A 57,821-nucleotide genomic window follows, 5' to 3' on the forward strand; every position below is an offset into this window, starting at 1 on the left:
GGTTTACAGTCCCTATCTTTACAAGCACTTCAAGAACGCACGCAAATTGAAACACCTTTTATTTGTTTTCTGCATTGTAACTTGAAGAACATTCGAATGTAAAATCTAAAATGCGTGCTTAACCAATTAGCGAAGCAACGCCAAAGCGGGAAAGAATCGTCATATCCGTTAACGAACTTCGCCGTCGTGTGCCGCTCGCATCGGTGCCAAAACGCTGATTATTGAAGTGGATTAAAATATTAGGCGCTACGATTTCGCAGTTATGATTGGACTTTGGGGCGTCGGGAAGGTGTAAAGAATCTAGAGGCAAGCTGGAATTAGTGGTCTGGCGAACGTCACGGCGCCCTTTTAATGTTTTCTGCATCGATGAGGCGAAGAGAAAGAACCAAGCAGCAGTCCGTGCACAGGCGCGTGGCACTCGGAAGGCGCAGAAGAACGCCGCTTGTCCTTCTGGAAGCTCGCTACTCCAGGCGCTCATCGTGAATCGCACCATGGATTCGCCCAACCAGAATGTAGAGCAGAAAGAAAGAAAACACGGTTCTGTTGGACAGGAGTCGACGCCACTGGTGCCTCCAGTGACTGATCAAACTGCCCGCTCCGAGGACGCATCGGGAAAGCAGTCCAAACGCGGCGACAGCAGCGTGAGTGGGTCGGATGCTGTGGCTTTCCTATCGCACGGCTTCCGGCGTTTTTATTTGAAAGCCGCCCTTCCCGCTCTGAACATCAGTGGAGCGAGTGTTAGGCATTTAATAATGCGTAAACATTATATGGCTATGTAGGCGGGTTTCGCATGAGCGTGACCTTGTCGGAGCTGTAAAAGAGGAAGGAACTATAGTTGGTATATTGGAAAAAGAATGGTACCGTCGGATAGAGCGTCAAGGAAAGGTGTGGAAGTGACGAAATGGTCTGTGTGTGGTAATTAGGTGAATAATTAGTCAATTAAGTGTGTAATTGGAAGCATAGATGGACGCCAGCCAACTTCCGGTTTCGGTTCTCAGCTTCCAGTCACGTATCTCAGTGGACGAGGTGTGGAAATTGTTGCCTCGACGTCCAGTGGCGTCATAGGGCGTGACGTCACTGCAAAAGTTGGCGAGTCACTGCAAACACTTTCCGAGAACACTGCAATAAAAAAAATAAAAATTCAGAGAACACTGCGTAATCTGCACTGGAGAAATTGGCGCTTCCACCAATCAGATGACTCGACGTCACGTGACGGGTCCAGGTCTTTTCATCTCCACCATAGTATCATAAAATATATTGGCCAGTGTTCTGTCCCTTTAATATAACTGATCAGACCTGGGGCTGGCAAACGCGATTTTATGCACCTTTTTGGCAAGCTGTACTGTCCGACTCCTGTAAGCGAACTTTACACTTAGCTCATTTTTTGTATTAGTCTGCAATCCCTGTGCATTCGCCGTCTTCAAGGCGCGGGCTTCCATCCCGTGCTGAGCTATATTTCGAACATTTCGCATACCATAGGGCACGCTTCCGCAGTTAAATATCTTGTTGGCAAGTATAGAGAGCTCTAAGTCGTAAATGCTCGATATGTGCAAATGTAAATCGGCAAACCTTTGTTAAAAAATCGATTCGAATTTCGTTCATGAAGCTGGAAGGCTCAGGACTGTGAAAGTCCCTTGCAGTTATCGCTGACACTTCATCGAGGCCTCTTTCTTCATGAAATCTGGCGTCGTCGTTGTGAGCGAAGTATCACGTGCGTTACTCAGGCAGATGGTAGCTAGCGACCGACTGATACGGCCGGGCATTAATTGGTGGTAGGGTTGTATGACGTCACGAGATCATGTGACATGGGTACGCTTGCAGGAGCTGCCAACTCCTGCTCCTCTTTGAGGGTGAGGAGAGTCGAGCCTTCCAGGACCCTTGCATATCGATACAAACGTGCCTTATCGCTTGATTAAGCAGGGATTTATAATACTGTAGCGTCGTCTTTCACACAGTATGGTTGATTACGACTATGCTAAATAATATGTGTGATATAATAAATCACGTATTAATGAATTAGTTATTAAGCGAGTGACAATACGTGCATGTAGGCGAGCGGGTATCCGCGAGGACAGTGGACAGGAGACTGTCGCCTCGTATCTTTAAAGATGGAGATGAGGGTCCTTGAATTTTTGCTTCTCCCTCTAGCTTCGTGATCGCATTCGGCAGTGTATAGATAACCTTTATATTCACATTTTCGCCTTGACACTTACGTCGCAGCTGAAGGCCGGGTGCTCCCGCCCGCGCAAGGGCAAGCGACAAGGATCTCGGTCGTCGCAGCTGAAAAGTGTGAGTGATAGTGTGGTTCTAATAGTGATTCGCGACACAATAGTTGTCATCTTAATTACGTCTACGATCGCGGTTAGGAGGGACTATCTATAGTTGGGATTGTGATGCGGGTGACTTTAAATCAATTTTATTTTGCACCAGTCACGGACTTGCCTCAGCATGTACCAAGCGATGGTTGCTGTCCGCAGCAAGGCGGCATGGCCTAGACTTCGTTCCGTTATTCAGGACGCAAGAAGTGGGTTGGTGGCTATCGAATCGAGCTTGAATAAGCCAGCTTATCACAGACAAAGAGGCGAATAGGGTAGACTTAACGAGATAGTGTGGTTTTAATAGTGATTCGCGATACAATAGTTGTCATCTTAATTACGTCTAATATCGCGGTTAGGAGGGACTGTTTGTAAGCGTAAGACGAGGGGTGTGTGGTATTTGTACATCGAATCGACTGAGGTGAACAAACGGGTGTGTAGGGCGGGGCTGAAGCTGAAAGTGTACGGAGTGGCCACCTGAAGTAGCCTTGTGCACTGGCCTTACATGTTAAGCGGTAGATATCATGCAGATAGCTTTTCCCACCAACAAAACCACAAACGTGCTGCCGAAAAACTCAAACTTGTTTTCTGTCATCATCATCATCATCATCATCATTAGCCTGAATATACCCACTGCAGGGCGAGGGTCTCTCCCATATTTCTCCACTTAACCCGGTTCTGTGCTAGCTGCATCCACTTGACCCCCGCGAACTTCTTAACCTCATCCGCCCACCTAACTTTCTGTCGCCCCCTGCTACGCTTTCCTTCCCTTGGAATCCAGTTTGTTACCCTAAGCGACCATCGGTTATTCTCTCTTCGCACTGCATGTCCTGCCCATGTCCATTTCTTAATTTCCGCTAGAATGTGGGTAACTTGAGTTACTTCTCTGACCCACTCTGCACGCTTCCTATCTCTTAATGTTACCCCTACCATTTTTCGTTCCATAGCCCTCTGGGTTGTCCTCAACTTAAGTAGAATTCTCTTGGTTAGCCTCCGCGTTTTAGCCCCATAGATGAGTACATGTAAGATGCAACTGTTGCATACTTTTCTCTTCAGCGATACCGGCAAGCTGCTAGTCATAATCTGCGTGTGCTTGCCAAATGCGCTCCATCCCAATCTTATTCTTCTTGGTATTTCCTTTTCATGGTCCGGATCTGCGGTTACTACCTGTCCTAAGTAGACATATTCGCCTACTACTTCAGTACTTCGCTACCTAATGTAAACTGCTGTTCCTTCCCGAGGCTGTTGAACATTACCTTAGTCTTCTGCATATTGCTTTTCAAGCCTACCTTTCTACCTTTCCTGTCTAGGTCATCAATCATTATTTGCAGTTCATCCCCCGAGTTGCTTAGCAAGACAATGTCATCAGCAAATCACAGATTACTGAGGTATTCTCCATCCACCCTTATCCCTAACTGCTCCCATTTCAAGTCTCTGAATACTTCCTCTAAGCAAGCCGTGAATAGTACTGGGGAGATTGTGTCTCCTTGCCTAACACCTTTCTTTATGGGCATTTTGTTACTTTCTTTATGCAGAACTATGGTTGCTGTGCAGCCCCTATATATATCTTCCAGCACTTTCACGTACGGCTCGTCTACCCCCTGATTTCGCAATGCCTGCATCACCGCCGAGGTTTCAACTGAGTCAAATGCTTTTTCGTAATCAATGAATGCTATGTATAAGGGCTGGTTATATTCAGAGTATTTTTCTATCAACTGATTGATGGTATGGATATGATCGATAGTACAGCACCGTTTCCGAAAACCTGCTTGATCATTTGCTTGATTGCAGTCTAAGGTTGTCCTGATTCTATTAGCGATTACCTTAGTAGATACCTTACAGGTAACAGACAGTAAGCTGATTGGTCTGTAATTTTTAAGGTCCTTAGAGTCCCCTTTCTTATGAAGGAGAATAATGTTTGCATTCTTCCATGGTTCCGGTACCGTCGATGACACCAGGCACTGCGTATACAGGGTGGCCAGTTTTTCTAGCACGATATCCCCCCCCCCCCCCCCCCCCGTCCTTCAGCAAATCTGTAGTTATCTGATCCTCTCCAGCTGATTTTCCCCTTTTCATAGTTTCTAATGCTTTCTTGACCTCGTCCTTCGTCACTGGTGGAACTTCTGACTGTTTTTCCCTACCGCCAATCTCATTACGGTCCTGACTACTTTGGCTACTGTAGAGATCAGTATAGAACTCCTCGCCTACTTTGACTATCTTGTTCATATTCGTGATGACGTTGTCCGCCTTGTCCCTTATCGCATACATCTGGTTTTTGCCTATGCCCAATTTCTTCTTTACCGCTTTAAGGCTTCCCCCGTTTTTTACAGCATGCTCAATTTTCCCCATCTTGTACTTCCTTATATCGGCCACCTTGCGCTTATTGATCAGCTTTGATATCTCGGCCAATTCGTTCTGGTCAGTTGGATTGGAAGCTTTCATACTCTGGCGTTTCTTAATCGAATCTTTCGTCTCCTTAGACAGCTTACCGGTATCCTCTCTAACTATCGTACCGCCTACTTCTACCGAGCACTCAGTAATGATATCTCTGAAATTATTGTTCATTGCTTCTTGGGTAATGTCGCCATCCTCGGTTAGAGCTGAATATCTATTCTGTAGCGAGATCCTGAACTCTTCTGCCCTCCCCCTCACCACTTTCAATCTTTGTAACGTTTGGAAAACGTTAAAAAAATTCCGTTGCCTCGCTGCCTCGTGCGGACAGAAGAGAGAAAGTAGAGAAGAAAGAAAAAGTAGCGGGAGAGAAAGACGCGCGCCGCAACAGTCATCGTCCACCACCTAAGTGGTGGCAGGTGCAGTGACGGCCTACAACAGACAAAAATTCGGTGGATGGTGTTACGTTTCTCCACCGAGAAGTGGGACAGCTGACGCGGCCACCGCATAGCAACAGGCAGAACCGCGAGCGGATCGGCCATTTCGACGCCGTTCATCGGCCGCGCAACGCTTCCTCCCGCCGACAAGTCTCAGCGTGTTCCTGTGCGTGCGTGTGTGTGCACAAGCTGGCCAAGCCTGGAGATCGAGGGAAAGTGCGTCGCCCTCTCCTGTCTGCAGGAAGTGGAGGAGATGAGGTCGGAACACCTGCGATTGAGTCATTCGTCGTGAACCAACATGTTTGGCTCTCCCTTTCCTGTGAGGGTTTACCCTTTCCCTGTGAACTGGAAAAACTATAAAAAGCAGCGGCCGACTCCGCTGGGGGAGAGACTACTTTGACGCGCCGTTGTTACGACGTTAGACACCAGCTGTGTGAGAGTGTCTGTAATCTCTCCGGGTCAGCTTCACTGCCCGTTTCTTCATGATGTTGCAGTAAAGGTTGTTTCGTTAAAAGACGCCTCGTCTTTGCTGGCACCTTTGATGCCGTCCGCCGTCCACGGAGCCGCCAGGCCAACGCTACCAAGGGGCCGCGCGCCGCAGCGGTACGCAACCCCGGCACTCGCGACCCAAACCTAACAACTGGCGTCAGCGGTGGGTTGAGCACGCGACCACCAAATGTAACAACTGGTGGCAGCGGTGGGATGAGCACGCGACCACCAAATGTAACAACTGGTAGGCATCGGTGGGACGACCAAGCCGTAACCGTGGTTGGAGGGACGAGGCAGACGATACCGTCGTCCAACAACTGGTGAACAGCGGAGAGACGAGGACGACCAAGCAGTGACCGTGGTCGGTGAAACGAGCCAGGCCTGACTGAGGTGCAACATCTGGTGGGAAGAGCGGAGATGTCCGAGGCGTGACTCGTGAATCAAAGCAGCTCAGCGGAAAGGCGGGAGCAGTGCAACGAGCCCTGTGTGATGACTGGTTGCCTGCAGCGGAACGACTGCGTTGGATTCTTGGCTGCGAGGTTTGGTGAGTGCGGGACTTTCTTCTACTGAGTTTTGCCAGGCTTTTGTTAAGTAGAGAACAGAGCTGGTAATTGTGTTGTCGTTGTTGCTGGGTTAATTGCAGCAAGGCAATAGTGGGCAGTAGAGAAGGCAGCACTCGGAACAGCCATGGGTTTGGATTTGAAGTCGTTGCGCAAACCGAAATTGCTGGAGCTTGCGGAGGAGTTGGGTCTGGATTTGTCAGACAAACTCAGAAAACCAGAAGTGTTAAAGGCTATTCTTGCGTTGGAAGCTGAAGATGACGAGCTTTTGGAATGCCTTGAGATCATTGACGAACGTAAAGAGGAACGTCAAGAGAAAGAGGAACGTGAACGTAGAGAACGTCACGAGAAAGAGATGCGTGAACGTGGAGAACGTCACGAGAAAGAGATGCGCGAACGTAGGGAACGTTTCGAGAAAGAGGACGCCCGCGTAAGGAAACTGATGCAGCTGGAGATATCAGCACATAGAATGAGCGTGGAAAGGATTAAAGCTTGCAATGCCATTCAGTGTAACGGTTCAATACCGCGAGATGGTCCGCCACCGTTCCTCATTGCCGAGGATGTGGCCGAGTATTTGGCAGACTTCGAGAATGTCTGCAGAAGTAAACGTTTCGAGCGAGATAGTTGGGCGCAGATGTTGGTAGCTCTTCTCTCTGCTGAAGCGTCGGAAGAAATCAAGCGATTGGTTGGCGACCGCTTGAAAAATTACGATGAACTGAAAGAGTCATTGCTGATACGATATCAGATAACGCCTCAGGATCTTCGGAAGAGATATGAGAGCGAGAAACATTGTAACGAGGCATACTTTGATTTGACCTATCAGTTGAAAGCCGCTGTAAGCGAATGGCTAGACAGTGCGGAAGTTTCGGAGCAAATGGAACTTGCACCGGAGTGTGAGAAACAGCTTGGGGAAGCGGCCGAGCAATGTGACCGCAGTAGCGAGCCGACCGAGGCTGTAACAGAAGAGCATCGTGTTACCTTGGTCGAGCCACTAGCTGAGACGGTTAGCACAGGCTTAATCGGCGAGAAGTCCGAAGTGACGCCGTTAAGCGAGGTGAACTGCATGCCGACCCAAGTAGCTGTAGGAGATACAGTTCCATCACATGAGAGTGGGGAACTGGTAATAGCTGAACCGCCTCTCAGTGCAGAAGCTTGTGTAGAGCGTGGCGGAGAAGGAAACCAGCTAGGAAATGACAGAATTTCGGTTTCCGAAATCAGCTTCATCGTAGAGCAGGGCACGCAGAAAAACGAAGTGCCGATCAGGGAAACTGCGCAGCCCGCGAGTTGTGATCAGCCAGGGCAGACCGACGAGGAGTGTGCGTCCGCTGTAGAGAGCGAGACTTGCGAAGGCGACAGCGAGCGACCAGAGCAGAGTCAGAATCGTTCGTGCCCTGATACTACGCTAGGTTGTATTCGCGAAAGCAACCCCAGTGCGAACGCGGACGTGGCACACATGACCCTCACGCAATCCGAAGCGCCCCAGCTGTCGAAGGAGCTTGATCGTGCGCTGGTTAGCTCTGAGCGAGGCGACGCACTGAGTGGCGAGCCGCCAGAGCAAATGCCTAGAAGGGGTACTGACGCGACTGACGTCAGCCGTTGTTTTCGTTCGGACTTGACTGAAAGTGAGTCATGCGCTGCTGGCCGCGATGCAGACGCGGCGCCGCACTTTGACCACTTTGACGACACCGGTACCCTACTAGCTCCGGTTACCGCTAGAACGGTTACCGCTAGCTTGCCAGAGCTCGCGCCGAAAGAAAGTAGGACTAGAGTATTCAAGTCCTGCCACCGAAAAACGCGGAAAGGCAGGCGCGAGAAAGAATGCTGCCATCGTAAGGAGAGCAAACTCAAACGATTGCAGAAAGAAAGCAGAAGGCTAGTATTCCAGTGCTGCCGACGAAAAACGCGGAAAGGCAGGCGCGAGGAAGAATGCTACAATCGTAAGGAGAGCAAACTCCAAAGACTGCAAAAAGAAAGCAGAAAGCGTGTGTTCCAGTACTGCCGCAGAAAAAAGCGGAAAGGCAGGCGCAAGAAAGAATGGGACAAATTGAAGCTATCGCGAAAAAGAAAGCGACTATCCCAACGGCACAAATGCGCCCGTGCCGAGAAAATGCGTGACTGGTGCGCAACCCGTAAGGAGAGGGATAGGTTGTTTAGCAAAGCTAGTGACTTATGCTCATGCGTTTCTTTGCACAGAAACAGGAAGGTACGGTTGTTCCGTGAAACGGACAGCCGAAGCTTTAGTGAAAAGGGTGATCTCAACGGTAATGCCGATGGCTTAAGTCGAAGCCCATAACTTGAGAAGAAGCCTTTATTCACTAGTTGGTGTTTTTCTTCCTGGCCTAGGATTTTAAACAGATTGCATTGTATTATTTTTGTTTGAGAATGACGTTTTTGAAAGCGCGATTTTCAAATTTGTGGACGCGTTCCAAGTGCTGCTGAGCTGCCCTTTAATGTAGATGGGGGCATAAGAGGGAAATAGTCTGGCAAAACTTAGTGAAGTTTGTGCCTTGCTTGCTGGCTGACCGGTTGAGTTTTTAGCGTGGTTGTGATGCTGTAGGTTGTCAGAAATCTCTCCTGAAGACAAGTTGCAGAGTGCCTTGGAAACCCGGACTTGCCAAGGACTTCTTCAGGCTGACTGGCTCAAGAGAAACAGAGTCGGACGACCCTGGCTAGCAGCAACATCCCGATCCCTCCGGACAGCGGATGCAGTCCCCTGCCCTTCGGGATCTCCCTTCCCCGGCGGGGCAGTCTGTTACGTTTCTCCACCGAGAAGTGGGACAGCTGACGCGGCCACCGCATAGCAACAGGCAGAACCGCGAGCGGATCGGCCATTTCGACGCCGTTCATCGGCCGCGCAACGCTTCCTCCCGCCGACAAGTCTCAGCGTGTTCCTGTGCGTGCGTGTGTGTGCACAAGCTGGCCAAGCCTGGAGATCGAGGGAAAGTGCGTCGCCCTCTCCTGTCTGCAGGAAGTGGAGGAGATGAGGTCGGAACACCTGCGATTGAGTCATTCGTCGTGAACCAACATGTTTGGCTCTCCCTTTCCTGTGAGGGTTTACCCTTTCCCTGTGAACTGGAAAAACTATAAAAAGCAGCGGCCGACTCCGCTGGGGGAGAGACTACTTTGACGCGCCGTTGTTACGACGTTAGACACCAGCTGTGTGAGAGTGTCTGTAATCTCTCCGGGTCAGCTTCACTGCCCGTTTCTTCATGATGTTGCAGTAAAGGTTGTTTCGTTAAAAGACGCCTCGTCTTTGCTGGCACCTTTGATGCCGTCCGCCGTCCACGGAGCCGCCAGGCCAACGCTACCAAGGGGCCGCGCGCCGCAGCGGTACGCAACCCCGGCACTCGCGACCCAAACCTAACAACTGGCGTCAGCGGTGGGTTGAGCACGCGACCACCAAATGTAACAATGGCTAGACCCCGCCGCAAGCGGCGGTGACCTACCGTCCCAGCCCCGTAGGGCCAGGAATAACCACCCTTCGGGGTGGTGCAGTGGTTACGGCGCTCGACTACTGTTCCCAAGAACACGGGATCGAATCCCGGCCTCGGCGGCCGCTTTTCGATGGAGGCGATGAGCAAGGCGCCCGTGTGCTGTGCGATGTCAGTGCACGTTAAAGAACCCCAGGTGGTTGAAATTTCCGGAGTCCTCCACTACGGCATCTCTCATAGCCTGAGTCGCTTTGGACGTTAAACCCCACAAACCAAACCAAACCTTGACCACGTCCCCCATCCCCGTTCGGCTTGTAGCACCGCCTGAGTTCCCTATAAAGCCCCCCCCCCCCCCCCCCTGCTTCAACGTTAACCACATTTCCAGATTTCCTTTCTTTAAAACTGAAGGAGGCAATGGTAAGTAGGTGCTCACGAGATGCTTTACTTTTGAGCACTGAGTGCGTACCACGAAGCTGCTAAGCCGTTAACAGACACACAGAAAGATATGAGCAAAGCGGAAACGCTAGGCGAACACGCAGTAGTGGTCACGCACACTGCTTTACCCCTAGCCGCTCTTCCCACCATTTGCAAATTTACACAGGTTTCGCCGGCTATGTAACGTGTAGTATGAAGGGAAGAGCAACCGAATAAACAAACGAAAGATTCAGATGTATTTGTATGCATAGCCAAGAGCTTACAGGTCGGTTCGCATGAACAGCATTGGTTTAACTAAATATTTCGCTAGGTTGTTTGCGGAAGGAATCGCTTCATTGCAACCATGGCTTCAATTCAATGTGAAGTTCTGACAAGGATAGCTACCCAGACAGCGGAGCTTCAATAACTCCGTACTGGCATATATTCGTTTAAGCCCTCTTAGAATAACTACGCTATATGAGTGCTCTAAAGATTCCAGAAAGCACAGTACAATATTCTGATGTCGTTAATCGTATTGCCACCTTTATTATGGTGGGATTTCAGTGATGTATCGAAGTATCGACGATACAGTACCGAGCATCTGTATCGAAACTCGGTTTCGATTCTGTATCTTGTATCGGCATCAAAAATACAATTTTTCAGGGTATCGAGTATCGGTATCGAAGATACTTTTTAAAGTATCTTGCCCAGCCCTGCCGTCGGGTGTGCACGCTTTTTACCTTGAGGGAGATTGAGAGGCCAAACTTCTGTGTTAAGCCTGGTGGTCGCCATCAGACTTTGGGGCATAGTCATGTAAGCCACCAAGTGGCCCGTGACCTCTGTGAAGGTCAAGTTCACGCGACCTGGTGGTCGCCATGTGACTGGGCATAGTCAAGTGGTCGTAGCTAATGTCAAACTCAAGGTCAAGGTCACTTTACCTGCCGTCTGGAGGGATATTTAGAGGTCAAAGTTCTGTGTTAAGCCTGGCGGTCGCCATTTGACTTTGGGCCATAGTCACGTAGGCCACCAAGTGGGCCGTGACCACTGTAAATTTCAAGGTCCCAATATTTAGAGGTCAAAATTCTGCGTTAAGCCTGGCGGCCACCATGTGACTTCGGGGCACAGTCACGTAGGCGACCAAGTGGGCAGTGACCATTGTAAAGGTCAAGGTCACAAGATTTAGAGGTCAAACTTCTGTGTAAGCCTGGCGGCCGCCATGTGACTGAGGCATAGTCACGTAGACCACCGAGTGGCCCGTGACCACTGTCAAGGGTCACGTGAGGTGACGTCAGTGTGACGTGGAAGTAGAGGGGCGATACGTGTATAAATGAAGCTCCTGTCTAGGTTAATACACTGCGAGAGATGGAGGAGGACGAACACTCTGCCACAGTAGCGCGTCGGAAATCGAAGAAGGCACTGAGGCCCTGAAAGGGCAGCGTGCTGAAGAAACCGATGAAGAACGGGCTTTACGTTTGGAGAAACGCACAATGAGTTTAATCCAAGCTTGGCAATGAACGTAGCCGTGTATACATGAAGCTATCGCTTCCCTCCCGGGTTAACGAAAGTTAAACTAATTTTTTAGCATTTCAACATCTAGGCAAGCCTGATGCTGATGCTGCTTCTAGTTTCTAAGAAAGCACTTGTGCGGAAGTGAGCTACTTGGACGTAAAGGGCAGTCGAGCACAACATGCATGCCACATGACATCGGGTGCTGTGCTGCAGTTCGTAAGAGATGACAGAAAAGGAAGTGCAAATATGATGTGAGGGAGAGAAAGGAGCTGTAACAATGAGGGAAGGGAGTTAATGAGCCTCCGTTTTTCCGAATTCAGCTCTTGATATGTAAACACTTAACAAAATCGATACCAAAAATGATTACCGCTTCTTTGTAATCTCCCCCACACACAACCACCTTGAAATCGACATCCTCTCTACCCTAATCTCATTTTGCTGCACGGTAACCAGTGGTCTCAGAACATACAACTGGGCCTATCTACTACGTGGAAAGAATTATGAAGGGGTGAGGGAAGGTTAAGAAAGAGCGGCATCGAAGTGGAAGGTTTTGTATTATTTTCGACCTCTTCGGGTTCTTTCCCGTAGTCTGGGGTTTATACTATAGTTCTCTAACGCAGCCGGGATTCGATTGCACGATCTTTACGTCCAGAAGCTGGAGGTCAGGGACACTGACGTTTACAACTTTACAGTCACAATCACAGCGACAGAGGGCACAGGGCATCGGCGCTTGTCCTGTACCGTCATTCTGTGTACTCATAACTTTTGCGCCCATTAAGTTTCATCATCTTCGTAGTTAATTGCTGCAATGGATGCGCAAAGAAGCGATTTGCATCAGGCGTTCTTATTAGAGGTGGAAAGCAATTGTGAGCGTTCGTGTCTCGGCACATTGGCTAGCAGATTATTATCCTTTTGCTAGAGCCCACATGCTCTGATGGGCAAGTTAGATTAAGGCTGAAGCCGACAGCAAAGAGTAGCGCCACTATCTCTTCGGCCGGCCAACGAGCCAAATAAGCGACGTGCTGTGAGTGCAAGTCCATGTAAGTCTGCTCAAGCGCTGCTATAGGCTGTACAGCTGCCCTAACCTTGTCGGTTTGGAATGTTTGGTATACATCACATTGGCATTATATGGCCGCCCGAAATAGTTGATGTGAGAGCAATACCGTGTAGATCAAATTTTGCAGCGCCGATATAAAGTCGGCCATGATAATCGCCACGTTCTTGCAGTATCATTCGATGACCTTAGTGTTTTGAAGAATATAAGTGAGACCATCGAGTAACGTACGGTGTTTGCTATTGGCGGCTGTTAGCGTCAGTTGTTCAATGTTCGTAAAAGATGGACATGACTTCATGGAGAGGTATAGCTGCCACTATATATATGCTTTCGTTTCGCGGCAGGAGGGTAGCACGCGGCACCTATCGGCCCTCACCATCGACCGGTTGTGGCGAACGGGCAGGTTCCTGTCCATATCCGCCCTTGTGGTGGCGTCGGCACTCGTCTTCGTCTACCTGCTGTTCATCAAGGACCCTTTGAAGCGCGTAGCCGTCTGCCAGACCGAGGACTGCATGGCGCACGCCGTCGAGATTCTTACCACGCTCAACAAGCTGGCCGACCCGTGCCACGACTTCTACGAGTTCGCCTGCGGCAAGCCTAACCAGGCGAAACCGCAGCAGCCGCTCGTCGAAAGGATGTACCTCAAGTACGCCGCTTCTATACGCTTTTCTATATCCGTTAGGCGAAAATCTCTTTTGAGTGTTAAAGCATTATCTGGTAGTGGCGCTGATATTGGTTATTTATTGTATATGCAAATGGAAAGAAAAGATGTTTGCCAGCCCCGGTATCTTCTATCTGATATCTGAAGCACCTGAACTGGGGCGGCGGAAATAAAGGGATAGCGAGGAAAAGGTAGAAGAAATCAAAGAGGTGAGCGATAGGGAGAAATAAAAGGGTAGGTAAAAATAAAAGAAATATATACACTATGGTACCGAGCATTATCCGGATTTTGAAAGACTAGGAAATCCGTTGTATGTCCGCCTCGTGTTGGTGTCCACCGATGCAGGCAAATACTGCACTTTTCTTTACCCCTTGAAATGCTAGGAAATCCGTCTTTGTATGTCCGCCTCGTGCTGGTGTCCACCGATGCAGACGAATACTGCACTTTTCTTTACCCCTAAAACAAGCCAACCTAGCAGATTTAATATAGTTGCTCGGTTTATTAACGTCCTAAGTGCAAAAGTGACCCAGGCTATGCGAACACCGTAATCCAAGGCTCCTGATTTACTGCCTGATGTTTAACATGCACTGACTCCGCACAGCACACTGCGCCTAAATAATAATAATAATAATAATAATAATAATAATAATAATAATAATAATAATAATAATAATAATAATAATAATAATAATAATAATAATAATAATAATAATAATAATAATAATGGTAACAATAATAGTAATAATGAAAATAATAATAAGTTCACAGAAAAAGAAAGGGCAGTATAATCACACTTGTTATGTGGACACCTGAACCGCGTTGTGAGGAGCGAGGAAGGCGGGAGTGAAAGTGGAAAGAGAGAAAAAGGAGCCGTAGTGGAGGGCTGCGGAGTAATTTCGACCACCTGGGGATCTTTAACGTACACACACATCGCACAGCACATGGCCGACTTTCCGTTTCGCCTCCATCGAAATCGACCCGCCAGCGGTCGTGTTCAAACCCGGGCACTCCGGCACAATAGTCAGCCATCTTAATCAATGCACCACCGCGGTGGGGCCTGCGTAAATTGGAAACTGGTTTGTAGGAAATTAAAGGCGGAGTGTCTGACACTTCTCACTCGGTACCTGACCAGAGCCGTATGGGAAGGAAACCAGATTAAAATAAACCGACAAGCAAAGCCATGCCATATAGGGCTTTAGCGGAGTTCAACATGATTGCTTGTAGAACTACTCACGCTCACCGCTCACGCCCACTGCAGGGAGAAGGCCTCTTCTATATTCCTCCAATTAACCCGGTCCTGTGACGGTAGCATTCACTTGCCCCTGCGAAAATCATATTTGATAATAAATAAATTGGTCTACATACATCTAGAGTACCGACGATTCCTTCAGGGGACCCCAGACGCTTAGGATGAGACCACGGGGGCGCCCAGGTTCTTCGAGAAGTAGAGGAACTGGACTTCAAAGATAGCTGGCGTTTACTTCAACCTGGGCGAGCAGGCATGCCTTCGTCAGGCCGGGGTCTAGGAAGTCGTATAGACCATCTATACGACTCGAGAAACATCATATCAGCACTAGTCCGCTCGGATATTACCACCGGCTTCTAGTGCTGCGCCTGCGCACTGCTGACATTCCATGCTCGAAAGGGGTCTGACGATTAAACACGTGCCTCCTCTATATTAAAGAAGTGCGGACAGGAAAGTTCAAATAATACAGCGGTATATATCTCCCTCCGTGAAGGCAGGAAGTGGAGTCAGTGAATAATGCGGTGCGAGAAGCCTTCGTGAGTGAGGGAAGTGAGCGGCAAGAGAGAAGCGCGAAGAGATCCGCATTCTTTCGGACGCGGTAATCGTGCTTTCCGCCCCATACAACAGGTCCCAGCATCGCTCCATAGCTCGCTGCACTCCGCAAGGAGCTTCATCAGCTCTTCAGCTGCCCAACCGGCAGTGGGATACACTGCAGGCCACAGCACGCGCAGAATGCTGGAAATGCGAGGCATGGTGTTCAAGACACCTGTTGCGCCGCCGCCTTCCAACCAAAATTGACACTGTAGTCATGGTGAAATTGCGCAACAAACACGACACAAAAGTAAGAGGGACACGTAGCATGGGACGAGCGCAAACTACCAACTCTTTATTGAAGGAAAAAGGGAACAAATTTATACTCTCGGCTACTCAAGCGTTCATAGCTCAATCGTTTTCCACCCCTCCGCTATCAGAATTCATGAATGACATGGCTCAGCACGTATGGCTAAACACCTTAAAACAAGGTTAACTAAAAATAAATTTCACCATGACTACAGTAGACATTCACCAACTAGCCCGCCAACAGCTCCTGTTAAAAGTGACACGCTGACGGCGGTACACGACTCCATGTCTGGCATTACAACAACCTCCCCAGAAGACGTGACGAAGAAAGCGCGCAGCTTCTTCCAAGAACTATATATCGCTGAACCCTGCAATGTGGGGTCTTTCCTCCTCGATAGCCCGAAAGAAAAGCCCCTGACGCGAAATGGCTCACCGACGAGGAACCGCATGCAGCACTTAAATCTATGACGTTGAACAGGGACCCAGGAACCGATGGCCTACCACCCTTTTTTTTTTTTTGTTCTGGTCGCTCTGGAAAAAGCCCTTCACCAATTTATTGAACGCCCTGCTGGAGGAAAGCAAGCTCAGCCCCGAAACGAACGAGGGACTTTTGACCGTACTCTGCAAAGATATCAATAGAGCCACGGACCTCACAGAATGGAAGACAGACTACCAGGTTCAATAAAAAAGTCAGTCATCACACCTGACATCCGCCTTCTCTAACAGTGTCGGGCCACACCAGGCTTGCTGTGTGCCCGGTCGATCTATGGAACTACATGGCCTTGCGCTGAAAGGCATCATAACTTGGCTGCGATCGTTCAACCTCGAAGGCATCTTGCTATCCCTAGACCAAGAGAAGGCATTTGATAGGCTGTTCCATGAATACCTATTCAACCAGTGCACCAATCCAGAATCGACAAATTACATGTTCTCATGGTGCGAGCTCTGTACACAGATCTGCGTTCGGCAGTGATCATTCAGGGAGCGAGTCTATGAACACTTCGTGGTCGGGCGGGGCGTAAGGCAGGGGTGCCCGCTTTCCCCGTTACTCTGTACACTAGGGTTAGAGCTGCTGTAACACCTTACCACAGACCCTTTAGGCACAAAAATCAAGCTCCCAATCGACTCACAAAGTCTGCCCATCTTCGGCTACGCTATGTGACAATAATGTTCCGAAACGCGTACTCAGCGGAGCCGGTTCAGAAGATTGCCATTAGCTACTTCACTGCGAATGGGGCGCGCCTAAACAAGTGCAAAAGGTTCTCCAGGCACCTGAACAGCAGCCCCTCCGCAGTAGTGGACACTCCATCAGTACGAGGAACTAGGATGTTTGGGTACTTATTTGACCATAACGGGTCCTCCTTAACGACTTGGAAGAAACCGAATACAAACTCGTCAAGAAGGCCATGGAGTTGAGCTCATTACGTTGCCCTCTCACAGCACAGACAACTTTCATTCGTGTCCTCCGTATCACACTAATTAGCTTCGCTGTTAACAGCCTGGACATGCTCGCAAGTACAAAAGTGATCCTGGGCAGAGCGATTTTCCGATTCCTGTGGCAGGGCGCCCGAAAGTTAGGCGTCCTGTCGTCCGCCAGCCAAGACATGGGGGAGGCCTCGGCATTCCAGATCTCACTACCCTAACCAGAGCGTTGCACGTCAGATGGACAGCATGAGCCAAATATTGCGACATACGACAGAAAGCCATGTTTGCCACCTACTTCCTGTCAACCAAGCTCACAGCTTTTACCCGGGAGCCCCTGTCGCATAACTCCCCTCGCGCTGGGACGCCGCTCGCCTTGTATCGTATGGCTGCGCAGGATTCTCTACTGCTGAGAAAGAAGTCAACGGAAGAGCATCAGTGTGCGCAGATGAAGACAGTACTAGAACTACTGACCCCATCATATATGGGACCATCTGCAGAGAGATCTAATATTTGCCGAGAGTCCTATGTGTCATTACATCTCCGCGCATTTCCTGGATGCGCGCCGCGCATCATTCATGTGGTGCTACATTCGCGGCATTTTACCGATCTGCTGCCGAACTTTTGTATCGGCAGTCTTTGGATCAATGGAAGCATGCCCTTTTTGTGGAGTGCGCGAGACCGCGGAACACATTCTCATTGGGTGTATCCTCCCTACCTCACTTCTGGATCGCCTGAAAGAGCTGTTAGAGTTACCAAGAATACCATTGTGCACTGTCTCAACCCTCAATCCGCTGCCCAGCCAGGCACGAACGCAGTTAATCCTGGCTCTCGTCGGAATAAATGATCAAATCTGGATCGCGAGATGCCGAGCAACCTTCAGCGTGAAGACACCCTGTCTCCTCGAAGTGAAAAAAATAGGAATGGGCTGTGGTCCCAATTAAACGCGAGAAACATCACTTTGGCAAGAAAAAGTTATATGAAGAGTGAGGACACCCGATAATAATTTTCAAGGAACTTCGAAAAATCGAAGTGAGATACTAGAAGATTTGCTCGCGTCAGGCTTTAGCCTGCCGTTGTGGCGCGGACGGGGTGCACTGGCACTGCGACCCCGCCCCGGCGGGAATAAACAAGATTGCATGAGCCCTTTGGCTGAGCAAAACCCGCTCACCGAAACGAAACTCCCTCCATCTTGTTGCAGGAGGCCTTGCCCGGGGTTGCCATATGATTGATTGGTCGCGGGTTGAGGTCTGCCTTCACAGGAGGACTGCACCTATGCATCCTCCCTTCCTTCTAACAAGACAAGGAAATGCGAAGTATCTGTCACACTTTATACGTGGACGCCTGAATCACGCCGTAATTAAGGAAGGGAAGAAGGTTGGAGTGAAAGTAGGGCTGCGGAGCAATTTCGACCACCTATGGATCTTTAACGTGTAATGACATCGCATAGCCACGGCCGCTCGATAGCGTGCGCTTCCACCTTCGGAAACAAGACGAGGATGCACTCGAAGTCGTCCTGCGCAAAATGTTTAAAAGTGCCCTCGATCTCCCCGTGAACACCTCCAACCAGCGTCTACTGGGCCTGGGCATGGTGAATACGCTCCGGGAGATCCGAGAGGCTCACTTAACCAACCAATACACACGTCTTTCTAAAACACTGTCGGGTCGCCGCCTCCTTGCCCGGCTACACATCCAACATACCACCCTTATGGAAGATCGTGTACGCCTCCCTTTCGAGTGGAGATGCGCCCTCCACGTACGCCCTCTTCCTAAAAACATGACACGTGAGGACCACAATGGCCGGCATCTGGCGCGGGCGGAAGCCCTGGGCCGCCATTATGGGTCGAAACCCGGCATTTACTACGTGGACGCCTCCGGCCCCCACCATGGGGGATGGTACACGGCCGCAGTGGTCCACCAGTCCAAAACTGTTAACGGGCTTACATTTCGCGCCCGTGACATAACCCACGCGGAGGAGGTCGCCATTGCGCTGGCAGCTACTCACACTGATTCTAAAACAATTATCTCCGACTCGCGAGGGGCCTGTCGGAACGTCGAGCAAGGCTGGGCACCATACTTAGCCTACCGACTACTTCAAAATTGCACCTATACCGGGGACCCCGCTTACCGGAAAATAGTATCGGCTCCTGCTCATATGGGTCTCGAAGGGAATGAGGCAGCCGACGCCGTCGGCTGCGCGCTCTCTTTCCGGGCTTCCCATCTCGACCCCCTAGATCAGGATCTCGAATTCGAACCCGCGTACTCTTTTAAAGACATTGTTCTTTACTATCAATCTTGTCATAGCCTTTACTCTCGCCCGAGTAAAGGTCTATCTAAGACGGAAGAGCGGTTTCTACTCCGTCTGTATACCAACACTCTGCTGTGCCCGGCAGCACTAAAACATTTTAATCCCTCCTTCACGGGCAGTTGTCCGCACTGTGCGGAGAAGTCTTCGGACATCTACCACATGGTGTGGACTTGCCCATCCAACCCAGCTATTCCTCCTCACCCCAACCCCACTCGGGAGGACTGGGAGGCGACCCTGCTCGGCTGCTATGACCTGCAGGCCCAAAACGCCTTGGTCGAGCGCGCCCGGGCAGCGGCCGACGCCACTGGGGTCCCGTACTAGGGACCCCACCCAGTATCTGTAAGGGCTCCCCTACATCCACCCTTTTGAAATGAATAAACGTTTGTCACCACCACCACCATCGAGCGGCCGTGGCATAGCACATGAACGTGCGCCTCTTCATTTTGTCTCCATCGAAACGCAGCCGCCGGCGTTCGGGTTCGAACTCGACCAACATCATCTGTGCACCTGACTTTCTGCTATCCCCTGCTACGCAATCTTTCCCTTGGAATCCAACTTGTTACCCTTTGAGATCATCGGTTATCCTCCCTTCGCACTACATGCCCTGCCCATGCATACTTCTTCCTGATTTCGACCAGAATGTCATGTAGAATGTAGGTTATTAGGTAGGAGATATTTACTAAAGTAATCACTAAAAGAATCAGGGAAACCTTAGACTTCAGTAATCCAAAGGATCAAGCAGACTCACGTAAAGAATACTCTGCTATTGATCATATCCATACCATCATCCAGGTGATAGGAAAATGCTCGGAATATAACCAGCCCTTATACATAGCAGTCATTGATTACGAAAAAAAAATATTGAACTCAATAGAACCTCATAATGCCATGTAGTCATTGCAAAATCAGGATGTAGACGAAACCGTGTGTGAAAGTGCTGGAAGATATCTACAGTGGCTGCACAGCAACCATGGTTCTATATAAAGAAAGCTACAAAATTCCCATAAATATAGGTGTTACAAGGAGACATGACTCCCCAGTGCTATTCACAGCGTTCGTAGAGGAAGTATTCGGAGATTTGGAATGGGAACGGTTAAGGACAAGGTTCGATAAAGAATACCTCAGTAATCTGCGATTAGATGATGAAATTGCAAAGAATGATTGATGACCTAGACAGGAAAAGCAGAAAGGTATAGCCCTGGAAATCAATATTCGGAAGACTAAGGTAATGTTCAACAGCCTCGGGAAGGAACAACAGCTTACAATAGGTAGCGAAGCACTGGTAGGCGAATTTGCCTATTTAGGACAGGTAGTAACCGCACATCCAGACAATGAAAGGAAAATAACTAGGAGAACAAGATTGGGATGGAGCGCATTTGGCAAGTAATCACTGATGATGACTATAGCAGCTTACCAGTATCGCTCGAGAATAATAGTACATTTTAGCTGTACTCACCTAAGGGGCTGAAACATGGAGGCTAACGAAAAGGGTTCTACGTAAGTTGAGGGCAAAGCAGAGAGTTACGGAACGGAAATATTAGGTGTAACGTTAAGAGATAGGAAGCGTACAGAGGGGGTCAATGAAATAACTTGAGTTAATGACCGTGGAAGAATACTTCATCTATCCTCCGCCGTGTCTTCAGTTGATGCTTGTGTGGCATGGTTTAGTATGACATTGTGTGCCGGGTTTAACCTCCGAACGCTCGAGGCGCTCGAGTAATACGTGCTTCCGAATAATCTAGGTCAACAACCTGTGGATAAAAGACGTTGAAGACTCTTTGACTGAATTGGCCTGTAATCGATGTAGATTATCGTGTTTTGATCGCTACACAGGCAATTCACTCTGAAAACTGTGCCTTCGTAAGCTGGAAAATACCAGAGGACGAGATGCATATGTGTCGCCTTCATCGCCTGCTTTCAAATGCGCGGATCTCAGAGGTTGTATGCAACACCCTCATTCAATTCATGACGAGACCATGAAGTTATTTTCGGTACTGAATCGGAACGGTATGGCGGGAAAGACTTTTTTCTGTGCAGCAAGCTTCTCTTTTGCTGCAGTTGCCTTGCTTGGGCTGGGCCGGTGTGGCGGGTCTGGCTGGTGGCTTGGGAGGTGAGCTCATGGTGGCGGGCGGGAGTAAGAGCAGTGTTGGTTGTGCCCGTTTACGGGCTGCGAGGGCCCTGGTCCATCTCGGATCCGTGAGGAATTCTTCGGGCAGGATTTCTCTTCCAGCGACTTGGTACGCCTTGCTGTGGCAGGCAAGTTCGGAGTTGGGTGAAGCCATGGGAGCACTGTTAGGCTAGGCCTAGCCTAGCATAGGCGCAGCAACGTTCTTTGGTCTCTTAGCTAAGAACGTTAAGTCGCTGCCGAGGGCAAGCCTACTACGAGGTACAGCGAGGCAGCTGTCGCTCTGTCAATTGTCGAAGTTTCAACAAAAATTTGGCTCTAAAGTCTCGAAAAGTGGGTGTAAATGGTGAAGAACACCTTCACAAACAGTTTGAAGCACTTTTCAGGGCATAAACAGCCGAACACCCCAGAGCCGACGTGAGACGAGTCCGTCAGAGGCACCGTTTGCTCCGGCAGCCACCTTGTTGTGAGGTGTCTACAGGAAAAGTGTGACAGATACTGAGCGTTTCCATTCCTGTATTTATAAAATGAAAAAAAAAAAGCAGATTGAAAGGCGGTATAAATAGGGATAGCGCGGCTACTCTCAAAGCTCTCGCTCGTATCACTAGGTTCTAGCCATGCTTAAATCTCAACACCTTTTTATTAAACTTTAATGTAAGCAGTGTCGTTCTACTGCTGTATTCGTAAAAGTTCAGCGCGATTCCTCAAGATGCATTATCGCGCTGTGAGGTAGTGGTGAGTTCAACAGTATAGTAAGTGAATGGTTTTTGCTTTTTCTCCATATCAGGGGTCTTTTTTTTTCGGTGAGCAATTGGCGAAGCTGTTGGCATAGTTTCCTATACATCATAGGGAACTCTCCCCGAGGCTCAAACATCTGCGTCTCCGCAGTCATAACATCATTTGTCACTAAAGATGTCTCGATAATCACATTTAGGGCGGTGAGAATTACAATGATAAGGTCTGTGGAAGCTGTTGCATTCTTTTTCCTTTGAGGCTGGAGAAAAATCTGGCGGCTCACTGTGCTAAATCGCACACCACCGCAGGTACATCGAGGTAGGCTCCAGAGACTTGGACGGAAAGGTGCCAGGTTCCCGGGTCAGTGCGGAGCTGCTGTTCCAAAGCTGCGTCGACCAGAAGCGCAGCGAGATTGAACGCAGCCTCGCAGAGTTCCTGGAATTCCGCAGGCAACGCGGCATGCGGTGGCCAGAGGAACCTCAGCCGACCGTCGGTGGCGTGGGCCCTCTGGACCTGATGCTAGACCTGGCCATCAACTGGAACCTCAACTTTCTCTTTGACGTCCATGTGCTGGAGCTACCGTGGCACACCATCAACGAGACCACCAGTGACCTCGCAGTAGCGCTGGTACTCAGCCGCGGCAAACTGGGCTATGTCTGGCAGAGGGGCGTCCACAGGTCCTTGAACCAAACGCTGTACGAGATCTACGTGAAGAAATACTACCAGGTGCTAGCAGTGACGGAGTCCAACATATCGTCGACGATATTGTGGGAACTGGAGGAAGCCATTGTGGCTGCGAAGCTCAACGTTGTCACGGACGAGTCCGAACAGGTAAGGGATACATGACATCTGCAGCGGCGTCACAAGGTCAAGGTACTGCATGTTCGTTGCGGGGCTGATGAACGCATCAGTAATAAGGCTGAAGCTGTTACAGAATAACACCGAGGTTGATAGATAGCGCTCATGCCTGCGATTCTTATGTACGGGGACCGCTATCTAGCTAGTAAATGCACTAGTAAAAAAATGCACTCGTTAGCTAGAAAAGAAGCCATTTCTCCTTCTGCTGCCCCCCTGTTACCGAGGAACAACTGAATGACGTCATGTTTTGTTCACATCGTAAACCGATCGGTGTTTTAGGTGCGGGTGTTCGATCGTTTGGTGCTGGCCTCACTTTTCTTTGGGCAGGTCTGGTTCAAGATGCGTGCCCTCGACAATACGACTTCCGCGATCGGTCCCGGCATGTGGTTGGCGCTGCTCAACAAACAGTTCTCGGGCCAGTTCACGTGGACTGGCGAGCACTGGATTGTGGTCGACGGCCCTGCCGTGCTGACTCACCTGGACAAGCTGCTGAAAGCTTACAGCAAACACCTGTTGGTCATCGGCCTTGCCTGGATATTCATCCAGACGCACTTGTGGGCTGTTGCGAACAAACCCGATCTCGTATTCGCCGAAAGCCCCATCAAAGCCCGCAAGTACGGCTGCTTCGAGTACGCCGAATCCCTGTTCGGCTTGCTGAGCGTGGCTGGGCAGTTCACTCGCACCTTCGGTCTTGTAGAGGCCAGGCATCATCTGGATGACTTCGAACATACGCTGAGATCGGCTGTTGCCAGGAAGCTGCGCGAGTCTTCCTGGATCAACACCGGGGCCCGGGAGGTGGCACTGCGCAAGCTAGAACGCCTGTCGATGTCACTGCTGCCGCCCAGCGAGCTTTTCGATGAGGAATGGCGCCAGACGCTGGCCAAAGGCTACGCTGCGGCAGAAAAGATGCAGGTACGATTCACAAAGAAAACAAGGTGGTGTTTTTGCAATTTCAGCTTGCAGTATTTTTCATATTCCGTTTGTCGTGGTAATGATCAACAGGGGCATTTTTAACTATTTTAACTTCAACGGCCGGCTGCATTTTGGTAGCGTATACATAACCCTGCTTGGGAAAAAACGTGCTTGCATTTACTTGTGTTAGTAATTTAGCCATGATTTGTGTTAATGGTGTACTGTGCAGTGTTGCTTTGTGACACCAGTATGTCTGTCATCGTTCAGGGTTACCCGAAACTCCTTAGGGTAGAAATTGGCGGCTCACCATACCTTTGCAAACGCCTTCCTGGGTAATAGATGTCCAAAATGTCCGCGTCATTTCGATGGGGCGAACACTACGCTGTTTAGGAATATGTTCATCACTTGTGTTGTTTCTCAATTTCTTGGAGCAAATAAAACAATATATTTTAAAATAGTCGGAAATGATTGCAAGTTAACGAGGCTGTTTAAATTGAGTTTTATCAATATCTTCGCATCATTCAAGATTGAAAAGAAGATGCTAGACGTGAAGACTGCTGCTCGAGCGCCATCCGAAGTAATTTGCTAACATTTACAATTCAATAATAATAATCATTGGTTCACAGGAAGGGAAAGGCGCAGTATCTGTATATTGTATGTATTTACTATATTCCTATAATATCGTTTAACTCTGATGTAAGGTGTCTCTATAAACTAATATGAGCATATTGAAGGATGGAATTAAGAACAGTTTGGGCGAGGAACATTTCTTATAAGGAACTTATGCATTCTACTTTATTAAGCGTACGATTCACTGAATTATAATTTAAAATGTATTTTAAGTGTGCATGAAAGTATCGTTGGGGGATTTTATGACAAGGGGTGAACGAATAGTTCTTTTTCTAGACCGAATTGAATAAGACTAATGTAAGTTCGCTAACCGAATCTATTGTGAACAATGCAGCTACAAACGTACTCAGTTAAACTCTAAAATGAATAGAACCGAGTGGAATACGAATAAGATGATGCTCATAATAGCATTCGCTACTTCTGCGAATATTCGTACAAAAACAGCCCTTGTTCAACGCCAGCGACGGCAGGCGGCACTGAGGTACAGTGCTAGAGGTATTGTTGTTGTTGTTGTGGCTGTAAGAAGAAGGGAAAGGAAATGCACGGGCCTGCTACTGGCTGTGTAGCTGAGTCACCTCCGCTGCCTCGTGCGGAAACAAGAGAAAATAGAGAAGAAAGAAAAAGAACAGGGAGATAAAGACGCGCGCCGCAACAACCGTCGTCCACCGCCGAAGCGGTGGCGAGTGTAATGACGGCCTACAACAGATAAAAACTCGGTGGTAGGCTGCGGCGGTGACCTATCTGTCCCAGCCCCATCAGGGCCAGGATCAGCCACCCTCCTCACCTCTGCTAGAGGTATGGAGTTGAAGCCTAGTTCCTCTTTCATAGCGCCGACAAAGCAATGCCCACGCGAAACCCGCCTCGACTGCGGAGCTGGTTCTGAGGGACAACGGCGACGCCACGAACGGGCGCCAGAGAGCTGCGCTCTAAAATAGCGTTTGCTATCGACGACGAGAGAGAATAAACTAGAGCTACACCCCAAGACATAAGACGAGTGGCAACCACGTATGAGTGCACCGCCGGGGTTGGACATCAACGCATGGGTTCGCTTGACTTGCCTGAGCCCTGCCGCATCATTGCGAATGCCGCTGCTCTGACCTTATACCTTACGTTGTACTCATGCATGCTGATCGTGGTAGGGTGATACGTGATGTTAATGGGAAGTCTACTTTTAGAACATTTATGGGACAAAATACTGCAGGCCTCATTCGAACCCCGTGCGAATTATTCGAAAAATGTTTGTAAATTTGAGAAAATATATTTGATTAGTTTCGAATAGTTTTGATGATCCGCTGTTTGATTTGTTCGAATAATCGATTCGCTGTTTGAAAATCAGGAATATTCGCCCACCTCTAGTTACGGTACCTATTTGTTGTCAACTTTAGAATCTTCAAAATATACAAATAGACGCGTTTTTTCCTTTAATTTCAGCTGAGCGATAATTCAGGTACATTCAAGCGAACTGGACAGCATTTTGTAATTTTCTGTTATTCAATGTTCGCGAAGAAAGCTTGATGAATACAGGAATATACCAGTATTGCAATTGGGAGCAGCCAGTAACCACTAAAATCTTAAAAAGGCCTGGTTGGCCTCGACATACTTCGAAGGCATGAGTGTCGATACGGTGTACCTGTGTTTCATCTTTGGAGATCTAATTGAAAAGTCACTCTGTACCGCCAGGGTGGCCCAGGGGTTAGGGCGCTCGACTACTGTGCGCAAGGATGCGGGATCGAATCCCGACCTTCGCGATCGCTTTTCGATAGAGGCGAAAAGCTAGGCGCCCATGCGCTGTGCGATGTCAGTGCACGTTAAACTCCAGGTGGTCAAACTGCAGAGCCCTCCACTTCGGCGTCTTTTATAGCCCGAGTCGCATTGAGGCGTTAAAACCCATAAACCATAAACCACGAAACGTCATTCTATACTTCGTCTCACAAGATGTTTGCAGCACTGCGAAGGGCAGAGGCGCCCCGGTCCAATCAGGATTACGCGCACTACAATAAGCAATTGTGCTTCTACGCACTTCTCGCCCCACAAATTGGCGGTGGTGGTGGAAAACATTTATATAGGATACAAATACAAGAGGTTACGCATGAGCTTACCCTGAAGGGGCCAACCCTCACAAACACTAGGTGTAGGTCCCTAGTCCGAGACCCCAGTGGCGTCTGCCGCCGCTCGGGCTCGCCCGACTAAGGCCCGTTGGGCCTGCAGGTCGGAGCAGCCGAGCAGGGTCGCCTCTCAGTCTTCCCGGGTTGGGTTGGGGTGAGGGAGGATAGCCGGATTTGAGGGGCAGGCCCACACCATGTGGTAGATGTCCGAGGACACCACCCCACAGTGCGGGCAGCTGCCAGAGAAAGCAGTGTCGAAGTGTTTTAGAGCTGCCGGGCACAGCAGTGTGTTGGTATAGCGGCGGAGTAAGAGCCGCTCATCCGCCTTTGAAAGGCTTTTACATGGGCGGGAGTAAAGGCTGTGGCTAGATTGGTAGTAATTTACGATATCTTTGAATGTATAAGCCGGATTAGGAAATTGGTGGGGATGACAGTGGGAGCACCATTCTCTATTATAATGCGCAGGGGTGGAGGGCACTTATGGCCGCAATTGCAAGGGTTCCTCTGCCTTTTGCATGTGCTGCAGATATCTTGTGAGACGAAGTATAGAACAGCATTCTGGAACGCCTTCAGTTCCTATGTTCATGCGCCACCTAAGGCCACTGAAAGTGTGTCCTATGCAACCGACGAATATTGTGAGCTACAAACTACTTGAAACGTTTACAACCTCACTGGTCACTGTACTGCGGTTCCTTACTGCGATAGGGCTTGTCTGACGTTATGTGCCTTTGAACATGCCGTTTGGATCTAGCGTCCAGCCCCTGGTGCACATTCGAAGAATCGATCGTTTCTGACTACATGTATAAAGATGGCTTCGCGAAGGCTTCTTTTCGTACTGTGTATAATATTAAAATGTCTCAGCACTGAACACCTCTCTCAACTCGTGTTGAACGTTAATAAACAGTGAGTGGCTCACTTTCGGCGCGACGCAGGGATTCATGAGCAATCTGCTGAGCGCCATGAGGTCCTACCGGGCTCTCCGTTCCAAGCTGTCGCAGTTCATGGACGTCTACGGCAGGCGCATGTTCCCCAGCGACCGGTACGCCAGTTACGTCTACATCGCCAACCGCGCAGACATGGCGCTGGGATCGGTCGCCCCGCCACTGTACTACCTGAACGGAACGTTCTCCGTCAATTATGCGGGCCTGGGCACGGTCGTGGCAGCGCTGCTGGCCAGCAGTTTCGATCCTCGCGGCATCCGGCTGGACGATACCGGAGTCAACGTGAGCTGGTGGAAACAGACCGATTATCTCGACAGGGCAGAATGCGCGCTCGGAGACGAACGCCACCCCCCCGGACACCGAATGGTGCAGGTGTGTCTCTTGGTGTCGTACAGGGTTCACAGTATCGTTGAAGGCTCTGTTGATGTGTGAGAGTTCGTTTTGCAGACGGTAAGAGAGATAGATCTGTATGACAAGGTGGATACAAACATAAGTGCACTAGGTTCTTTTTTGATAGTTTAAAATGTCCCCATATCTTGGAAGTTTACTAGGCACACGAATATCTTTTTAAAAACTCGATATTCATACAGGCGGTGCACATAGTTCAAGATGTACAGGCAGTCTCCGATGTTCCAGTCCTAAAACGCGAGCCATACAGCTTCGATCGTTTCAAGTAATGTACAATGATTGGGACGAAATTTACGATTTTTGTAACTTGAACGCCATGTAAACTTTCGGCGCCGGGTGTACCTCGTTTTTGTTGCGTTTTATACTATGCGACGTCACTTCAGGCCCGGTTTTGGCAGAACGTCACTAAAGAAAATAATGCGAAGCAATACATGAAAGGCAGGAATTAGCGCCGGGGTGGTTTTGTGCTCAGGCGGTTTTCAATGTGTCAGCGAGACTAACTGCGCATTCTATTTCATGCAGGGCATAATGCGATGAGGCGAAAGATTAAATGGCATAATGCAACCGTTTGTTGTTCATAGCAAGATGCCACTGTTGCGGCAGCAGTCGCACCGAAGCTTGAGAAATTGCGAACAGAGAACTGCAAATTGCTGGAAGTCTTTACTTCACTATAGTGAAATTTCGATAAAAATAAACGTTCTTCGTGAATGACAAGCGCTCGTTAAAGAGGCCCCGCCGGGGTGGCGCAGTGATTACGGCGCTCGACTACTGTTCCCAAGGATGCGGGATCGAATCCGGGCCTCGGCGGCCGCTTTTCCACGGAGGCGAAAAGCAAAGGCGCCTGTGTGCTGTGCGATGTCAGTGCACGTTAAAGAACCCCATGTGGTCGAAATTTCTGGAGTCGTCCACTATGGCGTCTCTCATAGCCTGAGTTGCTTTGGGACGTTCAACCCAACAAGCCGAACCAAACGTCTTCACTTCATTTTATTACGCGTTGGGCATGTTATGGGAGCAGGTGATAGAGGTAATATTAGAAGCCATTTTGTGCGCTTTCTTGCAAATGTTCCAAATGTTTTATGAGTTCTAAAGAAAGTCCGAGAAGGTAAAAAGAATATTGCTGATTCAATTAAATGACGTCTTTCCAATGAATATCTGGTACTTTTACAACGATTTGGTAGTTTTCAGTCGTGGTTTGCGCAATACAGAATGAACGTATTTTCGTTATTTAAGTTTGTCGACTAGGGCTAGCTGAGCGGTGCCAAGACCGGCGGATTACTTTTTTCGAACCATGTTTTTCTCATCCATTCCTCTGCATCCTCTTTGTTATGTAATCTCAACATCTCGCTGCTGGAGGGAGCCGAGCCAGAATAAAAAATGTCAGGATTTTGCTTAAGTCTGCTTAGAGTGAAAAGGCGAAAGCTTTGTCGTTTTTTTTTTCAAACTCATGATGTTATGATTTCACTATAATGATTATCACCAGCTATCATCAGCATCACTATCATTACTAGCACCAGCTATCGGTCATCGCCATCACTATGGCTAACTTCACATCGCCACTAGCTTCATAATTATCACAATTAGCGTCATCGCCACTATCGTCATCACTTACTACCACTCTGATCACTATCACCAACTGCAACTGTCACTTACTACTACTATCACAATTACAAACACTATTTCATTGACACAACTATCACTATGACATGACTATACTTTAATTAACTCAAGAGTAACACAATATCTATCATTTTCACTATTTTCGACTTATGGATATTGAGTAGCCTGCAAGTGCCTCTTAGAATGATTTTCATTGGCTAGATATTCCTGAGCGCTTCTATTGTATCGCATCTTTAATGTAATTCATGGTTTGATCAGAGCACGTTCTGCATCCGATGCGTCGTAGGTGTTCCCATCCGTGGTTGCTCTGGAGATCGCGTTCGCTGCCTACAAGCTCGCCGTTGCCCATGACCCGAGAAATCTGGCCGACTTCAGACTGCGCTACCTGGAGACGTTCAAAGACGACCAAATTTTCTTCATTAGCTATTGCCACGCCGTCTGCGGGGATGGCCTCTCTTCTAGAGACCTCTGCAATCTACCGCTGCGTCACTTCCAGCCGTTTGTGGACGCCTTCGGCTGCTCGCAAGACACTCGAATGAACGCTCACGGGAAGTGTAGATTTTTCAACTCTTGAAGGTGACTAGGACTGCGCACTGCATAGAACACATATGCGGCGCTTTGTAAACAAGCGTTAATTATTCTTCTCTTTCGGTTTTAAATGTTGTAAATTGCAGACTTACATTCACGTAATTAATTGGTAGCTGTACAGATTACTTTTTTTTTTTTTCATCGATATGTACATTTCTGACATTCGCCCCAAAAGGCAGGAAATCTATTGATTGCGATATAAATGTTGCGCATATGGTCTTTATAGAAAACAATATATTGCAATGGCCCTTCAGTTAATGAATTCACTCTCCCTCCTCATAACTGCATGCGTATGCTTGATGTTTGTCGAGCTGCACGTACTACAACGGATGTATAGCTTTCGTGAACGCGCGGAGTACAGCACGTTATATCCTCGTGGAGTAAATACAGAGTGCTTAAAACGAATGGCGCCGGACAGTGTTACTGAAATGGCGTACGTTAATCCCAAAACCCACTCTGCTTCAAGGCCCCCTCCCCCCCCCCCCCCCCCCTTCACGAAAGAAAATTCAATATGCACATTTTTCTCCCTACTTCTCATAAGTGCAAAAAAGGAGATTGAACTTTTTGTGGGGAGCGAACGATGACTTGTTCCGCTTGCTACATTGTGTGCCTTGGCTCTTAGCTACAGTTACGCGTGATGTTAGTGCTGCACCCATAAAATGTTACGTTGATGTTTTTGCAATGCTTTCAAACAATGCGAAGATAATATGACAAAGTGAAATATACCGCAATTTGTATGCGGAACATAACACGCCCAATGTGCTGGACTCTGTGTTCATGGAAACGCTACGAGGACCTGTAGTTTAGCAGCTATTAGTGTAGTTATGCGGTGCACTTCGCAATGTGACGCTCTTGTCTGAGTGAAATCATGGCATGTGAAGTGATGTACTACTTCAGGGGTGCATGGAATGAGCAAAGCAGAGCGCATCTCACGTAATAAGTGAAATGATGCACTGGGCTCATAATAAATAAAGTTTGGTTTCTGGCGCAAAGCTCGAAGAACAGAGAAAAAATAATATATTTTACTTCATTCTACAGTTGCTTTTTTAGGTGAAAAAGCACTTGTCTATTTCACACAAGTTTTTGTTTATTCATGAAGCGAGTATCTTAAACCAGCTGTTGATATCAAAGCATTTCGTCACTTAACGCAGTACACCGTCCGACCTTGTGTTTGGCGCATGATAGCCACAGTTGCTTACGCGCCATAAGACCTTATATAACTCATGGTATAGAGCGAATGTGGTTTGTGAGTTTTTCACTATGACCAGCGCTTTTGCGAGAGCTATCTAGAGGACTGTAGCAGTGAACAAAACAATAGATACAGATTTCGAATGCACAACTCCCATGCACATAAGCCACAAGAGGCACAGAATGAGAGGATCTGCTCTTGTTATGATATACAAACTTTATGTGCGCCCTATTCTTGAATTCAGCCGAGTCTTGTTTAATGGCTGCTCTGCTTACAAGCTTCGACCACTTCTGATCGAACGGCAAACATTGCGGCATTGCCTTGGCCTATCTAGCTTTGTGGCAATGAACGTTCTGTACTCTGAGGCTATGGTACTTCCTCTGGATTTTCGATTTCAGCAACGTATACAGTACAGACCATCCTAAATTGCACAGTTCTTTTCTATCGTGTTCGCAAACAATTTCTATTACTTCACCTAATTTACTTTTTCATATTTATTGGTCTCGCTATCAAATATCAAAGGCAACAGGTCGTTTGTCACATATATTCTTACACCATGGTATATGTGCAGTCGCTTTTATCTCCGTATTAGTAAATGTGTGTTGTCTCTCACAAGCCACTTCTCGTCGTCTGAGTTCGGTTTGGTATATGATATCATTTAACCCAACCAATGCCAACTCTTTGCCAGTGTTTACCTTGGTTTCCATTTTGGATTACCATTTGAAACTTTTTTCATCACATATCGTAATATCCACTGATGCTGCATAGAGTGAGCAAAAAGCAAGGGTTGAGATTGTTCTACTCAACTAGATTGAGCTTTCTCGCTCCGCCTACTTGACTATGTACTCCCATTTTTACTGCGGACTTTTTAGATATTTTATTAGCCATCCGGAAAGTTTGTTTACAGCACTGCAACGTTACTTTGGGCACGGACGCTTGTTCAGTTTTTACTGCTTTGACGCTTCCGATTGCATCGTTGGCAGTTTTATCTCGCAGCGCGTCATATCCGTGAAATTAGTCTTGTGTGGATTCCAGGCCATTGTGGCATTTCACTGAACAAATATGCAGACTTTCTTGCGTCAGCTTCCTTGAATGGGATTACGCTGGCTGCACGATTCAAACAATTTCTTAGGATGAAGTCCTCCATTTGCTCTTCCTATATTCTGGAGACTTCTGGCATTTGGAGTGTAAATGGAATCTTGGTCAGTGGCTTTTCCGTCAGTGCGAGGTGTGTCTGACAAATTTCAGGTGTAGGGTTCCTCCCCTATAGCTTTTATCTTCACAGATCTGGCTGTTCACCCTCAGCCTTGTGTTTATACTACAATGAACTCGACACGCTGGATCATTATTTCATGTCCTGTCGCCGTTTCGCTCCCCTCGGAAAACTCTTCCATGAAATTCTTCGTAAAAATTTACATACATCCTTGACTGTTCTAAATTTACTCTCGATTGGCGCTACTCAGCTGAGCTCCGGGACGGTTCGCTCCGCAGTACACAAATTTTAAACGCCGCTGGTTGGATTCCCTGCTAGGAGAGCCGATTCCACGCTCTCTCCCCTTTTATTTTTTTCTTGAGTCGGCGACGCTCAAAATGGCGGCTGCAAAGCGTCAGTGCTCGGTGAGCGGAAAGCATTGCTCAGGTGCTGTATGCATGTTTGAGAGTCGCTGCTGGCGTCGAAAGGGCTAAAGGAGGCAGATTGCCACGCTGTGAGAAAAAGGCATACAAAACAAGCAGTTCTACATGGAGCGTTGGCCTCTCCTTGGGTTGCAACTGCCGCCACTGCGGGCAGACGGAGAATACCGGGGAGAGAAGTGCGGTCACGGGGTCGTGGCGCGCTGCTCTTGACACGCAGAGAGCGTTCCCGGATGGATGGATGGATGGATGGATGGATGGATGGATGGATGGATGGATGGATGGATGGATGGGTGGATGGGTGGATGGGTGGATGGATGGATGGATGGATGGATGGATGGATGGATGGATGGATGGATGGATGGATGGATGGATGGATGGATGGATGGATGGATGGTAACAGTAGCTATCATGACCATTTTTCTACCTATATCTTAATTATTGATTTAGATTGGTTAACTAAACCATCATTCTATTTATTAAACTTTGTTCCTACATTACTAACATTATGTCACTTCTCTGCTTTTAAGCCACCAATCTTCCAGTCGTTTTTTGCTAGTTTCCACCGCCGGTTTATTCACCCGGCCACTGTTATCTCTAAACCCCAGAGCTTCAGGAACAGTGATTGCGCCTGCACCAACTTCCGGATGGATACCATTACATTCGAGTATAACATGGTCAATTGTTTCACTGGAGTTTCCACATACAGCACATGCGTCATCTCCATTGTTAAATTTCTTTTTGTAGCTGCGTGTTCTAAGGCACCCTGATCTGGCTTCGAAAAGTAGGGCACTGCCTCTTGAGTTATCAAAGAAATCTTCCTTCCTGATCTGCATTTTCCACTTTCGGTATAATTCCACACTCTGTTTCTCTTCCATCGAATTTATCCAATTTTTACCTTCTGTGCTTTTCACCTGTTGCTTAATGCTGTTTATTTCTCCGTCCTTGTTCCCGTGGGAGGACAGTTACGCCCTCGCTCGGCGTGCTCCTGTACTGCTCTGCAATGCTCGGTGCCTCTGCTTTAGTTCTCCCAACCGAATGCGCCATTAGTCTGAATTTAAGAACAATTTCGCGGAAGCGTACGACCGCCCGGCAGTGCGCAAGCTACGTGCCGAACAACGTTTACGGATCGTGTTCAGCGCAGTGTCGTGATCCAGGTTGCGACGTGCAGGCCTGGTTGGTAGTCGGAGCAGGAACAAGGACGAGGCGCTGGAAACCGGTCTTTGAAGTGATATGGGAAAACTTTATGTACAAAATTTACATGGTAGCGTTTTAGCGGGAGACTGACTGGAGCAACAAGCCGTGTTTACATGAATGCGACAGCTAGCGCATCGCATCGCATCAACTTTCTAGCGTATCGCATTCATGTAAACAGGGGTAATGTGCTAGAAAAGCGCATCGCATTAATGCGCCAGGAAGGGCTGGATTGAGAAGGGTAAGTCGACTTCGCAATTCTGGCGACAAAACGCCTCAAATTTTAAGATAGCTTCTGGAATCGGGCAGGTGATAGGCTTAGTAAGCGTTGCTGGGCGCCATGAACAGGAAGCGCGGGATATTCAAATACCTTCGGGTTGGATAAACAAAGGAGAAGAAGTATTTAATTTCGCTTCATATGCTGTTCTGGTATTTATTACAACGTTGCTTTCATTCTGTTATGTATAAAATAAATAATAAATGAATTTGGAAACTTTACAACCTGGTACCACTAATGCTTTCGATATGCGACACCGCATGTCGCCACCACCGCGCTAGAGGTGATACGTTACATGTAAACGCTGTCGCATCGCATTACCGTGAGGCGCTACGAAATGCGATGCGTTGCGATGCGCTACTGTCGCCTTCATGCAAAGTCTCCGTTTTACCGATCCACAACACACACTTGTCATCCGTTTTTTAGGGTGGAATCTGTGTTTACATGAATGCGACAGCTAGCGCATCGCATCGCATCAACTTTCTAGCGTATCGCATTCATGTAAACAGGGGTAATGCGCTAGGAAAGCGCATCGCATTAATGCGCCAGGAAGGGCGGGATTGAGAGGGGTAAGTCGACTTTTTCCTTGCATGTAAACCCGGTCGCATCGCATTACGGACAAGATGGCGGCGTCCGGCGAAGCAGCGGCCTCTCACCTCACCACCAATTCGTCGTTGCCGCTCCACTGTGTCTCGCGTTCGCTGCAAACTAGTGGTCAACGAAGCTTTTTATTTGACTGAAGATACCTGCATCACGCAATTCTGGCGACAAAACGCCTCAAATTTTAAGATAGCTTCTGGAATCGGGCAGGTGATAGGCTTAGTAAGCGTTGCTGGGCGCCATGAACAGGAAGCGCGGGATATTCAAATACCTTCGGGTTGGATAAACAAAGGAGAAGAAGTATTTAATTTCGCTTCATATGCTGTTCTGGTATTTATTACAACGTTCCTTTCATTCTGTTATGTATAAAATAAATAATAAATGAATTTGGAAAATTTACAACCTTCGATATGCGACACCGCATGTCGCCACCACCGCGCTAGAGGTGATACGCTACATGTAAACGCTGTCGCATCGCATTACCGTGAGGCGCTACGAAATGCGATGCGATGCGATGCGCTACTGTCGCCTTCATGTAAACACGGCTCGTAACACGAGAAGAAAGGATGCACGCCCGCTCTTCGTAGCGAGGCTCGACACTTGAAGGGACCAGAATTTGGTCGTTTCCGCTCTTTTGTTCCGGTCGTCGACGTGTTAGCTGGACCCATAATAATTGGCGCCGCGTGACGAACAATACCCTTCGGCCGGCCGGTGCCAGGTTCAGTGGTGTCTCACCGGCGCCGATGTTGAGAGCTCATAGCCAGGCGATCGTCCTCCCGCTCTGGCCTGAGAGAGGTCATAGTCACCTGCTTCTCGTCTCGATCTTTTTCGCCGGCCTTCACATCCGACGCGCGGGTCTCCACCGCTCGTCCGATCACAATAGCGCACCGACGAGACCTTCACAAGTTACATCGATCAGGCTGAAAGCGGATAAGATACGTCACATTTTCGAAGGTATTGCTAACGACGCCTTTTAGATGTTTCTATCGAAAAATCCTAACACCTTGATTTAATTCGTAAACATTTGCCAGAGCTATATATATACTATAGCTTCGCAAGCAGCGCGCTTCTACGCGGCGCTCCGGTGTGTGCGACGAGACCCTATCCGCATTGGCCCTGGGCGGTTCTACAGCTTCTGAAGACACTCTGTTGATTCAACAAATCAAAGCGTTCGATCCCGAAGTGGTCGCACGCCTGGTGTCACTCATTCTCAATTTTCAAAACTGGCCGCCTTTTTCCTGCACTGGCTCCGTCTTTGGCTACTATCGTACGCCGTGTCGTGCAAGAACACGTCACTGACGTCTTGCCGTACGATCCCGTAGTGCCGCCTGTGACAGCACCTCTGATGTACTCCCAAGTAACAGCCAGGCCGCGACTCTAACCCACAGCTGGTTCCTACAAGCATATCCCTAGATGCCTTCCATCCGCCGGCTAAGCCTCGCACCAAGCTGAGCCTTGTGCCAAGCTCCTCTCTCAGGGGTCCGCCAACAGTTTACGAACCTTTGCGTGCTGCCGACAACCACCGGATTTGCTGCGCCTGTGGTCGGCAGGACTATATTGAACGTCTTGGCCGCCAGCGCCTTTCAGTACGATTCTACCCGTTGGTACATGCTCGCCAACAACTGCGCCCGGTCCTCACTTTGTATCCCATGATCGCCAAACCTGCCACTATCCGATCCCCTTCTCGTCGCCCATCGCTTTCTCTGATGCGGTGACGTCCTGCCGGCGCCGTTGAGGGAAACTAACAGTCGCAGTTACCGGGGCAAGAACTGCGCTTGTTACGAACTCCTCAAATAATCCGTGTTGTCCCAGTAACATTATCAAAGTGTATCTAGAAGGCGCCGCTGTTATCGCTCTCGTCGACACGGGCCCTGCCGTTTCTGTCATCAGTGAAGCGCTCTGCCGTCTACTTCGTAACGTAACCACTACGCTTTTCGACTTCTCGTTCCGCACCGCCGCCTCAAAGAACATTCACCTCTCAGCGTCTTACACGGCTCGTGTGCTCCTCCAAGGCATTTTATATCCATTAAGTTTATTGTTCTGCCTAACTGTTCACATGATATCGTCCTCGAATACTATTTTTTATCGATTCATCGGGCCATTATTGACTGCGGCCGCGCAGAAATTTTCTTCTCCTCTCTCTGTGACGCCCCCTTGTGTAACGTATATCTTTTGTCAAACGTTTAGAGCCCAGAGAGTTTTCTTTTGAGCCGTATCACTATTGCAACAACCAGCGTCTCCCAGCGTCTTCCAGTGCGAAACCAGTAAGATTTTCGCGCTGCTTTTGCACTGGGTCTGCTGGGAACGCTGCAGGTCTGCGATATTCACTTGAGCAGTAACGGGAAGACGCTGGTTGCACTGGTACGATGGGAGCAAAACGCTGGGATTAGCTTTTTGACGCTGGGTGTGTCGCTGGCATTCGCGATGCACTGGGAGAAGCGCTGAATGTGCGCTGGGGCCGCACTGGTCCCAGTATAGCCAGTGCGGCCCGCGGCGTCGACCAGTTAGCATCCCTCAGGGGCCAACATGGCAACAGTGTACTTGGAATCGACCATCGGGGCGCATATGAAAAATATGGTTCAAGTAAGCGCTTTTTGCTGCGGAATCGTTGCGCACCTGTAAGAAAACAAAGGCAGTATCTTTTTTCTAGAGTTTCCATGCTTCGATAGGTCGTTTCTAGCTTTTCGAGAGAGACCACGATCGCCGCGCCTCTATCTCATGACACACTATCTCGTACAACTAAAACTGGAATTGAATAATGTGGGCTACCATGCCTCTCAAACTTCACAGCTGACTTTGAGGGCACTCTAACACAATTATTACTGCCAAAATGTTCAATGCGGGCTCAATCGCAGGCTCCAAACAAGGCCTACGCATTAGCGAGCGTAGCCTGCACCGCTCCCAGTATAAACAGCAGAAAGAAAAAAATAAAACAAGGAAGAGAGTAGTATACCGAGCGATGGGCCCATGAGAGGAAAAACATAGCGCTTGTAATGCACAATATTTTGCGTGTTTATCAAGCTTTCGCGCTCCTTCTTGCTCTGCGTATAAAGCAGCCGAGCCCTCGGTCATCGCAATGCTTCCTGAAATGTTTACATACAAATAAGGTTTAGTTACTCACAAAATAGTGTCGTCGCTGCGGCACTTGCCGGTATTGAAGCTTGGTCGCATTTTTTTCCTTGAAGGTTTGTACTAAAGCTCTGTGTTCCGCGGAAATTACGCCCATAGTAGCAGAGCACCACCGAAGAGCCGGTGTTGGTAAATTTGCCAGCGATGTCAAACTCCACATGTTAAAATGATTCCAGTGCACAAAATAGTGCGCATAGGCATCCAGAACATTAGTTGCAAGTCGTGAGAGCAGGCAGCAAGCTCCAATGATCAAGAAGTTGTAATTGTTAGAGCGGCAGCATGGCCTGTAGACTGCGAAACATGAAGTCCCAACCTTGTAAATGTGGTTATGACATAATATGCAAAAATGCTTCAAAGGATACCAATTCTCGGCGTGGCCGAGTGGTTAGCGTAGAGCGCTAGAGAGGTAGTGAGTTCGAAGCACGCTAGGTGCTCTTCTACTTTTTAGCTTTTTTTAATTTAATTTAATAATTTAATAATTTAATTTAATTTAGGTTTTAATTTTTATCCTAGGCCTTTTTTTCTCCGGGCGACCAGTGCCGCCAGTGCGGAGCGTGTAGTATGACACGTCCCAGTGCGCCCAGTGTCCAGAGTCATACTGGGCCCATAATCAGGTATGGCGCTGGGACGCTAGGACCCAGTGGCATTGGTTTTTGCAATAGGGATATTATGACTTATTTAACAATCGTGGAAGTCCTAGCCATTGGAGAGGGTAGAACGAAAAACCTGCTTGTCTTCAGCAAGTTTGGAAACCTGGGAATGCATTATACAAGCCACATAGTATGGCTCAGAAGCTGACGTTGAGAGATTTTATGCGGACCTACAATGCCTTTTAGACCGCACCCCATCATCAGACGTCGTTTTTCTCATAGGAGACTGGAATGCTAAGGTCGGGAGTGAAGAAATATCCGGAATTACAGGCAAGTTCGGTCTTGGTGAGCCAAATGAAGCTGGGCAGAGGCTAGTAGAGTTTTGTCAAGAAAACAACCTGACCATAGCGAATACTCATTTTCAACAGCACAAGAGGCGCCTGTACACATGGATTTCCCCGGACGGTCTGTTCAGGAATCAGATCGATTATATTATTTGCCGGCAGAGATGGAGAAGCGCTATACAAGCAGTAAAAACAAGGCCTGGGGCCGATTGTTGCACCGATCAATAGCTTCTTGTTGCCAAAATTAAGCTTCGATTGAGGAAAACGAAGAAAACTAGAAGGCCTTTCAGGTATGATCTGGATCAAATTCCATTAGAATATGCTGTGGAAGTGAGGAATCGATTTCAAGAATTAGATCTAGAAGACAAAGAGCCCGAAGAGATGTGGACTGATGTTCGTGATATAATACAAGAAGTTGCTACTAAGGTAGTTCCAAAGCAAAAGAAATGCAAAAAACCAAACTGGTTATCTGAAGAGGCTTTGCAAATAGCTGAGGAAAGGAGGATGGCAAAAGTTATGGGGGAAAGAGAAAGATACAAGATTCTCAATGCGGATTTTCAGAAAATAGCAAGGAGAGATAGGAATGCCTTCCTGAACATACAGTGCCAAGCAGTTGAGGACAACAGCCAATTAAGGAACACAAGAGTTCTGTATAAGACAATCAAAGATATCAAAGGAAGCTTCTGTGCTAAGCTGGGCGTGATAAAGGACAAACGAGGCAAGGACCTCACTGAAGCCTCAGAGATAAAGAAGAGGTGGCAGGAATGCACAGAAGAACTGTACAAGAAGGATCCGGATGTGCAAACCCAAGATAAGACGGTTTTCATTACTGATCTCGAGCCGGGCATCCTGAAGAGTGAAGTTGAAGGGGCCTTAGCCAGCCTTGCTAAGAACAAAGCTAGCGGAATTGATGGTATTCCAGCTGAGTTGCTTCAAAACCTCAACCATGACGCTGCTAACATTCTGCATACATTATGTCAGAAGATTTGGGCAACCCTGCAGTGGCCACAGGATTGGAGGAAGTCAGTTTACATCCCCATTCCAAAGAAAGGCAGTGCCAAAGATTGTTCCAACTACCGCACGATCGCGCTTATTTCGCATGCTAGCAAGGTGATGTTGAAAATCCTCTAAGGTAGGCTGCAGCAGTATGTGGATCGGGAGCTTCCGGACGTGCAAGCTGGGTTTCGCAAGGGCAGAGGAACTAGAGACCAAATTGGCAACCTTCGCTGGATCATGGTAAAAGCAAGAGAGTTCCAGAAACCCATTTACTTCTGCTTTATTGATTATGCGAAAGCGTTTGACTGCGTAGATCACAGCAGATTGTGGCAAGCTCTCCAAGAGATGGGAGTTCCAATTCACCTCATCTGTCTCCTCAGGAACCTGTATGAAGGGCAAGAGGCCACAGTCAGAACTGGGCATGGTCTTACTGATTGGTTTCCGATTGAGAAAGGGGTGAGGCAAGGCTGCATACTGTCGCCCTGCCTATTTAACCTATATGCAGAGTGCATCATGAGGAAGGCCGGTCTGGACGAGTCTTCAGCTGGAGTGAAGATCGCTGGAAAACGTATCAACAACCTTAGATATGCGGATGATACCACTTTAATGGCAGAAAGTGAAGGGGAACTCAAAAGACTTCTGATGCGCGTACAAGAAGAGAGTGAGAAGTTTGGGCTTAAACTGAACATTAAAAAGACAAAGATCATGGCGTCTTGCCCTATCAAGTCCTGGAGCATCAATGGACAAGAAGTGGAAGCTGTGACAGATTTTCTGTTTTTGGGCTCCAAGATTACCTCGGAAGGAGACTGCAGCCATGAAATTAGGAGACGCTTGCTTCTGGGAAAGAGAGCAATGGTTAGCCTTGACCGCCTAGTAAAGAGCAGAGACATTAGTCTGCCAACCAAGATCCGTCTAACTAGTGCTATGGTCTTTCCAGTTGTGATGTATGGATGCGAGAGTTGGACTGTGAAAAAGGCTGACCGCCGAAGAATTGACGCGTTTGAATTGTGGTGCTGGCGAAGACTCTTGAGAGTTCCTTGGACTGCCAGAAGATCAAATCAGTCGATATTGTCGACCATAAACCCTGACTGCTCATTGGAGGGTCAAATTCTAAAGTTAAAGCTCAGCTACTTTGGTCATCTAATGAGAAGAGAGGAGTCGCTGGAGAAAGATTTGATGTTGGGAAAGGTTGAGGGTCGCCGGAGAAGGGGTAGGCAGCGAACGCGATGGTTAGATGGCATCCTCGAGGCACTGCAGATGAAGTTATGTGATGTTAAGAAGATAGTGAGAGACCGGAAAGCGTGGCGTGACATGGTCCATAGGGTCACGAAGAGTCGGACACGACTGAACGCCTAAACTGACAAACTGATGGCTCAGAAGTAGACCCCCTAGGCTCTAAATGTTTGACAAAGCGTGTACCTACTCGGACTGCAAAACTTTTTTTTTGCCCATGATACCGACATTAGTTCGTTTTCTGCTGTCCTCGATCGTACTACTCTCCTATAAGCTCGTGACTCCCGTGACTGCTATCTCTACACCTCACGAAGCCCCCTCCCGCCACCTCTGCCTCCTCTCTCTGTTCGTTAATCTCGAGATCCAAGATGGCCAGTGTGCAATTTACGCTTCGAATTTCCTGAGTTGTTTTGGGACGTTAAACCCCACAAACCAAACCAAACCAAACCAAACCAAATTTTTTTTTCCAGCAGTCCTGATTCGCGGCGAATGCACTGCACGTTTTTGATGAACCTGATCCCGCTCAATATGCTCTCCTTGCACCACAACTTCCATTGACTTAGCGTTGTAAGCTCTAGCGATGTTGCGACCGCTTCGGCTTCCCAGGACGTTTTTAAACATGCCATTGACGCTGATCTTCCGCTTGCGCAATGCGATCAACTATTCGCCCTCCATCAGAGCTTCACTTCATTCTACCTTCCTCAAACTGCCATGGGCGGCACGTTGATCGTTGATCGCACCACCGGCACCGGTACAAACGCACCTTGCGCCAGCGCCACTATCGCGCGTTGGCATCTGAGCGCCAACGTCGACGACATGCTTCGCCGGGTGTTGGGGTGTCACAACCGTCCCACAGTCCTTGGGCTTGTCTGGTTGTGTTGATAACTAAGTTAGATATGGTTCCTTCTGGTTTTGTGTGGAATACAGCGGGTTCAACAATATCAAGCACGAGGACATCTATCCTCACTCTGCCACGCATTGATGACGCCCTGGACTGCCGGCATGAAGCCCGAGTTTTTCTCCTCGTTGGATTTGCGCTCTGGCTGCTGGCAGGTGTTGATGGCTGACGTTGACCGCTCGAACACTGCCTTCATCACACCGAATTGAATACGTGAGTTCGTTATGCTCTTTGGCCCTTGCAACGCTCCGGCCATTTTCGAACACCTAATGGACACTTATCCGTGGATTCAAGTAGCGAACCTGTCTGTTATCTTGATGACATCGTAGTATTTTCTGCCGATTTTCAATCTTACCTGCTTCGACTGAAGGACATCCTGACTTGTCTCACCGCCGCCGGGCTTCAGAATTGAATATGAAAAAGTGCCGCTTTGCTACTCGAATACTCACTATTCTAGGTTACGTCGTTTCTAAGGACGGCATTATTCCCGACCCCACCAAACTTCGTGCAGTTGTCCAATTTCCACGCCCGACATCGCTGAAGCAGCCTCACAGCTTCGTCGCCCTCTGCTTCTACTTTCGCCGCTTCAGCTTAAATTTCGCCCCTGCCATTATCTTTGCTTCTCTGACCCAGCTCTTCGCCAGCAGCTTCGGCCTATCCGGCTGGACGGCATGCACAAAATGCCTTCGGCACTTTACGCCGCCTTTTGGTTTCGACTTCTATTTTCCGTCACTTCGACTCGCGACTGTGCGAACTGAGATTAACATTGACGCCAACGGAATTAGATTAGTTGTCGTCCTCACCTAACGCAAGGCTGGTTTCCGCGAGTAGGCGGTGGCGTACGCCGGCCAGACTCTGATGAAAGCGGAGTCTAATTATTCAGTTACGGAAGCGGAATGTTTAGTCATTATTTTGGTCATCGGAATATTTCGGCCCTACGCGTACTGCTGACCGTTTTATGTGGTCACCGATCACCAAGCTTTCTGCTGGCTGGCCTCTCTGAAAGACCCGTCCGGCTGCCTTGCTCGTCTCCAGGGGTAGGACATTCGTATCATTTATTGTTCAGGCCTCAAGCATATCCACACGGATGCTATTTCGCGCTCGCCATTGCCTTGCGCTACATCGACTAATCAAATCTGCTCATACGATTTGTCGTTTGCTAGTGCCGACATGGCCATGGAACAGCGGAACGACCCGCGGATAACTAACGTCCAGGCTTTCTTCAAGTCCCACTCTATCCTGTTCTATCGCCGCAATTACCTTTTTCGATAGGCGGAAATGGCTCGTAGCCATCTCTCATCTTCGCGCCGACATTTGCGCCACTTTTCATGCTGATGCACATTGTGCCCAAGGTGGAGTATTGAAAACCTACACCCGCCCGCGTCTGCGCTTTTACTGGCGTGGAATGCACCGCTTTGTAAGCCATTTTGTGTGCCCTTGCCCATCTTGTCAACGCCGAAAAACTCCTAACAAGTGCCCTGCTTCGTTGCAGCCGTTGCCTCGTCCTGCCCGCAGTCCGTTTGATAGCATTGACTATGGTCCTCTTCCTACAACTCCCGTTGGCAGCCGCGGGATTATCGTGACAGTAGGTCACCTCACCCGGCACACTGAGACATCGCCGGTCTTCCATACCAGATGTCGCATGCATTTAAAAGGCTGCCTGACTAGACTCAATAGTCCGCTCTCTAATCGATCCTATAGACAGATATACGCACCTCCTCACCCATCGCTATCCAACACGGAATAAACTACAAACTCGTACACTCCCCTACTGATAGTCATGTACGAACATTTCCCCGACCTCCTGCTGGCTATGCGGCAAACCAGCCGATGTACCTGCACCGCCTACTACCTGCAATGTAGTACCGCTGCACCGCCACCTGCGGTGCAGCGGTGGCGTAGCGGTAGAACATCCGCCTCGCATGCAAGAGGACCGGGGTTCAAATCCGGTGCCGCGCAATTCTCCACAGGATGAAAAAAAAAAAAATCCGCGTGTCGATGGAATTGCATAAACAGGTTTGGGGTGCGACCTGATGCCGGTGAACACCTCCGGCAACGAACTCCCTCACCAGAACAGCCTGGTGCCGTAATTGGCCGCAACCTTCTATGATAAGCTCCATAAAACCCCGGCCCTCAGTCACCAGCGGCTGCGGAACAACTGACCACGGCGGCGGTCGGACCTGTGACGCAGCAGGGGGTGCTAAGAATGCCTGGCTCCACTGGACAGGCTGCCATTGGAAACTGACCCTGGCAACGTTTAATGCTAGAACCCTAGCTAGTGAAGCTAGTTTAGCAGTGCTGTTAGAGGAGCTAGAGGGCATGAAATGGGATGTCATAGGGCTTAGTGAGGTTAGGAGGCCGAATGAAGCATATACTTTACTGAAGGATGGGCATGCACTGTGTTATCGAGGTTTACCAGAGAGGCGACAACTAGGAGTAGGTTTGCTTGTCAATAAGTATATAGCGGGTAACATAGATGAATTCTATAGTATTAATGAGAGGGTTGCAGGCATCGTAATTAGGCTTAATAAGCGGTATAAACTAAAGGTTGTTTAACAAAACTTGAAGTTGGGCTAGATGGTGCATTGTAATTTGACTGAACATAAAGCGCACGGGAAGACGCACACAAGAGAAGAGCGCGTGTCCTGTGTCTTCTTCTCTTGTGTGCGTCTTCCCGTGCGCTTTATGTTCAGTCAAACTAAAGGTTGTACAGGCCTATGCACCTACATGTAGTTATGATGACCAGGCAGTTGAAAGCTTCTATGAAGATGTAGAATCGGCAATGCGAAAAATAAAGACGCAGTATACTGTACTAGTGGGCGACTTCAATGCCAAGGTAGGGAAAAAACAGGCAGGAGACAAGGTTGTAGGTGACTATGGCATTGGTTCTAGGAATAGCAGGGGGGAGTTACTAGTTGAGTTTGCAGAGCGCAATAACTTACGAATCATGAATACCTTCTTCAGCAAACGGAAGAACCGGAAATGGACATGGAAAAGTCCTAACGGAGAGACTAAAAATGAAATTGACTTCATAATTTGTTCAACCCCCGCCATTATGCAAGATGTAGAGGTAATCGGGAAAGTGCGATGCAGTGACCACAGGATGGTGAGGTCCCGAATTAGCCTAACTCTGAAGAAGGAACGCAACAGATTAGTAAGAAAGAAACGCATCAAATTAGCGGTGAGGGGCAGGGCAGAAGAGTTCAGGATCTAGCTACAGAATAAGTATTCAGCTCTAACTGAGGATGGCGACATTACCCTAGAGGCAAGGAGCAACAATTTCAGAGATATCATTACTGAGTGCGCGGTAGAAGTAGGCGGTAGGATATTTAGAGAGGATACCGGTAAGCTGTCTAAGGAGACGAAAGATTTGATTAAGAAACGCCAGAGTATGAAAGCTTCCAACCAACGGACCAGATCGAATTGGCCGAGATATCAAAGCTAATCAATAAGCGCAAGGTGGCCGATATAAGGAAGTATAACATGGAGAAAATTGAGCATGCTGTAAAGAACGAGGGAAGCCTTAAAGCGGTAAAGAAGAAATTGGGCATAGGCCAAAAACCAGATGTATGCGATAAGGGACAAGGCGAGCAACGTCATCACTAATATGGACAAGATAGTCAAAGTAGCCGAGGAGTTCTATACAGATCTCCACAGTATAGCCAAAGTAGTCAGGACCGTAATGAGATTGGTGGTAGGGAAAAACAGTCAGACGTTCCACCAGTGACGAAGGACGAGGTCAAGAAAGCACTAGAAACTATGAAAAGGGGGAAATCAGCTGGAGAAGATCAGATAACCACAGATTTGGTGAAGGACGGGGGGGGATATCGAGCTACAAAAACTGGCCACCCTGTATACGCTGTGCCTGATGTCATCGACGGTACCGGAACCATTGAAGAATGCAAACATTATCCTCATTCACAAGAAAGGGGACTCTAAGGACCTTAAAAATTACAGACCAATCAGCTTACTGTCTGTTACGTATAAGGTATTTACTAAGGTAATCGCTAATAGAATCATGACAACCTTAGACTGCAATCAAGCAAAGGATCAAGCAGGGTTTCGGAAACGGTACTCTACTATCGATCATATCCATACCATCAATCAGGTGATAAAAAAATGCTCGGAATATAACCAGCCCTTATACATAGCATTCATTGATTACGAAAAGGCATTTGACTCAGTTGAAACCTCGGCGGTGATGCAGGCATTGCGAAATCAAGGGGTCTGAAAAACCAAAAGTTCTACGGGGCAATAATCTCATAAAACCTCAATTAATCGCATAGAGTCTCATACGGTGCACATCATTATCATAAAATATCGTACATAATTTATGATAATGTACAAGAAACTATGAGAACTTATGCAATTATATGCGACTTGTACGTGATTTCTTATGTGAATTGAGTGAGATTGTGTGAGAAAATGTGAGGTTATTGCCCCTTACAGTTTTTTCAGTAGAAGTGCTGGAAGATATATATAGTGGCTGCACAGCAACCACAGTTCTGCATAAAGAAGGTGACAAAATTCCCATAAAGAAAGGTGTCAGGCAAGGAGGCACAATCTCCCCAGTACTATTCACAGCTTGTTTAGAGGAAGTATTCAGAGACTTGGAATGGGAGCAGTTAGGGATAAGGGTAGATGGAGAATTCCTCAGTAATCGGCGATTTGCTGATGCATTGCCTTGCTAAGCAACTCGGGGGATGAAGTGCAAATAATGATTGATGACCTAGACATGAAAAGTAGAAAGGTAGGCTTGAAAATCAATATGCAGAAGACTAAGGTAATGTTCAACAGCCTCGGGAAGGAACAGCAGTTTAAATTGGGTAGCGAAATACTGGAAGTAGTAGGCGAATATGTCTACTTAGGACAGGTAGTAACCGCAGATCCGGACTATGAAAAGGAAATAAGAAGAATAGGATTGGGATGGAGCGCATTTGGCAAGCACTCGCAGATTATGACTAGCAGCTTACCGTTATCGCTCAAGAGGAAAGTATACAACAGTTGCATCTTACCTGTACTCACCTATGGGGCTGAAACGTGGAGGCTAACCAAGAGAGTTCTACTTAAGTTGAGGACAACCCAGAGAGCTTTGGAACGAAAAATGGTAGGGGTAACATTAAGAGAGAAAGCGTGCAGAGTGGGTCAGAGAAATAATCCAAGTTACCGACATTCTAGTGGAAATTAAGAAGAAGAAATGGACATGGGCAGGACATGTAGTGCGAAGAGAGGATAACCGATGGTCGCTGAGGGTAACAAACTGGATTCCAAGGGAAGGAAAGCGTAGCAGGGGTGGCAGAAAGTTAGGTGGGCGGATGAGATTAAGAAGTTCGCAGGGGTCAAGTGGATGCAGCTAGCACAGAACCGGGTTAAGTGGAGAAATATGGGAGAGGCCTTCGCCCTGCAGTGGGAATAATCCGGCTGCTGCTGCTGCTGCTGCTGCTGATGATGATGATGATTAGTCACCTGTTCCACTTATCTACATTCTCCCTGACAGAGGTGGCGCTTACTTTCTAGGAGCAGCTCATGTGGAGCTCATCGCTACCAGATCAGCGACGCACCAACGCTAGTACAACTAACAGGCTGGCCCTCCAGGGGGCTGGCACACCATTTTTAAGGGAGGACCCGATGAGCGGGTCCCTCCCATAGGCCATGAAGGGGGCTCTTCCTCCCACCTACAGTTTTAATGACCAATAAAGTTTACACCACCTAGCCAACCACCATTACAGTGGCCCATTTCTTCGTCTTCGGGCCCGTGCACCAATACGCCGGTGCATGGCACTGGATGAAGCGATGACTATCAGTACACCACAACCCCCCACCCCCTCCCCCGCAAAAAAGGAGCCAAACTGGCGACTTATGGGGCGGAAATAACGGAAGGGTCGTAGTAGGGCGTCACACGATTGACATGGACTGTTTCGCGGCCACGGCGACGCAAGTCCGCAGAGGACGCAACACTAAGTTATGTAATTGACGGCAGAGGTTTTCTGGAGAACATGGTAGGGGCCATCCCAATCGGTACTGCGAGGCTGAGCACACTGGAAGAATCGTAGAGTACGACTTCAAATGGCAGATGACGGAACGGCATTATTGTGAAAATTAGCCGGGCAAGATGAAAAGATGGCTCATAAAGCAAAAACCGGAGAGAGGTACGTGCGACACAGCATCATATTCAGCTCATCTTCGTTGCCTTTAAATTGATTGCGACGCGCGCGAAGCTTTCTGCGCTGGGCTAGCAAGCTTTACTAGTTTTGTTTCGTGCGACCGGCGCTAAGTTTGCCAAGTACACGAGCGGTCGGACGTCAATTTGAGGGAAGTTGCTGCTGGAACGAAATCGGCTTTGTAATCCGGCGCGCAGGAGAAGACCGCTCTTCCTTGTAGCCGTCTTCGCTGCCGTCTCTTTTACGCGCTGAATCATGGTCAACGCGTTGGCCCCACCAGAGTGGAAGCGAGCTTGATTTGTGGTTCTGTTTGGCGAAGGAAGAGTGCTCTGGCGCAGCGCTTTGGCAGAATTCGTACCGAGGGGGTTTAGCTTTCCATATAGGCCGCGTGCGAGGCGCGCCTCAGATTTCGAGTGCAGGTGGGCTTGCTTTCGTGGCCCTGTACGAGCGAGCGAAAGCGAAACCGAGCTGTCACGTACGCGCCGCTCTAGATTTTTTTTTTCTCTCGTCATGCACGCGCATGCGCTCTTTATGTGCTCACAGTGTGGCCAGCACAGTTTGCGGAATCTTGTACTAAAAGGTGAGACGGCCGTAAAAAAGAAACTTAAAAACGCAAAAAAACTCAGCCGCAACATTATGTAGTTGCACACTTATTATGTTTTATTATTGTACCAAACGTTGTAATTCTCCGCATGTTTGCGTCCTGAACGAAATCTCGTGTAGCCAGTCAAAGCCACGCCCAAGGCCAACGATTAGATAGCGTTACTATAGCGTTACTACGAAAACGCGGTAAACACTGCTTTTGGCATATTTCAGTCGTAGTTCGTGATTGTTGCAAACGCCGCTTTGTTTATTGCCAGTGTTCTGGGTGACGTTTGATGTCTGTGTTTACAATGGCTTGTGCGAGTTTTGGAAAAGAAGGGCCTGCGTTGGGCGACAATAGTCCTGGCGCCGAGGCACCTGTTACACGGAAATCTCGGCCTCGGGAGTACCCGTCGGAGTGGTTCGCAGCCCATCCTGGCTCGAAGCCAACAGTGTGTGTGCCGCAGTGCTTCGCTTCCGAAGACGACCTGGTGAAAGCTGTGGCTGCGGCTCTGAACACCGGCTGCCTGCGTGTAGAGTACGCTGTCCAGTTTATGCACGTTGAAGGTGCAAAGATCAAGGCTACCTTGGTCGAAGATTGGAACTCGTTTGGATTGACTATTGGACTCGCTGGCGAGCAGATATCTCCGTGGGATCTGTTGGCTGTGAGCCTAGAGCCGGGATTGAGCAGTACTTCGGATGTCGCGGGGTCAACTGCAGTGGAAGGTAGTGGGGACGCTGATCAGCGTAAGGGCCTGTTCGCTGCTGTCGTATGCATGTATCGGATTCTTGAAGCCAAGCATGTAAGAAAAGCAGATGGCTTGCTGCGTTTACAAGAGCGACTGAAGAAGTTATTTGAACGAGCACCTTTCTGGTGTGCCTCGTCTTATTTCGAGCGAGCTGAGGAGAAATATGGCGACTGGCTGAAAAACGAATCCTACCTGTCATTGATTGCAGCATTGGATATGTTCTTTAATCGCTTTCCACATCACGAAATGGGCATTGTTAGAGCTGGTACTCTGGCGTCGAGGTACAAGCACTGTGCCGTCGTTCAAGATATTATCCACCTATCCAAAAAATCAGGCTGCGATGATGACGTGATGGAGTGGATGTTCTTTCCATGCCTTGCCGAGGAAAAGTGCGCCATCTTCAAAGCAGGCGAAGAGCTCTTTTCTCGTAATTCGTACAGTCCCTACCTCATAGACCTCGGGTTATGCCGGCGGTCACCGTATTCGGCGGCCTTGAACCCCCTGGTTCATTACTGGTGCCATGCGTCCGCTGCCTTGATCGACCCTAGCGGCGATAATAAGTCTTTGAATGCCTTGATCACGTCTGATGAAGACCTCGGCCAGGTGACTGACATGGCCATAGTATTCGCATACGCATGCACACTGATTGAACTCAGACCGATTGTCTCAATCGAGGGAGAGGCTGATCGCTATGTCCGCGAGAGGGAAGCAGCCATTGCAGCCCGAGATGTGAGGGAGACACCGATCACGCAAAATGTCGAAAATTGGAAACTACACATGCCAGCGGTCGGTTTCAGCGTTTGCCCCGAAATCAACAAGTTTGCCAAGCGCCAAGTTCGCAGGTTCCGTAACGTACGAGAAGACACGGTGGGAGCGAAATTGATCGAACTCATTTTGAAGTGATATTTGAGACACCCTACTTGTGAGTTTTCGTGAAAAGGGGCGATAGAAAAAAAAAACAAACAGCAAAAGTGTGCATGTTGCCTTCATTCACGTTGTCTAGCATTCGTTAAAAATGCACATTGTTCTCTTTGTTCATTCTGATTTCTCCAGTCACGCTTGATCGTGATTTTTTTTTTCTGGTCCGTGGGGCCATTGATTGATTGGTTAATTAAAAAATGCATCAGAATCACCTCCACGCAAGACTGTTTAATTTCACTTCGCTATATGCCCTGTACAGAACTAGGCGCCCCGTTGACATGTATGGTCTGAAGTAGTTTGTGACGCAACTGCACATTAGTTCCAGTCCTTTTCTTCCACCAAATGGAATCATAATCATTTTGGGACGGCCCCGCCGGGGTGGCGCAGTGGTTAGGGCGCTCGACTACTGTCCCCAAGGATGCGGGATCGAATCCCGGCCTCGGCGGCCGCTTTTCGATGGAGGCGAAAAGCAAGGCGCCCGTGTGCTGTGCGATGTCAGTGCACGTTAAAGAACCCCAGGTGGTCGAAATTTCCGGAGTCCTCCACTACGGCGTCTCTCATAGCCTGAGTCGCTTTGGGACGTTAAACCCCACAAACCAACCAACCATCATTTTGGGACGCTTGTGTAACCTACGTGGATCCACTCTTTGCCCAAGTTACATTTTCACGTAGGTTCGTCCGTCTCTCATAAGAATGTAGAGCTATTATTTAAAAAGCATGGGTTGTAGAAAACCTGGCTTATCAAGGAAGCTCCATTATTAAAACATTAAAACACGTTACGTATACGTATCTATGTATAACGTTAATGAAATGCCGGCAAACGACGGTTTAATGCGTCATTACGCTAGCCAATCGTCGGCCCGGGGTTATGCCCTACTCTGCATTACCTCATTTTGGCCCGTTTGTGGTGGGCCGTGAGGCTTGTGCTTTTCGAGCGCACCCCGGTCATGCTGGATGGCCCATAGTTAACTGACCTTGTCTGTGCTTTGCACAGCACGTTGAAATTAGGGCGGGTATATTTTGGGTATAGCTTCGGTCGGGAACCTGGCACAGTCCCACATGACTGATGTACAATTGGTCTGCCGTACCCACTTACATGCATACACATCACTCGTTAGATGTCTGGATGAAGGACGTGTACTGCCGGGGCGAGGAGTGACCCGGTTTGTATTTGCCTTAGGATGATTGCGTCCTTCCGACTAAGTGCCGCGTGAGGAGGGGGCGTAGTTGACTGTCTTTGTCTTTACTTTGCACAGCACTTTGAAATTAGGGCGGGTATGTCTTGGGTGTAGCTTCGGTCGGGAACCTGGCACAGTCCCACATGCCAACTTCCTCGTAACTGGTCATTCAGTCCTTTGTTCCGTAGTCTCGTTAATGAATGTAAGCTGCCTCGTACATCACTAATCTTCATATTGACGGAGCAGCACGCACAAACGAGAAAACGGCAGAATTCAAGGCTCTATCAACATAAGTTTATTCACAAACAACATATCTTTATTATACTGTAGCTGTTCTGCGGGTCAAGCGCCCGTCAGACAACACGTGTTTGTGTGACGAACGCTGACCCTGCAGAACAGCGACAGTGTAATGAAATAAGTTGTTTCTTGTTAGCAGTAACAAATTAAACGAAGTTTATTCTACTTATTGACTACAAAACTATAGGTTAGAATGACAACACCGATCTTGCCTCGACCGTATCCGACACCCCGTCGGTTCTCGTTGGTTGGTGCCATTATATTATTCTTACATCATGGTTGGTGCCGCGCGCGGTCGCGCGTCCTCCTCACTCTCTCTTCATCACTCTCTGCACCTGGAGACGACTCGGGTTGCAGACTGCCTCGCTTGCCTTGCAGCGTTCCCTTTGCCTGGCTGGCACGCAGATCGGCCGTTCGGCAAGGCTTTGTTTGTCGGGAGTTGGCGTTGTCGTTCACATTCTGAATAAACTTCAGTTTATAGCGAGTGCCTCGATGTCTGTCCTTTTCTCGTCCACCGTGTGTGCGCGCTGCTCCATTTTAAATATCAATCTGTACCAACTAACCCAATTAGCCGTTCTATCACTAAGCTTGACGGCAGAGTTCCGGATTACGCGCACGATGCATACAATGCGAGAAGATGTGAAGAACAGATATCAGTGTGAACAAATCAAGGAACGGTTTAAATGGCAAAGCCTAAATAAATAAAGCGAAACTGCGTGACTTCTCCATCGGTGTCTGCAAACTTCAGCCTGGTCTAGACAACACGAAGGTGCAGAGTGCTATTTGAAGGGGAAGGGGCCAAGAGGTGAACCAGATGGGCAGCGCGGTGACGAAAAAGGGTCGGCAGGGGACTGGAACGCTGTGCGTTATTGTGTCAGGCATGATTGTATATTTGTGTACTGGCACAATGTAGTTTGCTAGGTGTACAATGAAGAAGCAGCAAATCAGCGTCAGAAGAAGCGAGCGCAGCGGACTCCGCTCTAATCCCCCATGGTGGGTATATGCAACTCCGCGCGCCACACGTTCGAAGAAACGGGCGGCGCGGAGGAATTAAGTTTAGGATCTCCCTCTGGTTTGCGCGCACACAGGTTAACGCAAGGCTGCCGCGAAATTTCGGTACTGTGAAAGTAAAACGTTCATTTTGTTTCATAGTAAGCCACCTATACTCTCTAGATGTATAAAATAAAGCTACTGAGAACAGCATTCCCGCTTTTTTACACACCGCACGCAAGTACTCTGTCGCTTGGTGAATTTTATAGTGTGCATTAAGAACTTGCAAATTTTCGTGGTTCTCCTCATTTTCCTGCCTCTTCAGTGGAGATCAGGAGCTGGCAATTATTAATACTGGCATGTTAATATTTGCACAATGAGTGCGTTGCGACTCATTTCACTCCCTCATTTATGGATACAGCAGTATATTAAATACGTGTTGGCTGCTGTCAGTCATGCGTCGAGCTTGCAATGCGATGGGTACGTCCCAACATCAACGCAAAAAAAAAAAAAATGGGGCCCGAGAGCCACCACATTTACGAACCCTGCGCACTACTACACGCCTGGGCAATCGGTAGGTCGGATGGGATTAAATTTTTAGGCCCCGCAGACGTATATGTCGCCGACTTCAGGATGTCTTCGCCTTCAAAAAAAAAAAAAGTTGCATAGGTGCGCCGAAGTCCATTTACGTGCAGAAATGCGAATACACCGGGAGTTGTGTGTCTGGTTTACGTAACAAGTCATGCGTTTTGTTGACCGTTGCTTAGTTGCCATTTTTATCGGTCAAATTTGGACGAAGTCAAACTTTATAGTAAAGAGGCCAAATTTTGGGGAAGGGCCGTCTAAGTTTGCAAGTCACCATCGCGTTGGCCTGGCTCAAATTACATTAGACGCCAGTTATGATCAAAATAGGCGGAAGTTAAATTTCGAGTTTTCAGGGGGCCAAATGTTGGGGGTTTCCCACCTAAGTTTGGAGGCTGCCACTGAATTGGCCATATTCGAATTCGATTAGCGTCGAGTTTGGCCAATTTCTGACGAGGTTGATAATTTGGGGATCTGGGGGTGGGGGGGGGGGGGGGGGGCTGGGAAGGGGTGTGGTGGCTCATCCCAATTGGAAGGCGACCAGTTAATTGCCCATGTTTGAAATATAGGTCCGACCTCAATTTTGGCCAGATACTGTAGAGGTCGAATGTTTGGTGTCCAGGCAGCCAGATTTTTTGGGGGTGGTACAGCTCAATTTGGAGGGCGCCACTCAAATGGTCATATTCGAATATAAGTTAGATATCAATTTTGGTCAAATTCTCCGTATTCTTTCCTAAGCTTCCGCCGCTGCAGTCATATCGTCAACAGCATCTCCCTCCTGCACCTTTTATTCTCCTTTATGCGTTGCCCATTCTTCCCTTTTTTGTCACAAATGCCTTCTTCTACGGTAATCCAGGGTAGAATGAGAGGAAGAAGATGGCTACACAGTATGAAAGAGCGCTGAGCAATGGTTAACAGGGAGCCGCGCCGCATTTCGCAAGCCGAACCAACGTTTCGCCTGGGCACCCAGACAAAGTCCTCTTGTCGAGACGTTGGCTCGGCTTGCGAACTGAGCTTCCCCCTCAAACCTCGCTCAGTGCTCTTTCATGCTTCTACGATGCTTATCTTTCCGCTTTTTCGCATAGCACCACCCAATGGTTGCACTTTATTCGGCACTGTTCATACCCTCCTCTTTCCACTGTTGCCATCCTCTGAGTTCTTCCTACGTGGCAGCCACCTTCCGGTGGCGCATGCCTCCGTTCCCGCCAGACACCCAAGCCATCAAGTTGCCTCTGACACTTTCTCCCTTTCCCCTAAAAAGGATTACTCCTCACTTTGACACCTGCCAGCGCGGCAGGAGGTCGGTGGCATCTCGTTCTTCTATTTACCGTGGCTGGCAAGTAGCCGGTAGGACATGGACGGTGCACGTGACGAAGCCGGGCAGCTCGATCGAGGCGGATCACATTTGTGAGCTTCGCCTTTAAGTGTAGGCCGTGACAGCGTCAGGGGTGCCTCCGGAGTCCAACGTTGATATGGGTAACGTGCCTAGAATGCAAGGATTTTGGAAGGCTATATTCTGATCTCACTCTTTCAACTGAAAGGAGAGGCCCGAGTTGGCAGCGGTTGCCAAATCGACCATGTGATGTGGCTGCGTAGCGTCAGGCAAGCCTACGATCAATCAGTGGGCGCCTATATGGCAGCCACCAGCTGCCATCTACCAGAGTCAATTGCCTGTGATTTCTCGCTCACAACGTCAACGCCGGATTTTCTCGAGAACGGAGCCCTTAACGCTATTGCGTTAAAAGATTCTATCCCAGGGAATAACAGAAAGTGGTTCGAAATGCGAACGTAGATTGAACGCGTGAAAGCGCTTGTATTGGTGTGCGTGCGATTTTTTTTTTTTTTTTTTTTTTTGCAAATCGTGTGAAATCAAACAGCAAACCGTTTTGACCGCAACCTGCAACGTTTCAAGGACTGAGTACCACGCCTGTGCACCGCTTTTCCGTTTTGCCGCAGCTGCTTCCTTCTCTAAGCGGCACCCATGCGTGTCACGCACCCTCCGCCAAACCGGGGTCATACCACTGGTTGCTTTCTCCGAATGCAATATATCCAGCGAAGAAAAAATGCTGCGAGATATATTTCCTCTCGAAACGGAAAAAAAAGAATGCTGCCCCGCAGATGGAGTCGCGAAGACTATACCGCCATGATGGCTGCTTACCTGTTTCCGGTAAGCGCGCGCATACGCAGCGGGTTTAGTTAAACCGGCCTATCAAATTGGGTAAATGAAAACGCCATGTATGATACCAGCGATCACAAAGTGGTTATTTATAATAAATATCACGCAGGCTGTGTCTGACATACAATGCGACTGACACTATAGCTTACCCCGTTGACATACGTCCTCAGCTTTGCCGTACGCCAAATGTGGCCACTGGAACTAGCTGTTCTGCAGGTTGCAACTATATGCACTGTTCTGTGATGTATGCTGTTCTTGTCCCTAGAAACGTTTCTTTCAAACAGCGGTAGTTGGTGTAACTTTGAAATATTTATGAAAATAAAGTGATGTCACTTGAAGAGCACATGCAAGCCCGAAACATGAACAAAGTAAGGATGCAAAACAGTGACTTTGGTTGCACTTCCTTTTGCAACTTTTATTGCACATTTGGACAACGATTTTAGTTCTTATTTCTACAACGGAACAAAACACTGTACAATGCCTTGAAGAATTCAGGCGACAGTAAATAACAAAAAAGACGCAGTTCAGTTCTTTTTTTTTTTTTTTTGCGTAGCAGACTCAGAAAGCAGAGGCTCTGATTGGCCTAGAGGAGAGAAGGTTGCACAACTTTATCGAAACAAATAAAACATCATCAGTCTAAAGGGCTGCGCTCTCACACCTAAAACAGTCTTGTACACATGGCGAATATTATAAAGTATTTGCTTATCATAGAGCCTGACAAATTATTCGCAATTGCGCTCTGGTTTTGTAAATACAATTTACAAATTACAATTTTTTTTGCAATTACAGACGGCGTGGCTGGGTTTTGCAGTAGACATCAATAGCACACGGGCTATTTTACTCAGCTGTTTTGACAACTAGCACTGAGAAGGCATATGCGGACGCCAAGGATTCATTTCTTCGTTCCCTCCTTGTACTGTAACAAAACGCTTAAATGAGCCCGTTAGTGCATTATGGACAGCGACGAGGCTGAACCTAGCAGAAGGTATCGCCTTACTTTCGCCGTTGCTATTCGTGTTAAGTTGATGTCCCTAATTGCTTCTTGATAGTTATATATTCGTTCATCATGTTTCATCACAAACTTGTGCTCAAGTGCGCGCATGTCCACTTCAGCTAAGGGCATTACAAGCTCGCAGCGAAAGAGAGAGATGCCATACACATCCTGCACTTGTGACTCAGGGTTTAAACGCCGTGTTACATTCATACACGGCGGCGGCTTTGGTCACCAGGTATTCGCACTCGTTGTGTTTTGCAAAACCTTCGTTTTTTGAGATGCGCACCTTTAGCATGGAGGCTCGGCGCTGGTTTGAAAACTGGCTTCTAAAGAGGATCCTAAACAACGGTCCCTTCGATGGCAGCAGGCATTCATAACGAATTTGTGGCGTAAATTAATACGCGTTATTAAAGGATTATTTTCTCACAGTATGCTCTGACATGCCCTGAAGGACATTAGAGCAGCCTTTGAGACATGCGACATGCTGTGGAGCCACTGATGGCTGATTCCACTGATGGCTCCGCAGCGCAAGTGAGGTCCTGATGTAGACAGTTCATGTAAGTGACATTCAAGTTGACTTCTCTGTCCCTCTCTCTCTTTTCCAAATTGTTTATCACGTCAGCGACATCGATGACCAGCCTCTTGAACGGAGGTCGCATCGTTGGGTCGGTTTGCCAGCATCGACGCATGGTGTTGTACCTGGATAGACGAAAGGGTGCCGAAAGAAGCGAGCGCTTATTAATAGAACCAGGGCTTAGGATTTCAGTGTTTTTCTTAAAAGAAAAAGGGAAAATATGCAAGCATACTGACAGCACGGTCGGGCAGAAATCAGGTCGCTCCATTCGGCGTCCCTGCTTCAGAAATTTTGCTGTCCCAGTTGTCCACATCTGGGTAGGGCGTCACACCGCGCGTTATGAGCTCCCATAGCAGCACACCGTAGGACCACTGCGAAAAACAACCGCCCGAGTTGGTTGCGAAAATAAAATTGTTAGCAGGGCAAAAGAAAAAAAATTAGCATAACGCATACAACAGTCACACCTGCTCGCATACTTACGACGTCAGTCTTGTGATTGTAGATGCCTTTCTCTAAGCTCTCTGGTGCCATCCATCTAA

The 57,821-nt window shown here is 48.3% G+C and overlaps 2 protein-coding genes and 1 pseudogene across 3 annotated transcripts in view; 2 read left to right on the plus strand and 1 right to left on the minus strand.

Moving 5' to 3' along the window:
• The first annotated feature begins 491 nt into the window (after positions 1-491).
• Positions 492-29,982, plus strand: LOC146207862 (neprilysin-11-like). The gene is made up of 7 exons (XM_084577705.1): positions 492-641; positions 2,221-2,289; positions 12,945-13,246; positions 22,246-22,768; positions 23,123-23,707; positions 27,375-27,755; positions 29,695-29,982. The coding sequence occupies exons 1-7, from the start codon at positions 492-494 to the stop codon at positions 29,980-29,982; spliced, it is 2,298 nt and encodes a 765-aa protein (XP_084433831.1).
• Positions 29,983-48,994: 19,012 nt separating this feature from the next.
• LOC146207863 (uncharacterized) lies at positions 48,995-50,541 on the plus strand. Its single transcript, XM_084591139.1, has one exon. The coding sequence runs from the start codon at positions 49,118-49,120 to the stop codon at positions 50,471-50,473; it is 1,356 nt and encodes a 451-aa protein (XP_084447265.1). The 5' UTR covers positions 48,995-49,117; the 3' UTR covers positions 50,474-50,541.
• A 6,622-nt stretch (positions 50,542-57,163) lies between these two features.
• LOC146207864 (uncharacterized) overlaps positions 57,164-57,821 on the minus strand; it is a 36,449-nt pseudogene continuing 35,791 nt past the window's right edge. The window contains exons 7-9 of the transcript XR_014700360.1: positions 57,763-57,821; positions 57,519-57,653; positions 57,164-57,407 (exon numbers count right to left, since the gene is read on the minus strand). The exon at positions 57,763-57,821 is cut by the window's right edge and continues 101 nt beyond it. The product of XR_014700360.1 is annotated as an uncharacterized LOC146207864 (transcript). The remainder of the gene's footprint in view (positions 57,408-57,518; positions 57,654-57,762) is intronic.

This window comes from Amblyomma maculatum, chromosome 1 (genome assembly GCF_055883805.1).
Source record: "Amblyomma maculatum isolate TAMU_Amacu chromosome 1, ASM5588380v1, whole genome shotgun sequence".
Taxonomy (NCBI): domain Eukaryota; kingdom Metazoa; phylum Arthropoda; class Arachnida; order Ixodida; family Ixodidae; genus Amblyomma; species Amblyomma maculatum.

What these genes read in the sequence shown, in the direction of transcription:
- LOC146207862 (XM_084577705.1), top strand. Translation starts at nt 492, where the DNA reads ATGGATTCGCCCAACCAGAATGTAGAGCAGAAAGAAAGAAAACACGGT. An exon ending in TCACGGACGAGTCCGAACAG is followed by an intron (nt 22,769 to 23,122) that starts GTAAGGGATACA and finishes TTCTTTGGGCAG; the next exon opens with GTCTGGTTCAAGATGCGTGC. An exon ending in CCGGACACCGAATGGTGCAG is followed by an intron (nt 27,756 to 29,694) that starts GTGTGTCTCTTG and finishes GATGCGTCGTAG; the next exon opens with GTGTTCCCATCCGTGGTTGC.
- LOC146207863 (XM_084591139.1), top strand. Translation starts at nt 49,118, where the DNA reads ATGTCTGTGTTTACAATGGCTTGTGCGAGTTTTGGAAAAGAAGGGCCT.